Source organism: Heterodontus francisci, chromosome 14, assembly GCF_036365525.1.
Source record: "Heterodontus francisci isolate sHetFra1 chromosome 14, sHetFra1.hap1, whole genome shotgun sequence".
NCBI lineage: Eukaryota > Metazoa > Chordata > Chondrichthyes > Heterodontiformes > Heterodontidae > Heterodontus > Heterodontus francisci.
Genome location: NC_090384.1, coordinates 51,547,083 through 51,619,171, shown reverse-complemented (window position 1 = coordinate 51,619,171; position 72,089 = coordinate 51,547,083). Strand labels below are relative to the sequence as shown.

Sequence of the window (72,089 nt, the reverse complement as noted above, 5' to 3'; positions counted from 1 at the left end):
TAGTGACGAATGCAGAAGCAGATGGTTGCCCTGGCGATTGAGCATGACAGTGGAATTAGCCACAGTTGTCAGAGAAAGCAGGGATCTGGAGCAAAGCAGAAGCATGCGAGAGGGGAGTGTTAGAAGAGAACAATTACCAACAGAACCAGGGGATTCAGGCAGGCTAAAAGAAAAAGGGATAGAAAGAAAGAAGTGAAATGCATAGAAGAGTACAAATGTGTGTATGCTTCTTCAAATTATTTTTTCTTTTTGAGAAATCAAGATTAAAGGCCCATAGGATGACACCTGGAATGAAACAAATACAAAAGGGGAGGTAAATTAAGTGGAAGTGAGTTGGAAAGTGTGTCTGCAGAATTGAGAGAATATCATAGATTGATAGATAGATAGGATGGAGAAAAAACATTCATAATTCATATTCTCTCATACACATGCATTACCCACAAGTAGCTGAGCTTTAAATTCAAATCCAAAGGTTAGGGAGGATTTTCTGCCTGCAGCAAATGGCATGAGGTGCTTATGGATCCCACTTAATCTATAAAGGAAGATACACTTTTATTGAAAATATATCTCGAGTTTCAGTTAATAAAAAAGCTAAATTTATCAAAGAAACATTGGGGTCCATTTTCAGAACAGGCAGACTTTGGGTGGGCGATGGGGCCACCATTTGATCTCATCAGCGAGAGGCCCAAACCACTTAGATGATTAGGCCTTGTTTAGATTTTCTGGGCGGGCTGCCCATGCATTTCAAGTAGTTTAATATCTGTGGTGGATAAGGTTTTAGAAACAATAATTAGGGAAAAAAAAAATCAACAGGCACTTGGAGAGATGAGTTAATTAAGGATAACCAGCATGGTTTGTAAAAGGAAAATTGTGCTTGACTAATCTAATTGATTATTTTAATGAAATAACAAAGAAAGTTGATGAAAGGAAAGCGGTGGAGGTTGTTTATATGGATTTTAAGAAAGGGTTTCACAAAGTACCATATAAAAGGCTCTTTACCAAAATTGAGGCTCATGGAATAGGAGGGTTATTGTCAGCTTGAATACAAAATTGGCTTAAGGACAGGAAACAGCAAGTCATGGTAAATGGTTGTTTTTCAGACCGGAGGATGGTGATATTCCCTAAGGTTCAGTGCTAGGACCACTACTTTTTTCAATATACATAAATGACTTGGATATCTGGATAGAAAAATAAAATTTCAAAATTTGTCAATGATAGCAAAATGGAGGCGTGACTGTCAATGATGATGATACCAATCAACTGCAACAGGACATAGATAGGCTAGCAGAATGGGCAGACAAGTGGCAGATGGAATTTAATACAAGAAGTGTGAGGTGATCCATTTTGGCAGAAAGGATAGGGAGGGGCAATATGGACTAAATGGTACAGTTCAAAAGAGTGTACAGGGACAGAGGGACCTGGGGGTTCATGTCCATAGATCTTTGAAGGTGGCAGGATATATTGAGAGAGTGATTAACAAAGCATGTAGGATGTTGGATTTCATTATTGAGTACAAAAGCAGGGAGGTTACGCTGAACCTTTATAAAGCTCTGGTTAGGCCACAACTACAGTATTGCATCCAGTCTGGTCACCACACTTTAGGAAGGATGTGAGGGTCCTTGAGAGGGTGCAGAGGAGATTTACCAGAATGGTTCCAAGGATTTTAGCTACAAGGTTAAGTTGGAGAAGCTCGGGTTTTTTTTTTTTGTGTAGAGGAAGCTTTACTCTGTACACCTAACCCTTTTTTTTTTTTGAAGGTGGCCTTTATACCCCAGGCCCCTTTTATGTATGTCACATCGAGGGGGCCTTTATTCTTCAGGCACCTTTTACAGAAATGTAAAAAATAAAAATAAAACTCAAATTAAAATGCCATTCTCGGCATCAATTATGCACTACAGTCCCTGCGGTGCCCACCAGTCGCGGAAGGCCTCAAGCATACAGGCGGACACCGCATGCTCCTTTTCCTAGGACACCCGGGCGTGAACGTAACCTTGGAAAAGGGGCTGGCAATCAGGGAGGACAGACCCCCCGTTGGCCCGCAGCCTAGACCTGTGAATTGCCACCTTGGCCAGGCCCAGGAGCAGACTGACTAGGAGATCCTTCTCCTGGCCCACGCCCCTCTGCACCGGGTGCCCAAAGATCAGAAGCGTGGGGCTGCACTGCAGCCAGAACTTGTGGAGTAGCCCCTTCAAATACTCAAAGAGGGGCTGCAACCTTGCACACTCCATATATACATGGAACACGGACTCATCCTGGTAGCAGAAATTACAGGCGGCCTGGGAGTCCGTGAACCTACTTAAAACTCTATTGCATGGGACTGCCCTGTGCAGCACCCTCCACCCCAGGTCCCCGATGTAAAGGGGGAGGACTCCCGCAAAGAGAGACCTCCACTGGGATTTCCCCTCGCCGCCAGATGGCGACAGGAACTGCCAAGGCATGTCCAGCTGGCTGACGAGGGCGAGGAAGTGGAGAGTGTGCAGGAGCAGCCCATACAGGAAACCCCTCCGCGCCGACTGGAATGGCAAGGAGGGCATTTCCGAGAGGCAGCTCAGGTTGTGTAGGACTGACTCCCGAGGAGGGTTTCGGGGCTTGGGTCCAATGAGCACTTCCAGTCGAGCAGGGGCCAACACACCGGGCCCCCTTCACAACCCTCAGTGAGGGGCATCCCGGGGGCTTCGGCTACTCCTCCGCCCGCCGGTCTGTCTCCGAAGCCGGCTGCCCAGACAGCCGAGGTGCTCTCCTCTACCAGCAGGGGAACACCCTAACTGGAGGTGACCATGTTCCAGACTCGGAATAGATCCCGGTAAAAGACAGGCAACTCCCTCAGAGAGGCGCAGCTCACAGTCTCTGCTGGGAGCTGCGTGTCATCTTGAAGGCAGTGACAGTGGCGGAAAAAATACATCGCCAGCGCTCACCATCTGGGAGGACGCTCAACGTGCAGGTATCTCTGCAGGGTCCGAAGGCGAAGAGTCGCAGCCTGGGTGCGGATGAACACGGGTTGTTCTCCTTGAAGCAAAAGAGATTGAGGGGAGATTTTGATAGAGGTATTCAAGATTCTGACAGGTTTGCGTAGGGTAGATCGAGAAAATCTGTTCCCATTAGCTGATGGTACGAGGACCAGGGGACACAGATTCAAGGTTTTGGGCAAGAGATGCAGGGGGGGATGTGAGGAAGAAGATTTTTTGCACAGTGAGTGGTAATGACCTGGAACTCACTGCCTATGAGGGTGGGGGGAGCAGTGAATTATTTCAAAAGGAAATTGGATGGGGACTTGAGGGAAATAAACTTGCAGGGCAACAGAGTTAGAGCCGGGGAATGGGACTGATTAGATTGCTTTAGAGAGGCAACATGGACTGGATGGGGTGATTGGCCTCTTTCTGTGCTATTATGACTATGAGATGGAAGGCGGAAATTCTGACAGGCCTAGCAGCTATTTAAACAGTGAATGCACCTCTTAAAGCAAGGTGTTATTTCGCCATGCTGAATTTGGGTTGAATGTGACTCAATCAAGACCACCAACATCTGGGGACTGAATACTGGAGATCCTTGTGGAGCAGGTGTTGCACAGTCAGGTCCCCTTTCCTTCACATGACTGGAGAGTGCCCAGACAGACTCTGCAGTAGGCCTTCAGGGAGGTGGCAGAAAAACTAAATGTCTGGATCATCACACCTAGGACAAGAGTTCAGTTCTAGAGATTCATCGACCATCGACCTGACCAGACAGAAAAAGAGAGAATGGTGCATTGCTATCTCTCTGTTAGACCTGCTGCAGCACTCACACTTCCTCAGTACTCCACTCCACATGCTTCACATCTGATAACAAGGGGACATTTCAACATCTCTTATGTAAATCACATGCTCACTTGCTGCTGCTATTGTCACTACACAGACAGCATTCTTCTTTTATCTGACAGTGACTACAAAGCATTTCACTCCTGTCCTGACTGCCTTCACATTTCACACTGGAGACACTTTATTGCACATGACCATCTCCTCATCATGCTTACAACTTGCTACTTCTCCCCCTCAGCCCACTATATGAAGCTGCCTCGCATGTTTGCACAACTCTTTACAAGATCCACACGCTAACTCAGTCCCACTCGTTCCGCAGGACATGCTAGCAGACGGAACAGCCACAACAGAAAACTAGAGGAGAGACGGCCTCCAGCCAGCCTCTCATCGAGATGGAGGAACAAGCAACAAATTTAATTGGAGCAGGCAGATCAAGGAGTTCATATTGTGCCTATTCACATTCCTCAAGCAATCACACAGAGGCAGAGTGACAACCTGATTTTGCACAACAGTGTCAATCATCTGCTACTGTCTAGCCTTTCCATGTCTCGCTTGATCCTTGTTCCCTTTTTCTTGTCCCATCTCATGACTTAGACTCTCAAGAAGCATTGGCACTTGCCCCAACTCACCAACCAAAAATTAGCAACCCAAGTGGTATAGATAGGGGGTTCATATTTTATCTTGAACTGGTTAATATATCTGCTAAAATAGCAGAGAGGAACTCCCAGCAAACATGTTGAATGTCTAATTCTTGTATTCCATGGTGTAATTTCTCAACCATAGAAACTGTATATAAGAATGCAAGAATTTTAGAAAATATTGAACAGTTACTATGTCAAAGTGATCCTCTGTTTTTAAATTTAAAAAGTTGCACCTTTTCCCCTTCCTTTCCTGAAGGCATTGAGGCCAATTTTAGTCTTAATGAATGGAACCACTGAAATGCAGGAAGACTAGCACCTGTCTGTCATTAGGTTAGATTTTAACTCTGTGCAAATGAATGGGTTTTGAGTGCGTTAAAAATGAGTGCTAAACCCACCTGATGATCCAGGTTCAACCTCATTAACACATTGTGGGTGAGCAGTGGGAATAAATTATGTCTGATTGGCAGCTCAATCATTAATAGGCAACAAATTGCATATCTCAACTGGCTGTAAGACTTACTTAATGAAGCATTGTAGCAGTGATGAAGAAAGTTAAAGAGCTGTGATCATCACCTAGCAGTCACGTTAACAGCAGCTCCAGTTTTCTGATGGGGCTGTAGATATTTTATTGTGCTGTTGTATCAGATGAGGGAGGTCCTCTTCCATACAGATGGCCTTTGTGTGTTGTGCCAAGTGGGTCAGGATGGCTTGTAGAAAGTGGTGACAGCATTCTTACCTGCACCTAGTTATAGTGCCATATAATGTTTGAAAGGTGCACCAGTTGTGCCAAGGCAGGAGATCCCCCTGAAACATTATATTAACACTGGTATTAAACATCAGTGGCATGACCACTTCCCTCCAACACACATCCTATAATTCCTCAGCACTTTCCCATGATTACCCATTTATGCACCAGCAATGATTTCACTGCATGTCCCTTTCATACTAACAGTTGCTTTCTTCATATCCTTAACTGCAGTTCCTGACAAATCTTTCAATTAATTGTACCTGTATTATGCTTCTTCTTGCAGTCATAGCCCCTATGGGAAGCAAACTGATATACAGATCTTTCATCCAATGTTAACAATTCAACTCCCTATAGTCTTTTTGTAGGAGAGGACTGTATATAAAAGAGTGCATAGGAGACAGCACAACAGATACAAGGCACAAAGACTATGGAGGAAGCAGGAGATGGGAGAAATAGGGGATGTGATATAGCTCAAGGTTTATACCTGACTTTTTACATTGTTCCTTTTCCATTCTGTTCACTTACTCACTGGAATCAAATCACACAATTCTTCATCACTTAACCAAATTGATAAGAAGGTAGTATCCTAATCCTTGTTCTCCTCTAGTTTTGCCACATGAAGCAGAGTCGAGGGCCAGGGAGCTAATGGAAGCAAAACACGTATGAATAGACACCATCGTTCACACTAACATCCACTCCACAGGATTTTGGCAGTGACTTTGAGAAGAATGCAGTGGGTGATACACGGAGTACAAGTGAGAAAGAACAGGAGGTGGTGGCACAAAAAGCACAAGATCCAGCAGTCTGGAGATTGCGTACATTCTCAGCTGATGAGAATATTGATGCAGACCTCAGGGGCTCTGCTTTTAAAAGAAGGGTGCATTCTGAACTTTTATGATTGCTTCAGCCTTTAAAGACTGTGTCTAGAAGCTTTCAGAACATGACAGTTAGTAGGGAGAAGTCCAACATCTGCATATGTGGTGTTCTGTCTAGAAAAGAAATTCCAATGTGGAGCCTTTGGCAATTCCACAGACATTGCCGTAGAATCCCCTTGGCGGAACCATAACACCAGTCTTAGCACATCACACAAATGCCCATACTGCTGTCCTACAGACCTTGGGCTAGACTATTTCCTGCTTGGAGATTGCATTGGGTCAACTATTGCTAAAGGCTTTAATAATCTCAGTGATGTCAGTGGGTTTCCTGTCATGTTGTTCAGAGTCCAGTAGAAGAGGCAGAGTACAATGGGCATGGGTGATGTCCCTATCCACCTAGATGATCACTCCTCTGCACTGTTATGTCATCTCCATCCAAAGACTGCAAATGTGTACCAAAGCATACAACGATTAAAATTGGTGCAGCACACTCACAGAAGTTGAGGAATACCTTTCTGTGGAGACCCTTACACAGACATTCAGGAACCAGCCAGTTGTGGGCCATAATGAAGAAGTAGGTGAGGTATTAAAGTATAGCAGACACACACAAGTGGAGGCACCAAGGTGGTATAAAGTAGATAAACAGACCCTATTTTTGGAAAATACAACTTGGCAGCACTTCAATTGCATTGTGTCCACAACAGTGCCCTTCATCCAAGTAAACCAAATAAAGATGGATTCTGATGGGAAGTTGTTAATCTCACACAGTTTTATGATCCATTACTGAATTCATTTGTGAAATTCAACAGAGACTAAATTTGGTACCTTTGACTCCTCGTTAGGGTTTGGTTCACAAGCTCCAGCTCACCAATACATCACCCAAGTGTTCTTCATTTACAAGCCCAGGAAATGAGGATGAGTAAATTATTTAACTGCAGAGGGCATGATTTCTGAGCACTATTGTATCCACACCCAACATCTACACAGGCACACTCCAAACAGCAATCAGGATCAGCAGACTAGTCAATTTACCCCTCCCTATCCCAGAAGCACTGAGGTGAACCACACAGCCTTCCCAGCTGAGAACAACTAACTCTGCATTGATTGGGGATTGAGTTGGGACCATTCCAGTTTGTATAGCTTAACTGCTCGTCATGTAATCAGCTGAGACATTGGGGAAGTCCTTAGCTTCCCTTTCTAAATAGATATCTAATTGCCCGTAGTCCCAATATATGCTGGATATTTTGATAGTCTTCCATAGTAACTTAATTCATAACTATATTCCCATTGCCTTATTTCCCTTCTTACTTCTAACTTCCTAATTTGTTACTTGTGTCCTCTGGTATTTGAACAGTTTTCCTGGATTAATTTTGTATATTCCCTGCATAATCTTGAAAATTTAAATAGGCCACCTCCAGCATAGCCATTTTCTTGCACAGTAATCAATATAGCATGGAAATTATAGTCAGTAATGTACTCTAGCAAATGCAATAATAATTAGAACTTTATGCACTGTGTCCAAACCAGTGCCTATATTCATTTAACTGTATTGTAATTCATTGTGTATTCTCATTACTCATCTCCTCTTTGCTGACGATGCTGCTTTAACATCTCACACTGAAGAGTGCCTGCAGAGTCTCATCGACAGGTTTGCGGCTGCCTGCAATGAATTTGGCCTAACCATCAGCCTCAAGAAAACGAACATCATGGGGCAGGACGTCAGAAATGCTCCATCCATCAATATTGGCGACCACGCTCTGGAAGTGGTTCAAGAGTTCACCTACCTAGGCTCAACTATCACCAGTAACCTGTCTCTAGATGCAGAAATCAACAAGTGCATGGGTAAGGCTTCCACTGCTATGTCCAGACTGGCCAAGAGAGTGTGGGAAAATGGCGCACTGACACGGAACACAAGAGTCCGAGTGTATCAGGCCTGTGTCCTCAGTACCTTGCTCTACGGCAGCGAGGCCTGGACAACGTATGCCAGCCAAGAGCGACGTCTCAATTCATTCCATCTTCGCTGCCTTCGGAGAATACTTGGCATCAGGTGGCAGGACTATATCTCCAACACAGAAGTCCTTGAAGCGGCCAACACCCCCAGCTTATACACACTACTGAGTCAGCGGCGCTTGAGATGGCTTGGCCATGTGAGCCGCATGGAAGATGGCAGGATCCCCAAAGACACATTGTACAGCGAGCTCGCCACTGGTATCAGACCCACCGGCCGTCCATGTCTCCGCTATAAAGACGTCTGCAAACGCGACATGAAATCGTGTGACATTGATCACAAGTCGTGGGAGTCAGTTGCCAGCATTCGCCAGAGCTGGCGGGCAGCCATAAAGACAGGGCTAAATTGTGGCGAGTCGAAGAGACTTAGTAGTTGGCAGGAAAAAAAACAGAGGCGCAAGGGGAGAGCCAACTGTGCAACAGCCCCGACAAACAAATTTCTCTGCAGCACCTGTGGAAGAGCCTGTCACTCCAGAATTGGCCTTTATAGCCACTCCAGGCGCTGCTTCACAAACCACTGACCACCTCCAGGCGCGTATCCATTGTCTCTCGAGATAAGGAGGCCCAAAAGAAGAAGAATAATTCTCATTACTATTGTATCAATGTAGTACCTCTGTACTGAACAGTGTACATATAAATGTAGGGCTAAATAATGCACTCCATACTGCCCATAATGCTGTTGCACATTGAGCTTGATAAAGTGCCTTTTAAGGTTGAGTTTGGAGTCTGAGCATATGTGCTAGACTCAAAGTCCACAAAAAATTTTAAATTGGAGTTAGGTCCATAATCTGACTGGAGTGCCTGAACAATGCTCACATAAAACTGCAGAGGAAGCCCACTTGCTCCTGTTTGTGCATTCATTAGCATTTACTGTCGGTACCTGATATTTATTTTCTACCGATTTTACTCTTTTGTTGGCGAGTTGAGTAGCTGTTTTATTACTTTGCTGTTTAGCTGTTCTGTCACAAAGTACAATTACAGTCTGTTTCTTAAAGCTGCACTGCTCCTGATGGCTTGGTCTGTTTGCCTGGAAATATTTTTTACTATGCTGTCCATATGGCCATCAACTAAAGCATCCCTCTAGGGGAAAGTGGATCATGTTTGACAGGTGTGCTTGGAACTTAGATATTTATTTAGAATCTGCTGTTGACCAGCACCCTCACATTTAGGATCAGGCAATTGAATTTGATATCTCCATGTGAAGACTTTGGTTCATGAAGGATTCAGTCACAGAACTGTGCACATTTATGCAGCCAAATCGAGAAAGCAATTCTGAAAAAAGTATAGCTGAGCCTGGGGCAGTCAAAAATTGCTTTGCTGTTTTAAACCATTGGATCTTTCTGAGCAACTGTAGGAAATTTCTGCTAAATCTCCTTTGAAGTCTGAATCCCTGGGCTCAAGTTGAAGGACACCTCAAGCTGGCGCTCTGAATGTGCCATCTCCAATTGCACCTGAACTTGCTTCTGCTCAATCACGAAACATACTTCAACAAGTGCTCAGTAACTAATAATCCACCCCCTCCACCGAACAGTCTGCATCTGTTCTACTGCTTGCCAATGTAAGAATGAATGATATAGGATGTTATGAGATACTTGATTGAACTGGGTCATTGAGTTCAAGTACCTTCTTCTATTGGCTACCTTGATCTGCAGACAAATATATTGTAGACATCCAGCAGTAAGATAGCTTTAAACAGTTTTAGACAACAGGATGCATTGTGCTACATTGCTGCTATGCATTTCCGGAGTGAATGAATAAGTAAATAAGGAGATAATGAATGAAAAGTGAAGGATGAAAGTAGCCATGAGCTTGGGAGAGGTTGTTTGCCTCATCCACATCACTTTATTTCTGTGGTGTCCTCATAAATAATCCAGAGTGCAGCTGTGCTGAACCTCCTCCTGTCAGCAAGGACATGTAAGGGACAGCTTTCATCATCACAACACCTGAAGAATGCACGAGCTCCGCTACAGAGAGGAAAAGGTGGAAAGGACGTTTATCAGATCTCTGCTACCATATAGAAATTCTGGAGCTTTTCCAAATGGACAGACCTGTGCCTGTCTCTGCAATAGGAGCAGGCCTAGTATTCATATAGAAATGAAGATTCCATTTCCTCTATGTCCATCCATCAAGTACCTATACATAAAGTTGTTCAACAATGCTTCAGTAGAAAACAAGTTGAATGCCATTAAAGGTATAATGCTGATCAAGCAGGATAAATACATTGACAAAACTAACAAACTCAGTGTAAGCAAACATGATACTAAATGGATTAATGAGCAAATTAAAAGTTAGATCAAGAGGAAAAAAGATCTGTACAACTCCTGCAAAGAAAAAGGAATAGGGCCTTTTTGGGATGAAGATAAGAAAATGCAGAAACATAGAGCCAAAGAGTTATACAGCACAGAAACAGGCTCTTTGGCCCATTGTGTCCATGCTGGCCATCAAGCACCTATCTATTCTAATCCCATTTTCTAGCACTTGGCCCGTAGCCTTGTATGCTATGGCATTTCAATGCTCATCTAAATACTTCTTAAATGTTGTGAGGGTGCATGCCTCTACCACCCCTTCAGGCAGTATGTTCCAGATTCCAACCACCCTTTGGGTTTAAAAGGACTTCCTCAAATCCCCTCTAAACCTCATGCCCCTTATCTTAAATTTATGCCCCCTGGTTATTGACACCTCTGCTCAGCGAAAAAGTTTCTTCCTATCTACCCTACCTATGCCCCTCATAATTTTGTATACCTCAATCAGGTGCCCCCTCAGCCTTCTCTGCTCTAAGGAAAACAACCCTAGCCTATCCAGTCTCTCTTCATAACTGAAATGCTTCAGCCCAGGCAACATCCTGGTGAATCTCCTCTACACCCTCTGCAATGCAATCATATCCTTCCTATAATGTAGTGACCAGAACTGTACACAGTACTGCAGCTGTGGCCTAACTAGCGTTTTATACAGCTCCATCATAACCTCCCTGCTTTTATATTCTATGCTTCGGTTAATAAAGGCAAGTATCCCATATGCTTTCCTAACCACCTTATCTACCTGTGCTGCTGCCTTCAGTGATCTATGGACAAGTACACCAAGGTCCCTCTGACCCTCCCAAGGTCCTACCATACATTGTATATTCCCTTGCCTTGTTAGTCCTCCCAAAATGTGTCACCTCACACTTCTCAGGATTAAATTCCATTTGCCACTGCTCTGCCCATCTTACCAGCCCATCTATATCGTCCTGAAATCTAAGGCTTTCCTCCTCACTATTTACGGAACCACCAATTTTTAAGTCATCTGCGAACTTACTGATCATACCTCCTATATTCACGTCTAAATCATTAATGTACACTACAAACAGCAAGGGTCCCAGCATCGATCCCTGTGGTACACCACTGGTCACAGGCTTCTACTCGCAAAAACAACCCTCGACCATCACCCTCTGCCTCCTGCCACTAAGCCAATTTTGGATCCAATTTGCCAAATTGCTCTGGATCCCATAGGCACTTACCTTCTTAACCAATCTCCCATGCGGAACCTTATCAAAAGCCTTACGGAAGTCCATGTAGAGTACATCAACTACTTGACCCTCATCCACACACCTAGTCATCTCCTTGAAAAATTCAATCAAATTTGTTAGACACGATCTCTCCCTGACAAAGCCATGCAGACTATCCTTGATTAATCCCTGCCTCTCCAAGTGGAGATTAATCCTGTCCCTCAGAATTTTTTCCAATAGTTTCCCTACCACTGAAGTTAGACTCACTGGCCTGTAATTACCTGGTTTATTCCTTCTTGCTTATTCTTCCTTTATTCCTTATACCCTTCTTGAATAATGGTACCACATTCGTTGTTCTCCAGTCCTCTGGCACCTCTCCTGTGGCCAGAGAGGATTTGAAAATTTGTGTCAGAGCCTCTGCAATCTCCTCCCTTGCCTCTCATAGCAGCCTGGGCCTGGGGAGTTATCCACTTTTAAGCCCGCTAAAACCACTAATACCTCCTCCCTTTCAATGATAATTTGTTATTTTTATTTTTTATTTTATTGATACAGCACTGAAACAGGCCCTTCGGCCCACCAAGTCTGTGCCGACCATCAACCACCCATTTATACTAATCCTACACTAATTCCATATTCCTACCACATCCCCACCTGTCCCTATATTTCCCTACCACCTACCTATACTAGGAGCAATTTATAATGGCCAATTTACCTATCAACCTGCAAGTCTTTGGCTGCGGGAGGAAACCGGAGCACCTGGCGAAAACCCACGCAGTCACAGGGAGAACTTGCAAACTCCGCACAGGCAGTACCCAGAATTGAACCCGAGTCGCTGGATCTGTGAGGCTGCGGTGCTAACCACTGCACCACTGTGCTGCCCACTGCGCCACTGTGCTGCGCCACTGTGCTGTTCAAGTATATCACAATCCCCCTCTCTGATCTCTACATATACATCGTCCATCTCCATGGTGAACACAGATGAAAAGTAATCATTTAAAACCTCACCTACGTCCTCCGGCCCCACACAAAGTTTGCCACTTTGGTCCCTAATGGGCCCTACTCTTTCCCTGGTTATCCTCTTGCCCTTAATATACTTATAAAATACCTTGGGATTTTCCTTCATCTTGCTCGCCAGTGTTTTTTTCATGCGCCCTCTTCGCTCTCCTAATTACATGACCAAAGGATGATCAGAAAAGCAAAGATATCTGCTAAATTAAAAGCAGCTGAGCCTAAACATCACAGTGCCACATAAGTAAGACGGCAGCCAGAAAATTGAAAACTATAAAAGATGCAAGTGCGCTTGAAACTGAGGACGAGCACAAAATGGTAAATATTCTGAATAACCACTTCTTTCAAACATTCACAGTCGGAAGACATGAGCACAAGAAATTCTCCAATGATATCCTATGCATAATCAGTGACTTCACTATACATGAGATGGAATTCCTAGCCAGAGTACTTGAGGTCTAAACAAATGAATCCCCAAAGATGGATGGCATTTATGCCAGAATGCCAACAGTGACAAGGGCAGAAATTTTGATGTTGAAATTTCCTATTCTTTAGTGAGTTTCTTATCCATTCCCAGGGTTTATTCTGAATCCCCAGAACTTTGCATTTAATTAATAGCCTCCTGGGTGAAAATTTATCATAAGCCTTTCAGAAGTCGAGATATACCATGTCATAGGGCTTACCACAGTTCACTTGGACTATTACTTTCTCAAAGAAGTCGAGGAAGCAGGCAATAATTTCCTCTTCTCATTCATGTTGACTGCTATTCAAATCCTGTAGCTTCCTCCCTAACAGCATTGTGAGTGTACCCGCATCAGATGTACTGCAGTTGTTCAAAAAGGCAACTCACCACCATCTTCTCAAGGGCAATTAGGAATGGGCAACAAACACTGGCCTTGACAGCGATGCCCACATTTCATGAAATGAATAAAAAAAATTGTACAGGTTTAGCCTTGATAATTAATTCTATGATTTTGCATAGAGTGGAAGTAAAACTAAAAGTTCTGTAGCAGCCCTTGTCGTCTTTGCCACCAATTTTGAAATATGAGCATTACTTCAACTTGTTTAGAATCTACTGGTATGATCCTAAAGCCTACTGACTCCCTCATAATAATGTCTATGTAGAAAAGAGCCAAGAGGTGTCATTAGTGTCATGGGGTTTTGAGGAAAGTTTGGAGAAACTTGGCTTTTCAGCATGGAATGGAGGCACCTGAAATGTAATTTGATAGAAGGATGTGCAATTGCTAAGGGTTTAGAAAAAGTTATTTTAAATTACCCTGCAGGGGTAGAAATAGGGGATATTAGTTGAAATTAATAATAGGTAATTTTAGGACTGATATCAGAGAATTCTTCACACAAGGGTGATCAACACATGGAATAATGAGAATACTGGGGCAAAAACACTGGAATCATTTCAAGAACAATTGGGTATTACCAATCAAAAGGTTAACCTTTCTCCTAACAACAGACAAATCTATAATTCTTTAAAGAAATCTACATAAAAAAAACTGATCTATGTAACAGACATCAAACATCCCTTCACAAAAGGACATTAGGATCTCTCTGGATGAACAAATTGAGATGAGTTGAATGGCCTTCCTTATCCATAGTTATCTGATGCACTCAAAATTAAGGTATGAAAATCAGGTCAATATCTGCCAACATGGAGTTGCTCAACTGACAGACTGAGGTCTCTAAGAGCCCCAGAAACTCAGTCACAGTTCTTCTCAGGTAAGTCAGTGCCTAACAATATGACTGATAGCATCTTCTCCAAGGGCGGCCAATCAGGTTTTTCAGGCTGTTGATCATCCTTTTTATTGATTCATGAGATGTGGGTGTCGCTGGCAAGGCAGGATTTATTGACCATCCCTAATTGTCCTTGAGAAGGTAGTAGTGAGCCACCTTCTTGAACTGCTGAAGTCTGTGTGGTTTAGATACACCCTTAGTGTCATTAGGGAGGGAGTTCCAGGATTTTGACCCAGCGACAGTAAAGGAACAATGATAGATTTCCAAGACAAGATGGTACGTGACGTGGAGGGGAACTTGCAGGTGATGGTGTTCCCATGTGTCTGTGCCCTTGTTCTTCTAGATGGTGGTGGTCATGGGTTTGGAAGGTACTGTTGAAGAAGCTTTAGTCAGTTGCTGCAGCACATCTTGTAAATGGTACACATTGCTGCCACTGTGCACTGGTGACGGAGGGAATGAATGTTTAAGGTTGTGAATAGAGTGCTGACCAAGTGGGATGCTTTGTCCTGGATGGTGTTGAGCTTCTTGAGTGTGGTTAGAGCTGCATTTATCCACGCAACAAGTGGAGAGTATTTCATCACACTCCTAGACTTGTGCCTTATAGATGGTGGAAAGGGTTTAAGGAGTCAGGAGATGAGTTATTCATCACAGAATATCCACCCTGTGACCTACTCTTGTAGCTACCTTGCTTTTGTGGCTGGTCCAGTTTGGTTTCTGGTCAATGATAACCCCCAGAGTGTTGATTCTAGAGGATTCAGTGATGCTAATCCCGTTAAATGTAAAGGGGAGGTAGTTAGATTCTGACTTGTTGGAGATGGTCATTACCTGGCATCATGTGGCACAAATGTTACCTGCCACTTACTTACCAGTCCAAGCCTGAATGCTGATCAAATCTTTGTGCATGTGAACATGGACTGCTTCATTATCTGAGGAGTTGCAACTAGTGCTGATCACTGGGAAATTATCAGTGACACCTTTGATGGAGGGAAAGCCATTGATAAAGTAGCTGAAGATGGTTGGGCCTAGGACACTGCCCTAAGGAACTTCCTGCAGTGATGTTCTGCAGCTGAGATGATTGGCTTCCAACAACCACAACTGTCTTCCTTTGTGCTAGGTATGATTCTAGCCAATGGAAAGTTCTCCCTCTGATTCCCATTGACTTCAATTTTACTATGGCTCCTTGATGCTACACTCGGTCAAATGCTACCTTGATGTCAAGGGTAGTCACTGTCACCTCACCTATGGAATTCAGCTCTTTTGTCTAACGAGGTAATGTGGTCTGGAGCTGAGTGGTCCTGATGGAATGCAAACTGAGCATTGGTGAGCAGGTTATAGAATTATAGAATCATAGAAGGTTTAAGGTACAGAGAGAGGCCACTTGGCCCATCGTGTCTGTGCCAGTCGAAAAATGATTCACCCATTCTAATCCCACCGTCCAGCATTTGGACAATAGCCCTGCAGATTACGGCACTTAAGGTGCATATCCAGACTCCTTTTGAATGAGTTGAGGGTTTCTCCCTCAACTACTCTTTCAGGCAGTGAGTTCTGGACCCCCACCACCCTCTGGGTGAAAAGATTTTTCCTCATCACCCCTCTAATTTTTCTACCAATCACTTTAAATCTATGCCCCCTAGTCACTGATCTCTCTACTAAGGTGAATAGGCCCTTCACCTCCACTCTATCTGTACCTTTCAATCAGATTTCCCCTCGGCCTTCTCTGTTCCAAGGAGAATTAGAATTAGAATATTACAGCGCAGTACAGGCCCTTCGGCCCTCGATGTTGCGCCGATCATCTGACCTACACTATTCCATTTACATCCATATGTCTATCCAATGACCACTTAAATGCCCTTAAAGTTGGCGAGTCTACTACTGTTGCAGGCAGGGCGTTCCACGCCCCTACTACTCTCTGCGTAAAGAAACTACCTCTGACATCTGTCCTATATCTTTCACCCCTCAACTTAAAGCTATGTCCCCTCGTGTTTGCCATCCTCATCCGAGGAAAAAGACTCTCACTATCCACCCTATCTAACCCTCTGATTATCTTGTATGTCTCTATTAAGTCACCTCTCCTCCTCCTTCTCTCTAACGAAAACAACCCCAAGTCCCTCAGCCTTTCCTCGTAAGACCTTCCTTCCATACCAGGCAACATCCTAGTAAATCTCCTCTGCACCCTTTCCAAAGCTTCGACATCCTTCCTATAATGCGGTGACCAGAACTGCACGCAATACTCCAGGTGCGGCCTCACCAGAGTTTTGTACAGCTGCATCATGACCCCGTGGCTCTGAAACTCGATCCCCCTACTAATAAAGGCTAACACACCATATGCCTTCTTAACAGCCCTATTAACCTGGGTAGCAACTTTCAGGGATTTATGTACCTGGATACCAAGATCTCTCTGCTCATCTACACTACCAAGAATCTTCCCATTAGCCCAGTACTCTGCATTGCTGTTACTCCTTCCAAAGTGAATCACCTCACACTTCTCCGCATTAAACTCCATTTGCCATCTCTCAGCCCAGCTCTGCAGCCTATCTATGTCCCTCTGTACCCTACAACACCCTTCGACACTATCCACAACTCCACCGACCTTCGTGTCATCCGCAAATTTACTAACCCACCCTTCTACACCCTCATCCAGGTCGTTTATAAAAATGACAAACAGCAGTGGCCCCAAAACAGAACCTTGCGGTACACCACTAGTAACTAAACTCCAGGATGAACATTTGCCATCAACCACCACCCTCTGTCTTCTTTCAGCTAGCCAATTTCTGATCCAAAGCTCTAAATCACCTTCAACCCCATACTTGCGTATTTTCTGCAATAGCCTACCGTGGGGAACCTTATCAAACGCCTTACTGAAATCCATATACACCACATCCACGGCTTTACCCTCATCCACATGTTTGGTCACCTTCTCGAAAAACTCAATAAGGTTTGTGAGGCACGACCTACCTTTCACAAAACCGTGCTGACTATCGCAAATGAACTTATTCTTTTCAAGATGATTATAAATCCTGTCTCTTATAACCTTTTCCAACATTTTACCCACAACCGAAGTAAGGATCACAGGTCTATAATTACCAGGGCTGTCTCTACTCCCCTTCTTGAACAAGGGGACAACATTTGCTATCCTCCAGTCCTCCGGCACTACTCCTGTCGACAATGACGACTTGAAGATCAAGAACAACCCCAGCCTATCCAATCTTTCCTCATTTTCCAGTCCTGGCAACATCTTCATAAATCTCCTCTGTACCCTCTCTAGTGCAATTACGTCCTTTCTTTAATGAGGTGACCAGAAGTACACACAGTACTCAAGTTGTGGCCTAACCAATGAATTATACAGTTTCAGCATAACCTCCCTGCTCTTATATTCTACACCTCAGCTAATAAAGGAAATGATTCCATATGCCTTCTTAACCAGCTTATAGCCTGTACTGCTACCTAGTAATTTGCCCACTTCTGAGGATAGACTGACTGGCCTGTAATTATTCGGTCTATCCTTTGTTCCCTTTTTAAACAGAGATACAACATTAGCATTCTCCAATCCTCTGGCACCACACCTGTATCCAGTGAGGACTGGAAAATGATGGTCAGGCCTTCTGCTATTTCCTCTCTTGCTTCTTTTATCAGCCTAGGCTACATTTCATCCAGCCATGGTGATTTATCAACTTTCAAGGATACTAATCCCATTAATACTTCCTCTCTCCCTATGTTTATCACAACCAATACTTCACACCCCTCTTAACTGCAATACCTGCATCGTCCCCCTCTTTTGTGAAGACAGACGCAAAGTATTCATTAAGAACAATACCAAGATAACATACATTATTGCTGAGTCCGTGTCACTTGTCAGCATTTGGTGATGTTTGAGAGTGGATTGATGGGGCAGTAATCGGTCAGATTTCTTCAGTGCAGCATTACATAAAGCAAGACATGCTGGTTCATTGTGTAGTGGAATAATGATTTCAAATTAGGCCTTCTATTGGTTATAGTAGATAAAATAAACCATCTATCATGCAAAGATGAGTTTTGCAGCTGCATTCTCAGCACCTGACAACCCTGGATCCTCCTTATATAGAGGCAGTAATTAGAATAACATGAATAAGCATAAAGACCAGATAAAGACATGGGAAGAATATCTTCAGGTGGGAGCATCCTGGGTCACTGGAAAGGTGTCATATACAGAAGAGGCAGTGATTGGGCACGCCAGTGCTCCAACAGTAAGGTGGTTCTAGTTAGTTGGGCAGTGGGAAGCTTCTCACTGCTTTCTGCTGGTAAACTGCATGGTTTCAGCTAGTTAAACATCAGCATTACCTCTGCATATATGTACCTCTATCAACTTGTGCTCAAGATCCCTCGACTTAGGTAAGTAGGGTGCGTACCTATGAACACAGTATATGCACTCAGCATTGGCCAAACAAGAAATTGTACAGGTAGTTCAAAAACTTAAACATGGTGATGAGTTTACATGCTCATCAAAAACCCAGCTGACCAAAAACAAAACTAAATCTCTTTGAAACATTGATGGATCTGCTGTACATTGCCAGCATTTTGTTTTTATTAGGTTAATTGGCTGAGAAAACAAGTTGAGCGGGCAGGATGATGTATGCTTGTATTTGCATGTCAGGTGGTAAGAAGGTGGTTTCAACATAAGCCCTCTACAGGCAATGGTAGATAAAATAAACCATCTGTTTTTCAGACATGAGTTTCTCAGCTCCCTTGTTCCAGTTCTGCACTGTAACAAACAGAGTGGTAGTATTAACCTTAAAGAACAAGGCCAGGTCACACAAAGAACAATTATTTATGAGGTATGGAAATGAATATTTCCAGGTATAAACTCACTGCTTTGCATACGAAGGTGTCTCATACTACTACAGCAAGACAGACAGAGAAAAAACAATCCGAGCCAGCCAAATGGTTATAAATGCTCAGCACAAAGCCTGAGCTGAGGGAGCACTGAAATAAATTATACACACATTTTCTTATTGAGGCTTGTAGGGTATGAACTCAAGGTTATGACTGTCAAACAAAAAATAACTTCACAAACCGAGCAGAGTTGTTAACCCTATATTTGCAGAAATACAGCCTGACAGATGCATGCAATTTCCATTTAAAATATTAAGCAATGACAGCTTTTTAAGTTTCAAATTATCTTAGCATCCCTGCAAATTACTGCATTTTAATAAAATGCCTTTTCAAATAAATTATGGGGGTCTTAATGCACCACTGGGTAAAAGGCTATTCAGAGTAAGTCATACAGATCCTGAACTCTCAGCTTCAACTCCCAGCCTGTGCTGAGTTAGCTGATTTCAGTTGGGGCTATAGCTGGGACATGATGATTAATCTCAGTATCCATGAGCTAAGGTAGGGGCTCTCACCTTAACCACTATCCAATGACTCATATTGGTAAGTATACTTTTGTGGATTTTGGATCAGGTTATTTCTGTGCTTGGCTACGATGCCCTCCCACTGTCAGAAAGTCTGCCAACATTCATTTTAATGCTCAAACATGAGGTATAGTTATTCAGGAGAGTTGCTTAAGAGCTACCAGTGTTTTTGGAATTAGACTTCAGAAGGAGTCAATACCTTGAATGGAAAAGAATGGGAAGGGATGAATAAATATGGCAGACTTCAAAGTTAGTGAAATGGGCAGAGATGATTGACAGGCAATTATTTTTAAAGGCTCATGGAATAAAAGAGACAGTAGCAACATGGATACGAAATTGGCTGAGTGACAGGAAACAAAGGGTAGTGGTTAATGGATGTTTTTCGGACTAGAGGAAGGTCTGTAGTGGAGTGCCCCAGGGATCAGTGTTGGGACCCTTGCTTTTCCTGATATATATATTAATGGCCGAGACCTTGGTGTACAGGGCACAATTTCAAAGTTTGCAGATGATACAAAATTTGGAAGCATTGTGAACTGTGAGGAGGATAGTATAGAACTTCAAAAGGACATAGACAAGTTGGTGAAATGGGCAGACAGGTGGCAGAGGAGGTTCAATGCAGAGAAATGTGAAGTGATTCAATTTGGTAGGAAGAACATGGAGAGACAATATAGAATAAAGGGTTCAATTCTAAAGGGGATGCAGGAGCAGAGGGATCTGGGTGTATCTGTGCATAAGTCAGTGAAGGTGGCAGGACAGGTACAGAGAGCAGTCAATAAAGCATACATGTCCTGGGCTTTATTAAGAGGGGCAGAGAGTACAAGAGCAAGGAAATTATGTTGAACTTGTATAAGACACTAGTTCGGCCTCAGCTGGAGTATTGTTCTGGGTGCCACACTTTCAGAAAGACGTGAAGGTATTGGAGAAAGCACAGAAAAGATTCACGAGAATGGTTCCAGGGATGAGGAATTTCAGTTATGAAGATAGATTGGAGATGTTAGGACTGTTTTCCTTGGAGAAGAGAAGGCTGAAAGGTGATTTGATAGAGGTATTCTAAATCATGAGGGGTCTGGACAGAGTAGATGGAGAGAAACTGTTCCCACTCGTGAAAGGATCAAGAATGAGAGGGCAGAGGATTTAAAGTATTTGGTAAGAGAGGCAAAAGTGACATGAGGAAAAACTTCACACGCAGCGAGTGGTTAAGGTCTGAAATGTGCTGCCTGAGGACATGGTGGAGGCAGGTTCAATTGAAGCATTCAGAAGGGAATTAGACAATTATATGAAAAGGAAGAATGTGCAGGGTTATGGGGAGAAGGCAGGGGAATGGAACTGAGGAAATTGCTCTTTCGAACGCCAGTGCGGACACGATGGGCCGAATGGCCTCCTTCTGCACTAACGAATCTGTGATTCTGTGAATTAATATATCATACCATTCAAAAACCTCTCAAAGTGGTTTGCATACTTTTTTTAATTTGGTCATGGGATGTGAGCGAATTGCTGCAGTGCACCTTGTACAAGGTACACACTGTTGCCATGGTGCGTTGGTGGTGAAGGGAGTGAATGTTTAAGGTAGTAGATGGGGTGCCAATCAAGCGAGCTGCTTTGTCCTGGATGGTGTCAAGCTTCTTGAGTGTTATTGGAGCTCCACTCATCCAGGCAAGTAGAGAGTATTCCATCATACTCGTGAATTGTGCCTTGAGGATAGTGGACAGTCTTTGGGGAGTCACAAGGTAAGTTACTCACCACAGCATTCCCAGCCTGTGACCTGCTCTTATAACCACAATATTTATATGGTTGGTCCAATTAAATTTTTGGTCAATGGTATCCCCAAGGATGTTGATGGTGGGGAATTCAGTGATGGTAATGCCATTGAACGTCAAGGGGAGATGGTTAGATTCTCTCTTGTTGGAGATGGTCATTGCCTGGCGCTTGTGTAGCACAGATGTTGCCTGCCACTTACCAGCCCAAGCCTGAATGGTGTCCTGGTTTTGCTGCATGCAGGCACGGATTGCTTCATCATCTGAGGAGTTGTGAATTTTACTGAACACTGTGCAATCATCAGCTAACATCCCCACTCGGACCTTACGTTGGAGGGAAGGCCATTGATGACACAGCTGAAGCAGTTGAATTAGTTAGAAGTGTATATGCCTTCTAGGAAAATGGGTAAGTTATGTTGTGCACGACAAGATACAACAAACAGAAATGAGTTGAGTCTGAACTAAGTCTGGGAAATTAATAAGGAAAACTAAGGAGATGGCAGATCAATTGAATCGGTATTTTGCTTTGGTCTTCACTATAGAGGATACCAGTAACATCCCAGAAATGGCTGTAAATCAGGAAATGGAAGGGAGGGAGGAACTCGAGAATAATATAATCACCAGGGAAGTGGTATGGAGAAAATTGTTCGAGCTGCGGGCTGACAAGTCCCCAGGTCCTGATGGACTTCATCCTAGGGTCCTAAAAGAAGTGGCTAATGAGATAGTTGATGCGTTGATTTTAGTTTTCCAAAATTCCCTAGATTTGGGGAAGGTTCCATTCGATTGGAAAATAGCTAATGTAACTCTTTACTCAAAAAGGGAGACAGAAAGCAGGAAACTACAGGCCAGTTAGCTTAACATCTGTCATAGGTAAAATGTTAGAAAAATTCAAGGTAATCAGGCAGAATCAACATGGTTTTGTGAAATGGAAATCATGTTTAACCAATTTATTGGAGTTCTTTGAAGAAGTAACATGTGCTGTGGATAAAGGGGAACTGGTGGATGCGTTGTACTTGGATTTCCAGAAGGCATTTGATAAGGTGTCACATCAAAGGTTATTGCGGAAAATGAAAGCTCATGGTGTACAGGGGGTAACATATTGGCATAGATAGAAGATTGGCTAGTTAACAGGAAACAGAGAGTAGGCATAAATGGGTCATTTTCTGGTTGGCAAGATGTAATGAGTGGTGTGCCACAGGGATTAGTGCTGGAGCCTCAACTTTTTACAATTTCTATAAATGATTTCGATGAAGGGACTGAAGGTATAGTCGCTAAATTTGCTGATGTCACAAAGATAGGTAAGAAAGTAAGTTGTGAAGAGGATTTAAGGAGGCTACAAAGGGATATAGATAGGTTAAGTGAGTGGGCAAAGATCTGGCAAATGGAGTATGTGAAATTGTCCATTTTGGCAGAAAGAATAAAAAGAAACAAATTATCTAAATGGTGAGAGATTGTGGAGCTCTGAGATGCAGAGAGATCTGGGTCTCCTAGTGCATGAATCGCAAAAGGTTAGTATGCAGGTTCAACAAGTAATTAGGAAAGCCATTAGAATGTTACCGTTTATTGCAAGGGGAATTGAATACAAATGTAGGGCGGTTATGTTTCAATTATACAGGGCATTGGTGAGACCACATCTGGAGTACTGTGTACAGTATTGGTCTCCTTATTTAATCAAGGATGTACATGCATTGGAATCAGTTCAGAGAAGGTTTACTAGACTAATACCTGGAATGGGCGGGTTGTCTTATGAGGAAAGATTGGACTGGGCTTGAGTTGGAGTTTAGAAAAGTAAGAGGCAACTTGATTGAAACATATAAGATCCTGATGGGTCTTGACAGGGTGGATGTGGAAAGGATGTTTCCCCTTTTGGGAGAATCTAGAACTAGGGGTCACTGTTTAAAAATAAGGCGTCGCCCATTTAAGACAGAGATGAACAGAAATATTTTCTCTCAGAGGGTCGTGAGTCTTTGGAACTCTCTTCTGCAAAAGGCAGTGGAAACAGAGTCTTTAAATATTTTTAAGGTAGACGTAGATAGATTCTTGATAAGCAAGTGGGTAAAGGCAGGAATATGGAGTTGAGGTTACAATCAGATCAGCCATGATCTTGTTGAATGGCGGAGCAGGCTCGAGGGGCCGAGTGGCCTACTCCTATAGAAACATAGAAAATAGGAACAGGAGTGAGGTTTTAAATGATTACTTTTCATCTGTGTTCACTATGGAGAAGGATGATGTAGGTGTAGAGATCAGGGAGGGGGATTGTGATATACTTGAACATATTAGCATTGAAAGGGAGGAAGTATTAGTTGTTTTAGTGGGCTAAAAAACTGATAAATCCCCAGGCCCAGATGAGGTGTATCCCAGGCTGTTATGTGAGGCAAGGGAGGAAATAGCAGGGACTCTGACACAAATTTTCAAATCATCTCTGGCCACAGGAGAAGTGCCAGAGGACTGGAGGACAGTGAATGTGGTACCATTATTCAAGAAGGGTAGCAGGGATAAACCAGGTAATTACAGGCCGGTGGTCTAACATCAGTGGTTGGAAAAATATTGGAAAAAATTCTGAGGGACAAGATTAATCTCCACTTGGAGAGGCAGGGATTAATCAGGGATAGTCAGCATGGCTTTGTCAGGGGGAGATCATGTCTAACTAACTTGATTGAATTTTTCAAGGCGGTGACTAGATGTGTAGTATACATGGACTTCAGTAAGGCTTTTGATAAGGTCCCGCATGGGAGATTGGTTAAGAAGGTAAGAGCCCATGGAATCCAAGGCAATTTGGCAAATTGGATCCAAAATTGGCTTAGTGGCAGGAGGGAGAGGGTGATGGTCGAGGGTTGTTTTTGCGAGTAGAAGCCTGTGACCAGTGGTGTACCACAGGGATCGGTGCTGGGACCCTTGCTGTTTGTAGTGTACATTAATGATTTAGACATGAATATAGGAGGTATGATCAGTAAGTTCACAGATGACATGAAAATTAGTGGTGTCGTAAATAGTGAAGAGGAAAGCCTTATATTACAGGACGATATAGATGGGCTGGTAAAATTGGCAGAGCAGTGGCAAATGGAATTTAATCCTGAGAAGTGTGAGGTGATGCATTTTGGAAGGACTAATAAGGCAAGGGAATATACAATGGATGGTAGGACCCTAGGAAGTACAGAGGGTCAGAGGGACCTTGGTGTACTTGTCCATGGATCACTGAAGACAGCAGCACAAGTAGATAAGGTGGTTAGGAAGGCATATGGGATATTTGCCTTTATTAGCTGAGGCATAGAATATAAGAGCAGGGAGGTTATGATGGAGCTGTAGAAAACGTTAGTTAGGCCACGGCTGGAGTACTGTGTACAGTTCTGGGCACCACGCTATAGGAAGGATGTGATTTCACAGGAGAGGGGGCAGAGGAGATTCACCAGGATGTTGCCTGGGCTGGAGCATTTCAGCTATGAAGAGAGACTGAAAAGGCTAGGGTTGTTTTCCTTAGAGTAGAGAAGGCTGAGGGGAGACCTGATTGAGGTATACAAAATTATGAGGGGCATTGATAGGTTAGATAGGAAGAAACTTTTTCCCTTAGCAGAGAGATCAATAACCAGGGGGCATAGATTTAAGGTAAGGGGCATGAGGTTTAGAGGGGATTTGAGGGAAAAAAATTTCACTCAGAGAGTGGTTGGAATCTGGAACACACTGCCTGAAGAGGTGGTAGAGGCATGAACCCTCACAACATTTAAGAAGTATTTAGATGAGTACTTGAAATGCCATAGCATACAATGCTATGGGCCAAGTGCTGAAAAATGGGATTAGAATAGTTAGATGTTTGATGGCCAGCACAGACACGATGGGCCAAAGGGCCTGTTTCTATGCTGTATATCTCTACGACTCTATTCAGCCTGTGGGGCCTGCTCTGCCATTCAAAATAGATCATGGCTGATCATCTAATTCAGCACCCTGTTCCTGCTTTCTCCCCATATCCCTTGATCCCTTTGACATTAAGAAATCTATCTATCTCCTTCTTGAATATATTTAATAACGCCTTCTGCAGTAGAGAATTCCAGGGGTTCACCACCCTCTGAGTGATGAAATTTCTCCTCATCTCGGTTCTAAATGGCATACCCTGTATCCTGAGCCTGTGACCACTTGTTCTGGACTTCCCAACCATCGGGAACATCCTCCCTGCATCTAACCTGTCTAGTCCTGTTAGAATTTTATAGGTTTCTATGAGATCCCCTCGCATTCTTCTAAACTCTGGTGAATATAGGCCCAGTTCACCCAATCTCTCCTCATACGTCAATCCTGCCATCCCAGGAATCAGCCTACTAATCTTCTTTGCACTCCCTCTGTGGCAAGAACATACTTCTTCGGATAAGGAGACCAAAACTGCACACAATACTCCAAATGAGGTCTCACCAAGACCCTATATAACTGCAGTAAGAAATCCGTGCTCCTGTACTCAAATCCTCTTGCAATGAAGGCCAACATACCATTCGCCTTCCGAACTGCTTGCTGCACCTGAACGCTTGCTTTCAGCGACTGGTTACTACAAAATTCTAACAGGACTGGACAGACTAGATGCAGGAAGGATGTTCCCGATGTCGGGGGAGTCCAGGACCAGGGGTCACAGTCTAAGGATAAGGGGTAAGCCATTTAGGACTGAGATGAGGAGGGATTTCTTCACCCAGAGAGTGGTGAACTTGTGGAATTCTCTACCACAGAAAGCAGTTGATGCCAGATCATTAAATATATTCAAGAAAGAGTTAGATATAGTTCTTAGGGCTAAAGGGATCAAGGAAAAAGGGGAGAAAGCGGGAACAGGGTACTGAGTTTGGATGATCAGCCATGATCGTATTGAATGGCGGTGCAGGCTCGAAGGGCCGAATGGCCTACTCCTGCTCCTATTTTTCTATGTTTCTATGGTGTACAAGGACACCCAGGTCTTGTTGCACCTCCCCCTTTCCCAATCTATCTATCATTATCCAGATAATAATCTGCCTTTCTGTTTTTACAACCCAAGTGGATAACCTCACATTTATCCACATTATACTGCATCTGCCATGCATTTGCCCACGCACCCAACTTGTCCAAATCACATTGGAGCTTCTTTGCATCCTGCTCACAGCTCACATTCCTCCCCAGCTTTGTGTCATCTGCAAACTTGGAAATGTTACATTTAGTTCCCTCACCCAAGTCATTAATATATATTGTGAATAGCTGGGACCCAAGCACTGATCCCTGCCTTACCCCACTAGTCACTGCCTGCCACCCGGAAAAAGACCCGTCTATTCCTACTCTCTGTTTCCTGTCTGTCAATCAATTCTCAATCCATGCCAGTATATTACCCCCAATCCCATGTGCTTTAATTTTGCACACAATCTCTTATGTGGGACCTTATCAAAAGCTTTCTGAAAATCCAAATACACCACATCCACTGGTTCTCCCTTATCTATTCTATTAGTTACATCCTCAAAAAAACTCCAGTAGATTTGTTAAGCAAGATTTCCCTTTCGTAAACCCATGCTGACTTTTTCCAATCCCATTTATGCTTTCCAGGTGTTCTGCTATCACATCCTTTATAAAAGAGACTCTAGCATTTTCCCCACTACTGATGTAAGGCCAAATGGTCTGTAATTCCCTGTTTTTTCTCCCTCCTTTTTTAAATAGTGAGGTTACATTTGCCACCCTCCAATCTGTAAGAACTGCTTCAGAGTCTACAGAATTTTGGAAGATGACCACCAATGCATCCACTATTTCCAGGGCCACTTCCTTTAGTACTCTGGGATGTAGATTATCAGGCCCTGGGAATTTCTCAGCCTTTAACCCCATTAATTTCCCTAGCACTATTTTTTTTACTAATACTGATTTCCTTCACTTCCTCCCTCTCATTAGACCCTTGGTTCCTGAACATTCCTGGGGGGTTATTTGTGTCCTCCTTTGTGAACACAGAACCAAAGTATATGTTTAATATCCTTCTCCTAATTCGTATGTTTGCATGTTTTGGTGGTGTTGGTTGAGGGAGGAATGTTGGCCGGGGTGCTGGTGAGTTGCCTGCTCTTTAATTATACCATGGGATTTATAATATCCACTTGAACCGAGACAGACCATGGATTCCAGCAATGCAGCATCTCCCCAGTACTGTAATAAAGTGCCAGCCTCGTATTCTGCAAGAATTTTAATCATAAAGATTTAACCCAATCAATCTGAATTTCCTGCAAATCTGGCGTTATTTGAAGCGTCTTGTCCACTGTATGTACTCAAATATTTCCAATGATATATCAACAATATAGTATAATTCAAATGGTTTACAGGCAGCTCTAACAAAAACACACCCCTTTATTGAATTTAGCCATCAGCAACACGTTGGCTGGATCTCTTGTCGGAAGGTAAAGCTCAATCCCAGCAAAAACGATTTAAAAGAAATTAATGGTTTAAGATAATTGGAAGGGAGCCAGGTTGCCAAGGCGCCCCGGGTTTGGCGGATCGCATCCTAGCAACAGAACATCTCCAGCTTTCACCGCGCTGTCAATTACAAGTGAAAGAGATCGGCGGGATCCAGCATCCATTCACCTAGGGGACTGTGCACACCAGGGGCGGGCAGGAGGACAAGTGCCAGGCAGAAGCCGGGCCAGGGCCAGGGCCAGGACCATTGCAAAGGTAGGGAGAGGGGGAAAGCGACCTGATGCACCATTTCCATGCTCGAGTGCCTCATTTTTTGGATGCTATCTCTTTAGATGTCTCCATGGTGATGGCGAGGACGCGCAGAGAGAAAGAAGGAGGCGGGGACGAGCTTGTTTCTTCCCCTCACTTACTGTAATGTGTGTTGTGCAAGGATTCAGCAAAGTGACGTCTGCGGATCAGACGGGGTCTGGCTGGACAAAGGAAGTCTGATCTTTGTTAACATGTCACCTCCTTTCGCCCCTGGATGTTGGTCCTGGTTTGGACAGTCTCCATCACATAATAGACAAGGTAGGAAACTCGGAGCAGGGAAGGGAAGCGAGGGGACAATGCTTATTTTACCATCTGAACGCATACAGCTTCTTCAAATTCCTGGAAACTGCTATCGCCAACTTTTGCGTGTCAGTTTGCTTCTCACCTTAAGACCATTACTGCCAATTTTACTACTGTTATTTTGGTAATCTGAGACTGTTCTCCCTCCTTATGTACTGATCCCCGGTAATGTTCTGTTCCCGTTCATGTCTATTACATTGAACATCAAGTGGCGATTTCACGTCTCACCGCACAAGACAATTGACAGAACGCTGGAATAAGTATTGTCAAATGTAAGGACGGGATAACTGCAGGATTACGAAGGCTTCTTGGTTAGCCCCAGGACATTAATCACCATTGATGTGATTTGATGAACTATCTGCCACAGCTGCCTGAAAAATGGTTCACGTATTAACTCCTTTGTAGCCACAAATGTCGTCCCCTAACCCCATCCTTGGGTTCGAATTACACCCATCCCCTGGGCGCCACTGACATGTTTCTGTCTGCACTGCTAGTTCTGTTTCTTTCTGTCAGTAACCTTTTGATATTTTGTTTTAATTTGTGTTACGCCCACGTGATGTATAAGCACGGGCAGAGGGACCTGTTGGGTCGATTGGCCTGTTCCTGTGCTGTAAATACTATGCAATATATAATGCAATGCCTCTTGCCTGACTTCCTGGTTCTGTGAATGAAAAACGCAGGGACAGGGTTCTAATTCAACAGTTTTTTTTTTACAATTCTCAGACATTTATTACTAACAAAAAAGACTGAAGCAGCGTTCAGTGCAGTAACTTTGCAATAGCAGAACTGTCATCTAGTGCTGAAAAGCTTTCTCTTTAATCACCCGGCTGGCAAAACATGAACCTTTCTGTTTCCAATCCGCCCCATTTACGTTAATGTTATAAAAGTGCAGCCGGTGGCCCGCACACACACCTCTGGGCGCACTGAGGCAATGGAAGTGCATCAACTTACTTCGTTCAGTGAGTCCTGAGAACTACGGCCGGTTTCACTGGCTGTGTTTTTGCTTGGCGTCTGATGGAGGACAAGGCCATGTGGAAACAAACATGCAGATTGTGCTAGGACGCTATGATGCTGCATTGGCTAAAATCAAAATTGCAAAGTGTCCGAAAATGTCACACCCCGTCTTGGATCCACACCTCACACAATGATGAAAGGTCACTGACCTGAAAAGTTAACTCTGCTTCTCTCACCACAGATGCTGCCAGACCTGCTGAGTATTTTCCAGCATTTTTTGTTTTTATTTCAGATTTCCAGCATCCACAGTATTCTGCTTTTACTCACACATTTCTTTGTCTCCTGACGAAATCTTCTCAAGCATAGCGCAGTCAACCTATGGGGGAACATGTAGGAATGCAGGTTATAAACAAAATAATCATATAGACCCAAACCTATTGAAACATATGTGTTTATTTTTAAGAGCGATATACGTCACAATGGGTCATATTTTTAGACCAAACCAAAGGAATCTTACACCGGATAGGTGACGCTTGACAAGTTCGCCAGTAGATGTTTCATGTGAGAGTAAGATTCTGAGCCAAATAAATCTTTTTCTTCCTTAAGCAAAGGAAGTTATGTGATGGATTGGGATTAACAGCAGCATAGACATAGCTGAGTTCACAGAACTGGGAAGTGTACCTTATTACTCTCTCTGCCTTTCCATCATTAGAAAGAAATAATGGCCGGAATTTTACCCTTGGCGGATGGGAGCCATCCACCAACTGAACAGTAGGTGGTGAACCCGCCTCTGCCTGGCCTGGGGATCCAGTCCGCATTTTGCGGTCCCCAAGTCTTTAATTGGTCTGAGGAGGCACTTTCACCTCATTGAGGCAGGATGTCCTGCCTAATGGAGCTGCCAGCCAATCAGAGGGCCAGCAGCTCTCTGTCCCAGCAGTACCACCAGGAGTAGTGGCCACTGCTAGGATTGCAACCCAGCCATCGCAAAGAAGATGTTGGGGAGCCTGGAACAAAGGTAACTTTTTGGTGCCTTGCCAGAGGTGATCAGTCGGACCCCGGCGAGGCAAGGGTGGTCGATTGGGGGACCGGGGGCTGGCGTTTTGGGTGCTGGAGGTGGTTGGGGCAGTGGGGGCGGCCCTCCGTCGGGCACAGGGTGCTCTCCCCCCCCGCCCCACCCCCACGCTGTCAGAGAGCAGCCTGCTTTTGTCAGGCAGCTTCTCTCGGGCCTGGGCCGCCCGACGGACTTCGGGTAAAATCCCTGTGGCGGTGGGCGGAGGCACTTCAGTGGCTGTTAAGTGGTCATAAGGGCCTTGATTAGCCTGGGGTGGGTGGGCCATTTTATGCCACCGCCGCCCTGTGTAAAGTGGCAGCAGAGGAGGAAGCTGGTTGGAAAGGGCCCCCCGAGCCTCCTGCTCCATTTTATGCCCCCCACCCCTCGCCACCTTCCTGCTCTTTGGGGGGGGCATAAAATTCCAGTCAACTTGTTTTTGCATTGTCCCCATCCACCACCACCCTCCTCTACCTTGCTGAACTTGTTCTCACATTGAACAACTTCTCCTTCAACTCCACTCACTTACTCCAAGTAAAAGGTGTTGCTATGGGTACCCGCATGGGTCCCAGTTATGCCTGTCTTTTTGTGGGATATGTCAAACATTCCTTGTTCCAGTCCTGCTCAGGCCCCCTCCCCCAACTTTTTTTCCAGTACATTGATGACTGTATCGGTGCCGTTTCCTGCTCCTGCCCGGAACTAGAAAACTTTATTAACTTTCTAATTTCCACCCTTCCCTCACCTTCACATGGTCCATCTCCGACACTTCCCTTCCCTTCCTCAACTTCTCTGTCTCCATCTCTGAGGTTAGGCTGTCTATGAATATTCATTATAAGCCCACCAACACCCACAGCTACCTCGACTACACTTCTTCACACCCTGCCTCCTGTAAGGACTCCATTCCATTCTCCCAGTTTCTCCATCTCCGACGCATCTGCTGTAATGATGCTACCTTCCATGACAGTGCTTCCGATATGTCTTCCTTTATCCTCAACTGAGGATTCCCCACCCGTGGTTGACAGGGCCCTTAACTGTGTCTGGCCCATTTCCCGCACCTCTACCCTCACTCCTTCCCCTCCCTCCCAGAACCGCGACAGGGGTCCTCTTGTCCTCACTTTCCACCCCACCAGCCTCCAGATCCAAAGGATCATCCTCCGCACTTCCGCCACATCCAGCGTGATGCCACTACCAAATGCATCTTCCCCTCCCCTCCCCTCCCCTGTCAGCATTCTGAAGGGATCGTTCCCTCCACGACACCCTCATCCACTCCTCCATTACCCCCACCATCTCGTCACCTTCCCACGGTACCTTCCCCTGCAATCGCAAGAAGTGTAATACCTGCCCATTTACCTCCTCTCTCCTCACTATCCCAGGCCCCAAACACTCCTTTCAGGTGAAACAGCGATTTACTTGTACTTCTTTCAATGTAGTATACTGTATTCGCTGCTCACAATGTCGTCTCCTCTACATTGGGGAGACCAAACGCAGATTGGGTGACCGCTTTACGGACACCTCCGTTCAGTCCATAAGCATGACCCCGAGCTACAGAATGCTGGCCATTTCAATACACCCCCTGCTCTCATGCTCACATCTCTGTCCTGGAATTGCTGCAGTGTTCCAGCGAACATCAACGCAAGCTTGAGGAACAGCACCTCATTTACCGATTAGGCACACTACAGCCTGCCGGACTGAACATTGAGTTCAATAATTTCAGAGCATGATGGGTCCCCCCTTTTTATGCTTAGTTATTTTTTCTTTTTTTCTTTTTCCTTTTTTATTTGGTTATTTTATTTTAGGTTTTTCAGTTTTTTTAGCTTGTTTCCACTGTGCTTACCCACTGTTCTGTTTTTTTTAAAATTATGTTTGTGCTTAGAGTGCTCTGTGCTTTACAGTCATTCACACCCTCTCTTTACTAACTCTTTGTCTTTCACCACACCATTAACATACTGTTCGCCTTTGTTCCATGACCTTCTGGTCAGTTATTCTCTGTGACCCTGTCCTATCAACACCTCCTTTGTTATCTCTTTCCCCACCTCCGCTTTACTTGTTTAAAACCTTTTACATTTCTAATATTTGTCAGTTCTGAAGAAGGGTCTCTGACCTGAAACGTTAAGTCTGCTTCTCTCTGCACAGATGCTGCCAGACCTGCTGAGTATTTCCAGCATTTCTTGTTATTATTTCAGATTTCCAGCATCTGCAGTATTTTGCTTTTGTTTTTGCATAGCACCTTTCATGACCTCAGGACATGTCAAAGAGCATTGCAACCAATGAAGTACTTTTGAAGTGTAATTGTTGTAAGAAACGCTGCAGCCAGCAAGGTCCACAAATACCAATGAGATCATTATCATCAATGTCAGTTCAGGGATAAATATTGGCCAAGGCACTGGGGAGAACTCTCCTGCTCTTCTTTATATATTGCTATGGGATCTTTTACATCTACCTGAGAGGGCAGACAGCCAACATCATCTGAAAGGCAGCACCTCCGACAGTGCAGCTATTCTGAAGAACGGTTCTGAAGAAGGGTCACTGACCTGAAACGTTAACTCTGCTTCTCTCTGCACAGATGCTGCCAGACCTGCTGAGTATTTTCAGCATTTCTTGTTTTTATCTCCACTCTCGTTGCTTCTTCTATGAGTGCGTCAGGCTATTTCACCTTGGGAACCTGGGTTCAAGTCCACTACAGACACCTAAAGTGAATATTTACTTTGACAGTCCAGTAAATTAGGGGAAGAAAGTTTTTGACTTCCTAACCAAATACAGAAATGCTCTCTCCATGATTATTGCTGGTGCAAGAAAGTTGCAAAGACATATCTGCTAGTACATTTAGGATTATAAAACAATTGACTCTAATGCAAGTCCGGATGCAAAGGCACAATGTAGTGCTGAGCTGATATGTGAAATGCATAATAGAAAGTCAATGGATAGCTATGGATCCCAGAAAGAGGAGTGCAGTGCTTTTCTCTGTCACATGGTCAATAATTCCCACTTGCTTTACATCAGCTTCTGATGGGACATTAAACTTCAGATCCCATGGTATTATTTGAAGGAGAGAGAATCGTTTTCCTAGCCTACATTCTTCCCTCAGCTAATATTACAAAAAAAAACAGGATAACCATTCATCCCATTGTTATTTGTGGGCTCTTGTTATCTAGAAAATGGCTGCTGCATTTGCCTGCATGAGAACAATTACAGCATTTTAAAGTAATTGTTTCTGAAATGTATTGAGGCATTTCTGAGATTTGAATCAATGCTATAAGGATGCAAGCCTGTTTCTTTTTTATGTTACAGAACTTTATGAAAAGCATACGATCGAATATCTTTTAACAATTTTATTTTTAATTTTTAAATTGATTTTTGCTTTTTAAAAAGTTGCAATTTGCACTATTCATGTATTCCAATTCAACACATCTGCGCAGATTACCACTAGTATATACAGTTGTACACGGTAGAGTTCATTTAGGACACATGTTTGCATGCTGTATGCTTCACATAGTACACAAATTTGCAGGCTGTGTGGATTCCATTTAGCATACAAATTTATATGATGTATAGGGTTCCATTAAAACACAGATTAGTATGCTGAATAAAGCTCATTTGATACACACATTAGTATGCTGCACTGCAATTTTTAGCACACACATTTGCATGCAGTATACTTAAAATACCTATTTATATACTGTAGAGTTCCATTAGCAGACATATCTTTCTACACTGTGTAAAATTCCTTTAGAACACATGCGATTATGCCGTGTAGCAGGAGATTTTCATGCTGCACCCAAAATGGGTACGAAGTGGGAGAGGCGCTGACAGTGCCTGTGCTACAGTCAGGAGACGTGAAGCATTTTCAGAGTCTAGTCTTTTTTAATTCAGTTGTCAAGCTATCGGCTCAAAATGGGTAGCTCACCAGTTTCGAAAGGGAAAGAGTTATACAGCTTTTAGACAACAAGCGAGAGTGAGAGCCAATCCGGAAGGGCCAGAGAGAATGGGCTGGCAGCGGGCCAGATGATTTTTGTGGGGAATAATCCTACCTTTTCCTGAGAAGACTGCAGTGATCCCTTTAAGGCCTGCAAGAAAAATTTAAAAGGATACATTAGAGCTGGTTCCCTGATTGCTTTGGAGGCGGTTCAGAGGAAGTTTACTCGATTGATACCTGGAATGAGTAGGTTGTCTTATGAGGAAAGGTTGGACAGACTGGGCTTGTTTTCATTGGAGTTTAGAAGAGTGAGGGGAGACTTGATTGAAGTTTATAAGATCCTGAACGGTCTTGACAAGGTGGATGTGGAAAGGATGTTTCCTCTTGTGGGTAATTCCAGAACTAGGGGGCACTATTTTAAAATTAGGGGTCGCCCTTTCAGGGCAGAGATGAGGAGAAATTTTTTCTCTCAGAGGGTTGTGCGACTTTGGAACTCTGTGCTTCAGAAGGTGGTGGAGGTGGGCTCATTGAATCATTTTAAGGCGGAGGTAGATAGATTCTTGTTAGGCAATGGAATCAAAGGTTATCAGGGGTAGATGGAAGTGTGGAATTCGAAACGCAAACAGTTCAGCCACGAGCTTATTGAATGGCAGAGCAGGCTCGAGTGGCTGAATGGTCTACTTCTGCTCCTAATTCGTATATTCCTATGTATTAGGCATTCATTGTGAAGAACAACACTCACAGGGAGCACATTTTAGGAAATCCTTGGTCTGTAGCCCCTGAAGTTCCACCTATTCAGAAAATGGATGGAAATTCAATGCCTGTGGCCCCATGATTTTCAACCAGAGTTTCATGTTATTGGTGATGTGAGTGCAGGGACAAATGTTGGTTAAGACACCAGGAGAGAACTCCCTGCCCTTCTTTCGCATAAGGTCATAGGATTTCTTACGTCCGGTTAAGATAACAGATGAGTCCTCAGTTTAACACCTCATCTGAGGCAGTACCTCAGACAATTCCCTCTGAATGACACTGAAATGTAGTTTAGATTGTGTGCTCACGTCCCAAAGCGGGGCTTGAGTACATGACCTTTTGACTCAGAGGTGAGGTTGCTTCCAGCTGAGACGAGGCTGACTCTTGATATCAAACCGAGGCCTTGCCTGCCTGCTGCGATGGTTTATTTTGATATTAAGGATCCCTGTGTACTACTTGAAGAAAAGCAAGGAGTTCACCTGATGTCCTGATCGACAATATTACCAAAAACATACGGACTGTTTTTTTAAAATTCATTCATGGGCCTGGGTGTTGCTGGCAAGGCCAACATTTAATGTCCATCCCTAATTGCTCTTGAGAAGGTGGTGGTGAGCTGTCTTCTTGAACCACTACTGTCTGTGTAATGTAGATACACCCACAATGCTGTTAGGAAGGGAGTTCCCGGATCTTGACCCAGCAACAGTGTAGGAACGACACTTTATTTCAAAGTCATGATAATGTGTGACATTGGGGGGAGCTTGCAGGGTTCCCATGTGCTTGTAGCCCTTATCTTTCTATGTGGTTGAGATCACGGGTTTGGTAGATGCTGTTGAAGGAGCCTTGCTGAGTTGCTACACTGCACTGGTACACACTGCAGACAAGGTGAATTAGTGGTGGAGAGAGTGAATGTTTAAGGTGGTGGATGGGGTGTCAATCAAGTGGGCTGCTTTGTCTTGGATGATGTTGAGCTTCGTGAGCATTGTTGCAACTGTACTCATCCAGGCAAGTGGAGAGTATTCCATCACACTTCTGACTTGTGCCTTGCAGTGGTGGGAAGGGTTTGGAGAGTCAGGAGATGAGTTAAATGTCACAGAAATCCCAGCCTCTGACCTGATCTTGTAGTCACAGTATTTATGTGGCTGGTCCAGTTATGTTTCTGCTCAATGGTGATGCCCAGGATTTTGATAGTCAGTGATTTAGTGATGGTAACGCCATTGAATGTCAAAGATGGTGGCACAAAATGGAACTTTATGCTTATTAGCCCAAGCCTGAATGTTGTCCAGATCTTGCTGCATGCAGGCATGGACTGCTTCATTATCTGAGCAGTTGCAAATGGACCTGAACACTATGCAATCTTCAAGGTACATCCCCACTTCTGATCTTTTGATGGGGGTGGGTGGGGGGGGATGGTCATTGATGAAACATCAAAAGATGGTTGGGCCTAGTACACTGTCCTGAAGAATTCCTGCAGAGATGTCCTGGGGCTGAGATGATTGCCCTCCAACAACCACAACCATCTTCCTATGTGTTACATATGACTCCAGCCAATGGAAAGTATTCCCCCTGACTTCAATTTTACTAGGGCTCCTTGATGCCACACTCGATCAAATGCTGCCTTGATGTCAAGGGCAGCACTCTCACCTCACATTTTGAATTCAGCACTTTTTTCATGTTTGGTGGAGGGTGGTCCTTGTGGAACCCCAACTGAGCATTGGTGAGCAAGTTACTTGAAAGTAAATGGCATTTGATAGCATCGTCAATGGCAACTTCCATCACTTTGCTGATGATTGCAAGTAGACTGATGGGATGGTAATTGCCGGATTGGATTTGTCTTGCTTTTGGTGGATAGGACACACCTGGGCAATTTTCCACATTGTTGGATAGATGCCAAGGTTGTAGCCATACAGGAACAGCTTGGCTAGAGCTGCAGCTGGTTCTGTTGCATAAGTCTTCAGCCTTACAGCCGGATATTGTCAGGGCCCAAAGCCTTTGCTGTATCCAATGCCGTGGAGTGAATCAAATTGGCTAAAGACTGACATCTGTGATGCCAGGAGGAAGCCGAGATGGATCATCCAATTAGGACTTCTGGCTGAAGATGGTTTAAAATGCTTCAGCCTTATCTTTTACACTCATGTGCTGGACTCCACCATCATTAAGAATGACCATGTTCGAGCAGCCTTCTCCTCCTCCCAATATTCATCTCACTGCTGCTTTTAGTATCTTACTGTATGCAAAATACAAAGTCACTACACTTAAGACAGTTCACTCTATATGAGGCACTCTTGAGATATTTTTGGATATAAGATAGGATTTACAGATATAAAAAGAAAGTAATCACTTGCATTTAAATAGTGCCTTTCATAATCTCAGGATGTCCCAGAGCCCATAGAAAAGTCCCATTATACGATAATGATCAGATCATCTATTTTAGTGATGCTTGTTGAGGAATAAATATTTGCCAAGGAGAGCTCCTCTGCTTTTCTTCAAGTAGTGCCATGGGATCTTGTATGCCCACCTGAGACAGTAGATGGGGCCTCAGTTGAAATCTTATCAGAACGATGGCACCTACAATGGTGTAACACTCCCTCAGTACGACTAGATGATGTTAGCCTAGATGATGTGCTCAAGTCACTGAAATGTGACTTGAACTCACAACCTTTTGACTCAGCGCAGAGAGTGCTACCCGTCAGTCATTGCTGACACCATATGCATTATCACGAAGACCCACACCTGCCAGGAATGAGACATATTGATTTCATCATATGATTTTAAACTGTTGCTGGAGTGAAGAAATGACTTGTTTTACAAGAGATCACCAGACACTTGGCTGGAGGACATTTGCAGGCGAAGAGACAGTGCTTGGAGAGACAAAAGAGTTGCTCACTGATTCAATTAACAGAGATTGGGCTGGGGAATGGTGATCCACATCTTGTCAGGGTGGGAGAAAGCACTACACAAACTCCCCGCCCCCACTGAGAGCTTTGGAATCCACAAACGCAGGGGTGGTTAAGCCAGCTGGTCACATGACTAACTGGCCGGTCCAAGCCTTTTGAACTAGACACAGGACAGCTTGGGGTCAGACTGAAGATTGTAACTGAACCTGGAATAAGACAGCCTCTCTTCTGGCTGGCTCTCTCTCACTTTCTCACAGGCCTCCGAACCCGCTGAAGACACGTAAACCTCAAGAGAGAAAAGACTCCTACATTGAAACTAGTTGAAGCCTGCACTGGGCCCCAACGAACAGCAAGACTTACTGGCAACCAAAGAATCCATATTGAACTTAAAGGAATGTAAGTAACTACCAGATATTGCCTCAAACTCTTCCCCTTTATTCTTTCTACTTTTTCTGTCTCTATCTGCGTGTGTTTATTGTGAATGCATGCTAGCATGTTCTCGTCGCATATTCGTAATCGTTAACTGAATTAGAGTTTAAGATTAATAAACATCCACTTTTCTTGTTTAAATCTAAGAAAACCTGTCTGATTTCTTTGTCTTACAATTGGAAAGTGGTGAACAAGGATTCACTGAGGGGGGAGCTAAAACACGGTGTTTTTAAAAATTAAACCCTGTTCCGGTTAAACCAGGCAAAGGCAGAGAGGGAACCCCTAGACGCCTTCTCACGTGATCATAACAGCATATTCTATTTAAATTGATAAGATGCTCATAAGAAACCCTGGTTGGGGAATCCTGGACCTGTAGCTCCTGATTTTTGGTTTTGCTGCGATGGTGATTGGTTTAGTTTAGGGATTGACCTCCTGACAGGCCTCAGCTACGGTAAAATTCTGGTACATCCCTTCCACCTGTTGACATGTTGTTAATTGCTAATCAAAGTCCCAGAGGTTTTCCTTTATTATTGGGCTGAATTTCATAGCTATAACATTACAGTAGGGGAAGCACTTGGAATATGAACAACACCATTCTTCCCATAGAGTTACAATAAAAAAATTAAAAGTTCTGTACTTAATTGGATATAGTAGCCTGGAGATAACCATTATCATTTGAATGTTCAATGCGCTCACATCAGATTCCTTTCTGCACTGTTTTAATAGAGATGTTGGCTTATCTTTTGCAACAGTGTGGCGAAGCACTCCGAGAGTGGCATGCAGCAAGAGTAAATTTTTTGTTATAGAATCATTGAATCATAGAATGGTTACAGAACAGAAGGAGGCCATTCCGTCCATTGTCTCTGTGCCTTGTAGGAGCTACTCAGCTTGTCTCACTGCCCCACCCTTTCCCCCAGCCCTGCAATTTTTTCTCTTCAGATAATTATCCAATTCTCTTTTGAAAGCCATGATTGAATCTACCTCCACCACACTCTCAGGCAATGCACTCCAGATCCCAACTACTTACTGCGTAAAAAAAGTTTGTCTTCATGTCGCCTCTGGTCCTTTTGCCAATCACCTTAATCGGTGTCCTCTGGTTCTTGACCCTTCTGCCAATGGGAACAGTTTCTCCCTATCTACTTTGTCCAGACCCCTATTGATTTTGAATGCCTCTATCAAATCTCCTCTCAACCTTTTCTTCTCTAAGGAGAATTATTATTATTGGAATTATTGGAGATGAAATAAAATAAAGTCCCATGGGATCCAGGGAAATGCAGCAAGGTGAATACAAAATCAGCTCAGTGGCAGGAAACAAAGGGTAATTGTTGATGGGTGTTTTAGCAACTGGAGGGCTGTTTCCAGTGGCGTTCCACAGGGTTCAGTACTGGGTCCCCTGCTTTTTGTGGTGTATATTAATGATTTGGATGTAAATGTACGGGGCATGATCAAGAAGTTTGCGGATGACACAAAGATTGGTCGTGTGGTAGATAGTGAGGTATGCTGCAGGAAGATATTGATGATCTGGTCAGATGGGCAGAAAAGCGGGAAATGGAATTTAACTTGGAGAAGTGTGCGGTGATGCATTTGGGGAGGTCAAACAAGGAAAAGGAATACACGATTAATGGGAAAATACTGAGAAGTGTAGAGGAAGTAAAGGACCTTGGAGTGAATGTCCACAGACCCCTGAAGGTAGCAGGGCAGGTTGATAAGGTGGTTAAGAAGGCATATGGAATCCTTTCCTTTATTAGCCGAGGTATAGAATATAAGAGCAGGGAGGTTATGCTGGAACTGTATAACGCATTGGTTAGGCCACAATTTGAGTACTGTGTGCAGTTCTGGTCACCTCATTTCAGAAAGGATGTAATTGCACTAGAGAGGGTACAGAAGAGATTAATGAGGATGTTGCCAGGACAGGAAAAATGCAGCTATGAGGAAAGATTGGATAGGCTGGGGTTGTTCTCCTTGGAACAATGAAGGCTGAGGGGAGATCTGATTGAAATGTACAAAATTTTGAGGGGTCTGGATAGAGTGGAGGTGAAGGGTCTTAGCAGAGAGGTCAGTGACGAGGGAGGCATAAATTTAAAGCGATTGGTAGTAAAATTAGATGGGAGATGAGGAAAAACTTTTGCACCCAGAGGGTGGTGATGGTTCGGAACTCACTGCCTGAAAGGGTAGTTGATGCAGAGACCCTCAACTCATTCAAAAGGAGTCTGGATATGCACCTCAAGTGCCGTAAGCTGCAGGGCAATGGACCAAATGCTGGAAGGTGGGATTAGAATAGGTGGATCGTTTCTCGGCCGGCACAGACACGATGGGCCAAGTGGCCTCTTTCTGTGCCTTAAACTTTCTATGATTCTATGAAGGGGCAAATCGTGTAGTGGAAGATTTCATAATGGTAGAAAAGGCAAAATAAATTAAGAAGTAACTGTTAAATGATGTGACATATGGGTATTGTAAGCCTTTAGATTCTACAAGGAATAAAAGGTTGAAGGATGCAAGGCGCTTCACATTTGCAGGTCCAGGGAAGGAATGAATTACAATAGGAAATGATAAAGTGGGCTTGGATTTAAACACAAGGAGAAGGAAACGCATGTAGCTGGCATACTTGAAGTGTAGGAGGAACAAAAACATTATGTGATGCCGTCTACAGTATGTTTTAGTCCCACCTTCAGAAAAACATCTCACATGGCATTGAAGTGACATTTTCATTTCTTACATGAGCCAGCTTTGTGGCCTCTCTGAATTACAAAATATTTTGCACTATGGACTCACATCCACTGGGAACTAGATTGAGATGTGCTTCAAATTCATATCACATAGGGCCTCCAAAGGCAGCAAAGAGAAGTATATTTTATCATGTCAATGTGTGCTGGGTTCAAACCTGGAGTTCCAGGAGTGAAAGGAAAATACATGGATCTGCACAGCACCCTAGCCGCAATCCCAGTTCTTTTCACTAAATCTTTCATTGATTTTTTTTTGTACTTTCTAATCCAATGCCACTAATTAAATCCAGTTCCAAACAGGCCTGGGCCTAGAGGACATAGCTGTCTGTAATTAGACACTCTTTGGCACGTTCCCTTAGGAAGGACAAAAAGATTGTAATGTAATAAACAGAAAAATATCACATTCATGGAACAGAGGATATTCAAATGAGGCAAAATATTGTACGAAGAGGGCGCTTCAGCTTGTGTCTAACTATATAGCCTAACTTGATAAGAACACGAGAGGCAAGATTAAATACTCCCTGATTTTTGGGCAGTGTTTCACTGCGTGGGGTGGAAAATGGAGACAAAGTCCTTATTGCTTGATACCCACCCATTTCCGTGGCTATGGGATTTTTCAGTGTCATTTTCGCCAGATGCTGGAAGAGCTCTCCCAAATATAGACAGAGTCATTTAAATGAGGTGATGATAATGTTGTGATGGTGTATATTGCATTTTCTGTCATTATTGTCTCAATAATGCTGTACATTATTGTTTTCTGTACACAATGCACATCCAGCATTGCTAGGTGATGCAGAATGTGTAAAAAATGAAATGGCCACAACAGTTATTGAAATTATTGCAGGGTAATCAATTGCATTTCACATTGCTTTATTATAGAATCTCCATTGGAGGCAGCAACATGCTTTTTGTTTGGGTGGCCTTTTAAAGTTTTTGAAATTCTTAGCCTTGTGTTCAAATTACTCCACAGCCTCACCCGTCCTTACCTCAGTAGCCTCCTCCAGTCTGAAGCCCTCCCAGAACTCTGCTTCCTCCAACTCTGTGTTTTTGTGCATCCCTATTTCCTTTGAGTCATCAATGGTGGCTATGCCTTAAGCCATCTAGTCCCCAAACACTTGAATTCCTTCTCTAATCCTCTCCTCCTTTAAGACAGGCCTTAAAATCTACCTCTCCAACGAAGCTTTTGGTCACATCCTAATGTCTCTTTTGGTTTGGTGTCAATTATTGCCTGATTAAGCTCTTGTGAAGCACCTTGGGATGTTTTACCACATAAAAGGGGCTATATGAATGCAAGTTGTTGTTTAAGCTTCTGCCAGAGTCAGACTCTGGTCATCTCCTACTGCCTTTCTCCTCTCCTTCCAGTGGCAGCCACCTAAATGCAGATTTCAATACTGCCAGGAACTTGTTGAAAATACTTAAATGCGCCTAGCTCTTGAAAGTTCACATTAGACGGCACCAATACTTCTAATGGATGTAAAGGCATCTCATCATACCTACATTGGCAGTCACATCAGGGGCAAAAATATCACCTTGAATGTTCAAAATTAGTAAGTGTTCCATTTTGGTGCACCGATATCCTGCACTTTGATAAGCATAAAGTAGAGCTAGTAAAGTCCGTCACTTTATGACTGAAGCAGCTCATGCCTAGATGCAGCATGACCTGGACAACATCCAGGCTTGGACTGATAAGTGGCAAGCAATATTTGCGCCACACAAGTGCCAGGCATCGACAATCTTGAACAAGAATCTAGCCATCTCCCCTTGATGTTCAATGGCATTACCATCGCTGAATCCCCCACTATCAACATACTGGAGGTTACCATTGAACAGAAATAAACTGGACCAGCCACATAAATATTGTGGCTACAGAGCAGGTCAGAAACTGGGAATTCTGCGGCGAGTAACTCACCTCGTGACTGCCCAATGCTTGTCCACCATCTTCAAGGCACAAGTTAGGAGTGATGGAATACTCTCCACTTGCCTGGATGGGTGCAGCTCCAACAACACTCAAGAAGCTCAACACCATCCAGGACAAAGCAGCCCTCTTGATTGGCACCCCATTTATCACCTTCAGCATTCACTCCCTTCACCACTGATGCACAGTGACAGCATCTACAAGATGCACTGCAGCAACTCTCCAAGGCCTCTTCAACAGCACCTTCCAAACCCACAACCTCTATCACCTGCAAGTTCCCCTTCCAAGGCACACACCATCCTGATTTGGAACTATATTGCCATTCCTTCACTGTCGCTGGGTCAAGATCCTGGAACTCACTTCCTAACAGCATTGTGGGTGTACCTACACCCCAAGAGCTGCAGCAGTTCAAGAAGGCACCACCACCTTCTCAAGGGCAATTGGGGATGGGCAATAAATGCTGGTCTAGCCAGCGATGCCTACATCCCATGAAGGAATAAAAAAAAAGTCTGTTAACAGGCATGTTAGATGCTGATTCCTTTCATGCAATTTTTTCTTTTCTTCTCCCACCAGGTTAAAGGACTTATATAAATGTAAGTTATTGGTTGCTGTTGTGTTAACAACTGCCTCCATATCTACAATTTGGTCATAGGTCCCACCTCCAGCGACAGCAGCTTTTAGGGGGGCTTCATCGTAAAATGATTCATTGTGAATGGTTCTGAGAGGAAATTATTGGCGTGAAACTTTGTTATCTCTTCTGCTCCGAAAGAGAAACACATGTGAACAATAACAGGACCCAATTGTATTGTATAAAATAACAAAGTTAGTATCATAGCATTTACCAGTTTCAATAGATTTAATACAACTACTTGACCTACATTTGTGCAATTTATTCATTTTCTGTCCTTTATTTATTAGCTTTTTTTTATTCTCCTGAGGTCTCTCCAGTCATGCAAAATTCTGCAGGGGACTGTTGATCTACCACAGAGGATCTATCTGTAGTATTCAAACATAAGGACACAAGTCAAGGATGTGAAAAAAATATTTGGCTCTCCAGAAACTTGCCCCACTAATACTCCCTTTATCTTAGCCTATTGCATTCTGAACATCACGAATGTTTTCTTTTCTGATTTTACCCATCAAATTATACCATTAGTGCAAACAACTGTTACGTTGGAATAAAATTGTCCAGTGTGACTGGGTCTCATTGGGATAGGTCCTGGTCTCCGGACCATGCTAGCTCCTAATGACACAACTAATATGAGGAGCTAAAGCATTTGGGAAAATCATGGCATGAGCTTACATCCATGGCCCAGTGCATTTGTGCATCAAGCTATCATCGTGGTATTTATTTAACGGCGTAATGTTGACCATGCAGGATAAATAACCACAGACTAAACATTCATGACCCTAACTGGATTAAGCAATGAATAAAAAAAAGAGAAATAACATTGAAATTTGAAAGAGACACATATTCTTTGGATTAAAACAGTTGTCATAGGGTGCAGAGATAGACCTGACAAAAGCATAAATTTTCTTTATTCTTTCATGGGATGTGAGCATCGCTGGCAAGGCTAGCATTTCTTGCCCCTCCCTAATTGCCCCTGAGAAGGTGGTGGTGAGCCATCTGTTTGAACCACTGCAGTCCGTGTGGTGCAGATACACCCACCGTGCTGTTAGGAAGGGAGTTCCAGGTTTTTACCCAGCGACAGTGAAGGAATGGAGATATAGTTCCAAGTCAGGGTGGTGTGTTACTTTGAGGGGGACTGGTGGTGTTCCCATGCATCTGCTGCCCTTGTCCTTCTAGGTGATAGAGGTCGTAGGTTTGGAAGGTGCTGTCGAAGGAGGTTTGGTGAGTTGCTGCAGTACATCTTGTAGATGGTACACATTGCTGCCAGTGGGCGTCATTGGTGGAGGGAGTGAGTGTTTATGATGGTGGATGGTGTGCTAATCAAGTGGGCTGCTTTATTTTGGATGGTATTGATCCTCCTGAGTAAACTCATCCAGGCAAGTGGAGAGTATTCCAATCACACACCTGACTTGTGCCTTGTAGATGGTGGACAGGCTTTGGCAAGTCACAAGGTGAGTTACTCGTCACAGAATTCCCAGCTCTGACCTGCTCTTGTAACCACAGTATTTATATGGCTGGTCCAGTTAACTTTCAGGTCAGTGGTATTCCCCGGGATGTTGATGGTGGGGATTCAGCAATGGTAATGCCATTGAACGTTAAAAGGAGATGGTTAGATTCTCTCTTGATTGAGATGGTCATTGCCTGGCAATTGTGTGGTGAGAATGTTACTTGCCACTTATTAGCCCAAACCTCAGTGTTGTCCAGGTGTGCTGATGTGGCCAGGAACTGTTTCAGTAGATGAGCAGTCGCAAATGGTACTGAACATTGTGCAATTATCAGTGAAAATCCCCACTTCTGATGTGGGGGAAGGTCATTGATGAAAAAGTTGATGATTGTTGGGCCTCGGACACGACCCTAAAGAACTTCTGCAGAGATATCCTGGGGCTGAGATGATTGGCCTCCAACAACCACAACCATCTTCTTTGGTGCTAGGTATGACTCCAACCAATGGAGAGTTTTACCTCTGATTCCCATTGACTTCAATTTGGCTAGGGCTCCTTGATGCCACACTTGGTCAAATATTGTCTTGGTGTCAAGGGCTGTCACCTCACCTCTGGAATTCACCTCTTTTGTCCATGTTTGGACCTAGGATGTAATGAAGTCAGGATCCAAATGCCCCTGGCGGAACCCAAACTGAGCATCGGTGACCAGGTTATTGCTGAGTAAATGCCACTTGATAGCACTGTCTATGATACCTTCAATCATTTTGCTTGAGCGTAGATTGATGGAACAGTAATTGACCGGATTGGATTTGTTTTGCTTTTTGTAGACAGGACATATCTTGGCAGTTTTCCATATTGTCGGGTAGATGCCAGTGTTGTGGCTGTACTGGAACAGCTTGGCTAGGGGCATGGCTAGTTTTGAAGCTCAAGTCTTCAGTACTACAGCCAGGATGTTGTCAAGGCCCATTGCCTTTGCTGTATCTAGTGCCTTCAGCCATTTCTTGATATCACGTGGAGTATATAGAATTAACTGAAGACTGGCATCTGAAAAGCTGGGGAGCTCAGGAGGAGGCCAAGATGGATCATCCACTCGGCACGTCTGGCTGAAGATGGTTGCAAATGCTCCAGACTTGTCTTTTGCACACCTGTGCTGGGCTCCTCCATCATTGAGAATGGGGATGTTTGTGGAACCTCCTCCTCTGGTTCAGTGTTTAATTTTCCACCACCATTAATGACCGTATGTGGCAGGACTGCAGAGCTTTAATCTGATCCATTGGTTGTGGGATCACTTTGCTTTGTTTATAGCATGTTATGGCCAGGTGGGTGAAGACATGGCTTGTTCCCACTGTTCAGCTCCCAACTGACCACAGCAAGTGTTTTTACTAGTGTTTTAACCCCTTGTGTTTTATTTGCCAAATAAACAGACAGATGACTGGTTTTCTAGTAGGTAAAAAAAAATTATTTTGAACAAATCCCAAAATGATCGCAACACCACTCACGCCTGCATTCACTCTCACACAAAATCTCAAGAGAAGATAAATAGAAAACTACAGGGTAAGAGGTGTTCAGAGTTCAGTTTGTAAAAATCTGTTTTAGGACTAAGCTGTGGGATCCCCTAGGAAGGGAAATTTTTAAAGTTGCAGGCCTGTTTGCTGGTTGTCTAGTATTCGTTGGACTGTTGCAGTCTCCTGGTGGTTCACTTTGGGTTGAAGATGGTGCTGATGTCTTAGGTCAATTCTCACCAGCAGAAAAGTCATTATTGCCAAGGCAATCTCTTGCCTCTGCTGTAGCTGGTGTTACGGCCACATGGTGAGGAGTGTGGGTGGTCCCTACTGTTCTACTGCCAACTGACCATAGCAAGTGTTTTTGTTACTTGGGGAGGTTTTAATCTCTTTGTGTTTTATTTGTCAAATAAACAGACAGCAACAGGTTTTCTTGTAGGTTTAAAACAGAAGATTAACTGTTTATTGAGCAATATTCACTCTCAAAATGGTCACAACCACACCCACACATGCATTCACTCACATGCACACACAAGAAGAGATAGCGAGAGAGGAAAAGGTGTAAGTGGTTTGAAGTGAGGTAGGTTTTCGGGTTTCACGATAACCTGTTGAATCTTTTTGAGGTCAATTTCTCCTTTAAAGTTGCAGGCCTGGGTTTTGTAGATTTCTCTTATAGCTGGATCTTCAATCTAAGGATGGTAGATTGCTTCCAGTTCTCTGCCGCACAAGTTGAAGCATTGAACTAACAGCAAGGCACCTTCTTTGGCTTGCTGGATTTTCTCCCAGCTCTCAACTGGACAGGCTTTTGTGATGTTTTTCCTGGGTCTCTCTCTTTCGCTCTCTCTCCAGAGAGTTACTTTTAAGGTCAAAATGGACTTGTGTCTTGCCTCTGTTGGGAAACATAGATCGTCCTCCCTGTGGTGACCGACAATGGCCCAGGATGTGGTTACTTCACACCTTCTTTGTTTTAGAAGAACCCATTCAATTCAAAAATGTCTCTTGATGAGTTCACCATGGGTGTAATTGATACCTCTTAGCTTTGAATGTATCCTTTTGTTCTTACTAGACAGTAAGACAGTTTGAATATACAGGTTTGACCTTCAGCAGCCATCTTTTCCAGCATACTGCCCACTTTTTTAAAGAAAAGTTCATTTTTATAACTATTCAGTTTGAGTTCTTGTATTTTCAATCACTGCACTTCATTTGAGCATAACACTAGCTTACAACTTGTCTCATCAGGGTTCAACTGTATTGGCAGAAAATGATCTTTCTCTCTCAGCCTTGCTGTAAGTCAAGATGGCTTTTTGTTGCACTGTGTGGCTGAGGAGGGACAAGACTGATGTTGTTCTCTCTAGTCCTGTCCTGAAAAGGCTTGCCCTTTGTTCCTCAAAACAATACCTTTTAAGGTGAATTTTACAAGGGTTGGCTTTGCCCATGTGACTTCAGGTTTCAGTCCTAAATGGGCTGGATAATAGCCTTGATGATGGCCCCATTCTGAGGAGATGAGGGTGGTTCACACTGCAGTGTAATGGAGGTTATTTGGAGATGAGAAATATGAGAAAGGTCATGTCTCATTGTTTTTGACTATAGCTCACACCGAGGTGTGATTTTCTGTTACATTTCCATGCAGACAGGACTAAATTGGTTTTCAGTCTTAATAGATACTGATGTGGATTTGAGTGCAAGAAATGAGGAGGGTCATGTGTCTTATCCTCCATTTTGTTGACAGCACATGTACCAGTCTCTTTAAAATTGTTCCAATTTTTTATAACTCTTCAGTTTGGTTCTGTAGTTTCGTCGCTACATTTCTCTTGATAGTGACACCTGCTTGTTGCGCTGTATTGTAGCTTCACCAGGTTTGCACCTCATTTATAGGTATGCCCAGTGCTTCTCCTGGAATTCTCTTCTGCACGCCTCATTGAACCAGTGTTGATCCCCTGGCTTGGTGGTAATGGTAGAGTGAGTCAACTACCCCAATATCAACTGGGATACAAACAGTGTGAACGGTACAGAAGGGACAAAATTCTTGAACTACGTTCAAGAGAACTTTTTTAGCCTGCATGTAACAAGCCCAATGAGAGGGGGGCGCAGTTCTAGATTTAGTCTTCGGTAATAAAGCTGGGCAAGTGGAGGAAGTAACAGTGGGTGACCATTTTGGAGATATTGACTATAATACAGTAAGTTTTAGCATAATAATGGATAAGGACAAAGCTAAAACAAGAGTAAAAGTTCTAAACTGGGGGAACGCAAATTTTAAGAAATTGAGAGGTGATCCGGCGAAAGTGGACTGGATAGAGCTACTTGAAGTAAAAATTTGGGGCAAACCAGTGGGAGGCATTCAAAAGCGAGATACTACAAGCACTGTGTAGGCATGTCCCCACAAAGATAATGGGTGGTACTACCAAATCTAGAGTCCCCTGGCTATCTAGAAGCTTACAAGGTAAGTTAAAGCAGAAAAAGAAAGTTTACGATGATCATAAAAATCTTAAAACTCTAGAAAGCCTAGAGGAGTATAGAAAGTGCAGGGGTGAAGTAAAAAAGGAAAGTAGAAAAGCAAAGAGAGGAGATGAAAAATTATTGGCAGGCAAAATCAAAGAAAACCCGAAGATGTTTTATCAGTACATTAAGAGCAAGAGGAGAAATAAGGAAAGGGTAGGGCCTATCAGAGATGTACAAGGGAACTTATGCGTGGATGCAGAAGATGTGGGCAGGGTTCTTAATGAGTTTTTTGTCTCTGTCTTCACAAAGGAGAGGGTTGATGTAGACATTGTAGTTAAAGAGGAAGAGTCTGAAATATTAGATATGATAAGCATAATGAGAGAGGAAGTACTAGAGGGTCTGACATCCTTGAAGGTGGTCAAATCACCAGGTCCGGATGGATTGCATCCCAGGGAGTTAAAGGAAGCCAGGGAGGAAATAGCGGAAGCGCTTAAAATCCTCACTAGATACAGGAGAGGTACCAGACGATTGGAGGACTGCGAATATTGTACCACTGTTTAATAGGATGTGAGGGATAGGCCGAATAATTATAGGCCGGTCAGTCTGAACTCAATGGTGGGTAAATTGTTAGAATGTATTCTGAGGGACAGGCTAAACTGCCACTTAGAAAGGCACAAATTAATCAGGGATAGTCAGCATGGAATTGTTAAGGGAAGGTCATGTCTTACTAACTTAATTGGGTTTTTTGAGGAAGTAACAAGAAAGATTGATGAGGGTAGTGCAGTGGATGTGGTCTACACGGACTTTTGTAAGGAGTTTAACAAGGTCCCATGTGGCAGACTGGTCAGTAAAATGAAAGGCCATGGGATACAGGGGAATGTGGCAGGTTGGATCCAAAATTGGCTCAGGGACAGGAAACAAAGGGTAGTAGTCAATGGATGTTTTTGTGAATGGACAGCTGTTTCCAGTGGCTCAGTGTTGGGTCACTTGCTGTTTGTGATATATATTAATGATTTGGACTTAAATGTGGGAGGCATGACTGGGAAATTTGCTGATGACACAATAATTGGCTGTGTAGTTGACAGTGAAGAGGATAGCCGTAGACTCCAGCAAGATATCAATGGTTTCGTTGAGTGGGTGGAAAAGTGGCAAATGGAATTCATTCCAGAAAAGTGTGAGCTAATGCATTTGGGGAGAGCAAACAAAGTGAGGGAATACACAATAAACGGGAGCATATTGAGAGGGGTATAAGAAGTGAGAGACCTTGAACTGCATGTCCACCAGTCCCTGAAGGTGGCAGGACAAGTAGATAGAGTGGTGAAGAAGGCATATGGAATGCTTTCCTTTATTGGCCGAGGTATATAATTCAAAAGCAGGGATGTAATGCTGGGACTCTATAAAATGCTGGTTAGGCCACAGTTGGAGTATTGCGTACAGTTTTGGGCACCACATTACAGAACGGACATAATTGCTCTGGAGAGAGTACAGAGGAGATTTTCAAGAATGTTGGCACAGCTCGAAGGTTGCTGCTATGAGGAAAGATTGGATAGGCTAGGGTTGTTTTTCTTAGAACAGAGGAGGCTGAGGGGTGACTCAATAGAGGTGTACAAAATTATGAGGGGCCTAGATAGAGGAGACAGGAAGGACCTGTTTCCCCTAGCAGAGAGGTCAATTACCAGGGGGCACAGATTTAAGGTGATTGGTGGAAGGGTTAGAGGGAACATGAGGAAAAACTTTTTCACCAGAGGGTGGTGGGTGTCTGGAATTCACTGCCAGGAATGGCGGTGGAGACAGAAACTGTCAATTCTTTTAAAAGGTACCTGGATATGCACCTGAAGTGCTGTAACCGGCAAGGCGATGGACCAGGTGCTGGAAGGTGGGATTAGATTGGGCGGCTAGTTTTTTTTCAGCCGGCATGGACACGATGGGCTGAACGGCCTCCTTCTGTGCCATAATCTTTCCATGGTTCCAAGGTTCTATGGAGGAATATGCCAGGCCATGAGGTTACAGGTTGTGATTGAATACAATTTTGCTGCTGCTGATGGTCCACAGCGACTCATGGGTGCCCATTTTTATGTAGCTAGATTGTTCTGAATCTATCCCATTTAGCATGGTGGTAGTGCCACACAACACGATGGCGGGCTGCTCAGTGTGAAGATGGGACTTTGTCTCCACAAGGACTGTGCTGTGGTCACTCCTACCAACCCTGTCATGGAAAGATGCATCTGCAACAGATAGATTGGTGAGGGCGAGGTCAAGTAGGTTTTTCCCTCTTGTTGGTTCTCTCACCACCTGCCACAGACCAAGTATAGCCGCTATGTCCTTCAGGACTTGGCCAGCTTGGTGCTACCAAGCCACTCTTGATGATGGTCATTGAAGTCACCCACCCAGAGTACCTTCTGGGTCCTTGCTACCCACTGTGGTTCTTCCAAGTAGTGTTCATCATGGAGGAGAACTGATTCATCAGCTGAGGGAGAATGGTAGGTAGTAATCCGCAGGAGGTTTCCTTGTCCATGTTTGACCTGATGCCATGAGACTTCATGGGGTTCGGAGTCAATGTTGAGGACTCCCAAAGCCACCCCATCCCAATTGTATACCACTCTGCTCCTCCATGTTGAACACCACTTAGAAGAAGCACTGAGCGTAAGTAGCACCACAACAGACGAAACTGGCCAAGTCCCAAAGGATATAGCTGCCAGCTTGGGCCTGCAGCAGGTGGTGAGAGAAACAACAAGAGGTAAAAATCTGCTTGTTCTCACCCTCACCTGTCGCAGGTACATCTGTCCATGACAATAGTGGTAGGAGTGACCACCGCATAGTCCTTTTGAAGATGAAAATCCGACATCACAGTGAGGACACCCTCCATTGATCGAGGCACGGTAAACGACCAAAGCACACCCAGCCCAGGCAACCCTGTAAAGTCCTCCTCACTAACATCTGAGGACTTGTGACAAAATTGGGAAAACTTTCCCTTGACTAGTAAAGCAACAGCCTGAAATAGACTCACCAAACCACATATTAAAGCCAATGTCCTAGCTTCCTCCATCACCATCTCTTGTCATTTAATCTCTCCTGCCTTCCACCCTATCACAAATCTTTCCTTTTGTTCTTTCCTCCCCTGCCCCCTTACACTGTCCCTGTACTTGCTTAAAACATGTTACAACTCTAACTTTATCCAATCCTGATGAAAGTCATCGACTTGAAGCCTTAACTCTGTTTCCCTCTTCACAGATGCTGCCAGACCTGCTGAGTATTTCCAGTATTCTCTGTACTGGTTTCAGATTTTGCATTTTTTTCCCCCATGGATAGATGTCACTTAACTCAGAGCGTTCAGAGAGCCTAGGGAGAATGGCTAAGAATTTCCACTTTGGACATGATCAATGCAAATTTTACATAAAATTGCATTTGCTTTCAAAATTTTTTTTTTTCTCCAAGTTGCCACATAAACTAATTTTCATATCTGCAAATGTAAAATCTGCCGTGCATCAGCACAATCTGGCAGCGTTTTAGAAAGTAATTTTTTTTATAATTTGCATTAGACAATTCCTTGATATATTTAAGTTTGGCAACTTGGTGCAGCTTTATTAATACAGCTGAAAATAAGTTTATGACAAAAAGTAAGCATTTTTAATCAAACTGTCTAGTCCACCACCTGTGAGTAACTTCTTAAGTAACTGAAAATGACTTTAAAAAACTATACAGAATCATTTATAGGTACAATTTAAAAAGCTTTTAAAATGTGCATATTAGTGTACTTTCACTTAAGCAAATCTAAAACCTTTAAGAGCCTCCTCTAATGCTCGCAAATGAATGCAGATAGTGAAAACTCACAATGGCGATTAATTTGATTTGGGGCATGGCAATTTTTTTATGGTAGGGCTAACTTCTAGTCCAATGTTTTTGAAACTAGCACTAAAGATCACAGGACCTCGATTTGCACTTTAAAATTCCACAATCTTTTGCATTTGTTTGGCCTTTTCGGGCAAATTGTACTGAAAAAGCTGGTGCTAACAGAAACGCCTGTCCAAGATTTGTATGACATTGACAATAATTATGAGGAAGTCACTGGACACTGGATCGACATATCAGTAGGTTGTTAACAGACAAACATGGTGCCCATTTTCAAAAAGGCAAATTAGTCAGACAGAGACAATTACACCTTCATTCATTTTTCTTCAATCCAGTATAAAATAATGGAATTAATTATCAGGAGTAAATTTGAGAATTACAACAATAATCTAGTGAACAACAGTCCACTTGGATTCAGATGGGGAAGATCCCATGGAATGCATTTTATAACTAGACTTTTAAAGGACATTTAACAAAGTTCCAACCAAAATGTTATGAACTAAAATCCAAACTGTTTGGATTCAGGATAAATCTGAACAATGGATTATAAAGTAGGTAAAGGTTGGATATCATTAGATGCTTATTGGAGGAGTTATGTCGAGATGGGGTGGTTATGAATGCAATATTCCAGTTATCAGCATTGTTACCATGGGCTGGATTTCACATCGCTTCAGCGGCGGCCGGAAACAATGGAGGCCCACACCTGCGGGCTGCACTTCGCACAGCCGCCGCGATATTAGACGCAGCGGCTCTTTTAAATGGCCTGGGATGACCCCCCACCACCACCGCCGATGATGTGGAGGGGGCAGGCGGTCTGTCCCCAGCAATTGTGTCAGCTGTCTTTGCGCAGGCACTGATGCCATTTTTCAATGGCTTCGAGCCCTACATTTCAATTTACAATTTAAAGAATTATTGCTTTTAAAAAATTAAATAAATGTATCCTGACCCTCTCTCACCCACTCCCCCCCACCAATAACCACAAAATTAATTACCTGCCCTCTCTCCCCCCTCAAAACACTTACCTTGTGCCCCCAACCTTGCTCCCCACCCAAAGTTCATAAACTTTAATCTTTACCCCTTCCCACCATCCCCTAAACCAATGATATTAGTTTTACTGTGCTCCCCTCCCCGCACTGAAAAGCTAACCGGCTCCCCACCCCCCCCCCTCCCCACCAGTGTCACGCATCGTATCCCCAGACGGGCCAGGCCTTCCCTGTGTTGAGGTCCATGGCGGGCCTCAGCCAGGGGCATTTTCTGGTGCCACCTGCCACGACCCCCAACATCGGAAGGGCTGTAAAATCCAGCCCCACTACTGTTTCTAATTTATGTCAAGAATCAGAAACTCAGTGCAAATTGGTCAAGTTTGCTGATGTTACTAAATTAGTGGGAGGCTATGGAATTGGAGGAGGCAGATCAAAAATGACAAAATCAGGTGTGCAAAATATGTAAGTGGGCAGAATAATGATAGATGAGACTTAATAGGGATTGGCTCTACACGTAGGAAGGAATAATGGCAAACACATGCATTTCATGAGGAGCAATGAAATGGCTAAGGATAAATTTGAAAAAGATCTAAAAGTGTTAATAGACTCGTGATGAATATGTCAAAAACAGAATCCTGTACGACATAGCCAGAACAGTGAGCACAAGTCTGGAAAAGTCATGATTAAATTGTATAGTGCTGTGCATCTTGATTAATATATTCAATTCTTGTCATTGAGATAAAAAGGGATCATTCAAACCTGGAGACAATGCTAAGAAGAACCTATCACGACTGTTGAGGTCTGAGTTCTCATGAAAGAGTGGAGAAACTTCGTTTTATCAGCCTTGTAAGAGATATCGGAGAAGTGATCTTCTAGGGGTATGCAAGATCCTGTATAATAAACTTAACTCTGAAAGATTACTTTACATGAAATTGTTGGAGTAGGAAAAGGGGACACAAGTTCAAACTTTTAAAATGCAAATTCAGGACTGATGCTAGGAAGTTCTTGTTCACACAAAGAATAATCAGTACAGGGAATCGATTCTCAGATGCAGTGGTGCAAGCAATAATTTAGAATCATTTAGGAAATAATTGGATGCCATAGTGGGGGACTTTAGGGTCTTTCTGGATGAATGAACTAAGATGGGTTAAATGGCCTTTCTCAAATGTAAAGATCTTCTGATTTTGTGATTGTGCAGTTCATATTATCTAAACATCTGCATCGCATGGTTGCCATCTATGATTTTTTTTTTGCCCAAATGGGCATTTTGATAATCTATGTCATAAATTTTCCATTCTGATTTTTTTTTATCCTGTGTAGGGAGGGCTGACCTCCAAGAATGAAAATGGGGAGTGCGTTTCAGAAGGTTGCCTCTGTCTTATCTTGCAGCTCTGATGATGAACTGAGCTGCATTTCGACTGACATGGACGAAGTGATGGCTGACAGGATGTTGGATGCCTGCCACAAGAAGATAAAGAGACTCCCAGTTCCAATCTGCTCATTCACATATGTAGAGAAGCTGTACATCAGCAACAACAAGCTGAGGGAACTCCCTAATGAGTTTGAGCAGCTGGTCAACTTAAAGATCTTAGCACTGGACTTTAACAAATTTGAAGATGTGCCTAAAGTTGTATGCAACATGCAGAACCTAACCCGGCTCTACCTTGGTAGCAATAGATTAATGACAATTCCTCCAGAGTTTAGGAATCTAGAAAACCTCAGGTGTCTATGGATAGAGAGCAACTATTTCAGAAAATTTCCCAAACAGTTAATTAATATGCCTAGTCTGAGGTCACTACAGATGGGGGACAACAAGCTAAAGTCTTTACCAGAGGACCTGGTTAGGTTCATAAACCTGCGTGGATTTTGGTTATATGGCAATAGATTCGAGGACTTCCCAAAGGTGTTACTAAAAATGGAATTTCTAGAAATCCTTGATGTGGACAAAAATAAAATTACTGAGTTCCCTAATATGGAGCATCTCTCAAGGCTCAAGCTGTTTTCCTATGACCATAATCCAGCCAAGCGTCCACCAAGTGTGGCAGATGGAGTGACATTGGTGGGTGAAGGGGCAGCAGAACTACTGGCTGTCAAAGCTCAAGAAAATGAAGGGAATGAGGAAAATCAGGAGCCTTTACATAGCATCCTCAAAAATGGCTCCACGGCACTGGAAACAGAGGGAAACTTCTCAGCATTAGACTGTTCTCAAGAGGAGACATGAGGCCAGCTGCAGATACCAGCCAAGGAATATCACATATCAGGCACCGAGTGACAGCTCCTTTGAAGTCGTTGTGAGATGGTGGTTAACTCAGTCTGGACCAGTGGGGAATGGAGCAGGCAGCTGCAGATATAAATGGCCCAAGGGATCGGAACTAGCCGCAAAACAGTTGAACACAAAAAAGTTGGTTTTTATTGTATAACCCAATCTAAGTTGGATTGCAGGATTAGGTCTTTTAAAAAAGTAAGGGCCCTTCTAATGATAGATCATACTGTGACAGATTTAACAGCTGATTGTGTTAACAATGTGGATGTGCCACACCCAATTTAGGACCATATGTGTCTGTATCACCAGATTAACTCAAGAATGTCTATGACCCTGCATCGCAGCAATAAGATAGCATTTGGAAAATACTTCATGAGAGACAGTAGTCAAATGATATCAATAACAGTGTTATAATTAATACAGTAATGAAGAAGGAGGGTTGGTTTTCATTTTGCAGTAAGATTTTGAGTGAGAGTTACATATTTATTAATAAGTTGTTCTTACTAATAAATTTGTAATGAATAAATAAAGCATTGCTAGAATGTAGTTACTCTTATGCAATTGATCATGTTCAGCACCATTACTAAGCTCCATTCATCACTTTGAAAATAAGCTGCTTCATCGTTTGTTTACATGTTAAAAGAATTCCAAGGAGTTAAAAATAACAATTCATTCTGTCCATAGCAGAGGTTAAAAAAGAGAAAGAAAAAAAACATATACACACAGTATTTGCATGCTAGACTGCTTTGAGTTTCCATTTCCTTAAATGGCAAGGGAGATTTCTTTAGCTGAAAGGGACTGTGCCAGGAATGCAGCTTAGATCTGCTCCCAGATCCACTCCATTACTTCTGTTTAGGAAGAAAGGATTCATGGTGTTACACAATTATAAAGCAGGAAATATGGGGCAAAAGTGTTACAATAACTGGGAAAAGTGTCATACAATTCTCATTGGGGAAAATCCTATGTAAAAGGTCATCTGCAGAAGCACTATAATTGATAGACAATGTAATTAAACTTGCTGGATTTTACCGAAGACAGTTAAATTTCTATTTCCTACCCTTTCTGTTTTGTCCCCTTGTCAGGCCACTGATTCTTTCCACGTAACCCAAGTGGCCATTGTGTGAGCCCAGAAAATGAATGCCAGTATGCAGAGCATCAAATACAAACCCAATACTGTCCTTACTTCACATTAACAAACATGTACTTTCCAGTATGGGGAAATGTATGAAGAACAGACACAGGCTTTGACCATGGGAGCTGGGCCGGAGCTGCCAGATTTCTGGAGCTGGAGGGCAGCGGGGACCCCGCTGGAGGCTGTGAAGGAGAGGCTGCGGTCCTCTGATCAGTATGATTATGTTGCATCCCACATGGTGCCTTTTACCCATCAAGGAAGCTGACAATTTAATTCCGACTGATACGGGACCCCTTGGCCCGCAATGAGGCCTGGAGGTTCAGTGGAGGCTTTGCTAAACCAATTACCTTTAGCGATATCTTCTTTTGAGGCTTCAGGTGGGGGTTTGCAGCATTTTTTTTTGTGGCTTTGGGTGTCGAATATGCACTGCTATCTCCCAAGAAGAATAGAGGACATCACTAGAGAATGAAGACTGAAGAGCATTGCAATTATGCGGAAATTTCAGCATCTCCCCATCTTTCCACGGTCGGTGGGCTGTAACTAGTGTATGAGACGAGAAGCAAATTTCTGTATAGAATAAAACAATCTTGAATCTGATAAAAAAAAATAGGCTGATGTTTCCCTTTAATCAGGGGTACTATGGCCAACTCTATTGCTCCAGGTCTTCACTGGCTGAGATTGAACCTGGGGCCTCTGATCAGTATGATTATGTTGCATCCCAAATGGTGCCTTTACCCATCAAGGAAGCTGACAATTTAATTCCTACTGCTACACCACAAAATATTAACTTAAGAATAATCACTCGGAATTTCCTGGATCGCACTTACACAAAAATTAAGCTAAGATTTGTGTCCGTTTCTATGCTGACCTTGTTAATGGAAATTTATGATGAAATTTCTCCTGGAACTTGTTTGCCTACCGTGGCACATAAAAACTGGCATAAAACAAGTGCAGATACAATGCCACCAATAGGAGTAACATTGAATGTGCTGTTATATTGTGCTATGGTGCCTCACTCTCAGAACCACTTGTCTTTGCTGCTCCTCTTGCTCTGCCATTATTATGGAGAACAGGGGTATTCCTATTGGAAAAGCCATTCCAGCTGCTTAGTTCTTCTGAATGCGTGGGAAAGCGGGCACACTGGAGTTGACATCACTTTGGTTAAGTATAGTGCAAGTCTGAGGAAGAAACTAATTCAAAAATAATCACAAACTTCAATCTAACTCCAGAAATCTGATAAGCTGATATGAGGTAAATTTTAGGCTTAAACATGTGGCGAAAATCTATGCCAGCGTATTATTTACATAAATCTAGGAAACTCGCATGAGCTGATCTATCGCATGGTGGTGGAGCATTGCAAATGAGTGATAGTTTCAGGAGGCATATCTCAGAAGCAATGCAAATGAGCGAGGAAATTCCCATATAGAGATATTTCAAAGTAAAATCAGCTAAATTGATTGCATGAAAATTTTCTCAGAAAAATACGACCCAATGCCACTCTTGCGTACAGTTACATCAAAATGTTCCAGGAAATTCAGGATGAATAATTTCCTGTCAAATGGATTTTAACAAAACAGCAAAGGGAAGAGGTTTGGAGGATGCGACAATATAGGAGGCTGCACAAAATGTAATTAGGAGCTACAGGATGGTCCTAGATTTTGTAGGAAAGCTATTTTGCTGATGCACTGAGCCTGTGCAGTTCCATTATCATGTAAACATTAAACATGGTGTAAAATGGGAAAAAATAAAAATACTGTTGGAAGGAAAAAAGCAAAAATACAAATGAAAGTGCAGAATTAAGAATTGAAATTCTGACAATTTCTTTGTCAGCTACATTATTTTAAACAGGTTAATCCTTCCATTAGAACAGTGGGTAGAGGAATTTCATATGAATATGTTTGTATGCTGTGTGCTAATATTGCTCCCCCATAGAGATGATATAACAGAACCTACAGATCAATGTTTGTATTGTGTCCCACTTCCCATTACATCTATTGTTCATCTCCACCTATTGTCACTCCTTGTTGAATGAGAGTTGAGGTTGTGCTTTTCACCAATCATAGGCTACAGTCAATTTTACTGAAGGCTCGGGTATTTATGCCACAATATTGCAATGTGATGGTGTAACTGGAATAATATATTTTTATCTGAATGATGATGGTACTCGGGGATAACATGCATATTGGCGGGGTACAGCATAATATATTTACGATATATTATTTTGGGACAAAAAGTATGTTAATGATGTAATAGAGTTACCCTGTTCAGAGCTAATCAGGTTTCCATGTAGAGCACTGCCCAAGATAACTGCACTGTTCACCTGAGAATGTTCATGGAAACACTCACAAGCAGAGTCTTCAGGAGTTTGGTAATATGCCACAGGCTTTGTTTGTTCTGCTCATTTTCTCCCCTCCTCTTTTATATATGCTGATCTGCTCTGAGGCAAGTTTCCATGGATTTTGTCAGCCTCCTGATATCGTATGTATATGTCTAGCACATGAATATAGACTATTTCATGATGGGAAGCATAAGAACTGAGCCTAATCCTGTCCTCACATGAGTCCAAACATGCACATTTTCCAGCAGAGGTTTGCTGAGCTGGACATAGAATAACCATTTCTTCATCGTTGCTGCTTCTGGAATTTCCTTCCTAACACCACCATCATCAGACCACCACCTTCAAAAAGTAACTGCAGATGGGCAATGAATGTGGCCTTGCCAGAATTACCCACATCCCAAAAACAAATTTTAAAAAAGCTAGTCATCAGACATGGGATCCTAGTTAATTTTTGCCCTCCCAGAGGCAGGGATGTATCAATCAACTACAGCACTTCTGCTTCATGCTGGTAGAGAGCAACTAAGGCACAGACTGGCACTTGGATCCTGAGATTGTACTGTTTGTATGTCCTGCTGCTACAATCAGTCACTGCCTTTATCCACTGTGCCATAAGACAGGTTTAAGAATGGCAGCATCGTATCGATGTGATTTCAGCATTGTCAAGCTTCCAGTGTAAATGTTGTGAATTGGGATATCTAACTCGGTTCATTGGAATCTCTATCGGCAATTCGTGATAAAATGATCAGATGTCTATGAATACTTACAAGAAAATATTGAAACTTTAAGTGATCCATAGAATTCCCAGAGCAGCATATTTTCAGACAATGAGCGGGGAAAAAAAACGATTAGGCCAAATATTGGGCAGGGGAATGATCAGCGCAGTGTGAAACACACTTCTGACTGGCTGCACACTACAATCATGATAATGGAACTGCACAGGTTCAGTGCATCAGCAAGATAGCTCAGCAGGGGCCCCAGCATTATACATCACTAACACAATGCACAGCCAGCCTGCACTTCCTAAAGGCAGCCAGCCCCTCTTAAAGGGGTGGTGCATTCAGGCGACAGCAGCTACTGCAACAATGTCTGAAAGACCTTGGTGGAAAGTAGAGGACTGGTAATAGAGTAACAGGCCAGAGAGAGGGCAGTCAGATTTCCGGATGCAGTGCTGGAGGCCTTAGTAATGGAGGTTGAAAGAAGAGATGTCATGTTTCCACAGGGGCTGGGAGGCCCTCAAGACACACACTGCAAAGGGAATATGAGCAGGTGGCCAGGGAGGTCAATTCCTAGAGTTTGTCCCCAAGGACTTGGCTGCAGTGCCAGAAAGGTTCAGTGACCTCACATAGGTGGTCAAGGTCAGTGAATGCATCTTTTTTTCATTCTTTCATGGGATGTAAGTGTCACTGGCAAGGCCAGCATTTATTGTCCAAGCCTAATTTTTTTTAAATTTTAATTCGTTCGTGGGATATGGGCGCCGCTGACTAGGCCAGCATTTATTTCCCATCCTCAATTGCCCTTGGTGGTGAGCTGTCTTCTTGAACCGCTGCAGCCCTTGGGGTGTAGGTACACCCACAGTGCTGTTAGGAAGGCAGTTCCAGGTTTTCGAGCCAGCGCCAGTGAAGGAATGGCGATATAGTTTCAAGTCAGGATGGTGTGTAACTTGGAGGGGAATTTGCAGGTGGTGCTGTTTCTATGTGTCTGCTGCTCTTGTCCTTCTCGGTGGTAGAGGTCATGGGTTTGGAAGGTGTTGTCAAAGGAGATTTGGTGACTTGCTGCAATGCCTCTTGTAGATGGTACACACTGTACGCTGGTGGGTGAGAAAGTGAATTTTAAGATGTTGGACGGGTTGCCAATCAAGCAGGCCGCTTTGTCCTGGATGGTGTCAAGGAGGCAAGTGTACTCCTGACTTGGGCCTTGTAGATGGTGGACAGGCTTTGCGGAGTCAGGACATGAGTTACTCGCCACAGAATTTCCAGCCTCCGACCAGCTCTTGTAGACATGGTATTTATGCTAGCCTAGTTTAGTTTCTGGTCAATGATAACCCCAGGATGTTGGTGGTGAGAAATTCAGCAATGGTAATGCCATTGAACATCAAGGGGAGATGGTTAGATTCTCTCTTGTTGGAGATGGCCATTGCCTGACACTTGTGTAGCAAAAATTGTTACTTGCCACTTATCAGCCCAAACCTGAATGTATCCAGGTGTTGCTGCATCTTCAAATGACATCTCCTACCCACTGTACTACCAGCCTCGTTTGTTGCTCAATGCCTCATCACTCATCGATTAGCACTCAGGACTCATGCCTAACATTCAGATGCTCCACTGCACCCTCAGACACTTGCCAATGCTACCAGTCTTACAAACATCTCTTGCATTTTCCTCATACTTCCAGCTATTCAACTAGAGCAGGTATATCACCCAAACACATTTTCTGCCATTCTTCACTCTTTCTTGCAGGACAAGGTCACACATAACTGCAGAGAACCTGGGTGGATTCAGGGGTGGGGGGGTGGGGGTGGTGGTACCTTTGGGAAGACAGGCGATCCTGCATCGTCTGAGCCCATTATAGGGGAGTGTGCTCCACATCATAGGGCCGGCTGTGACTGAACATCCAAGCTGATGGTATGTTCCTGACTTTGCACCTTCTCAAATCCCACTTCACCCTTGTCCTGCTATCTGGCATGAAGTGCAAGCTGCAGATGGAGACACCATGGGCCGCTTGCTTTTCGCCCTGCCCGCTTTTCCTTCACTGTGTATTTTTGCTTTCAGGTGCCCAAGATTTGCTGCCTGGTTAGCCTCACTATGAAGGACATAGCAACAGCAGACATCTGATGAAGAAGCACTGGGTCATTGGATCTGACAATCACAACCACCAGCTCAGATACTGGCACTGTGCATACTTTAGACAATAGTATGGATTTAGCATCAGCATGTGGTAAGTCACTGGGCCTGAATGGGCTGTAGGAAGGTCAGAGAGAAATGATATGATATGTGCCAGCTCACCAGGGTGGATGGGGGTGGGGTGGGGATGGGTGTGGGAAACAAGGTCGCAGATGGGTTTGGCTAAATAGGACTCAGGTGACGACTTTGATGGGGTGACATACAGGAGAAAGTTGATGGGCATGCAGACACAGATGTTTGGTACATCGGCATGCCTGCCACAGAACCTCATCACTGTCAAGGAGCATGAAGATGCTCGGCTCCAACGTAGCACAGTGCATCACTCAGAGCTTGGAGCTCATCCTTTTCATCGTGAAAGTGGTGGCCAACTCTCTGACAGCACTTGTGAACTGACCCGTAATGCAGTGACTGGTAGCCGATGCCTCAGCTTCCACAGCAGCACAGGCAGAAGCCTTGCAACATCTCAGTGCTGTAGTGGATGCTCTGACAAAGGTTGTGAGATCCATGCTTTTTTTAAATTCGTTTGTGGGATGTGAGCATTGCTGGCAAGGCCAGCATTTATTGCCCATACCTAATTGCCCTTGAGAAGATGGTGGTGAGCCACTGTCTTGAACTGCTGCAGCGTGTGTGGTGCAGGTACACTCATATTTTCTTTTCTGTAGTGGTTTGATACCATTGAGAGGCTGGCTGGGCCATTTCAGAGGGCAGTTCAGAGTCAACCACATTGTTGTGGATCTGGAGTCATCCGTAGGCCAGGCTGGGTAAGGATGGCAAATTTTCTCTCCTGAAGGACATTAGTAAACCAGATGAGTTTTTATGACAATCTGGTAGTCTCATGATCATTATTAATGAGATTAGCGTTTTATTCCCAATTTATTAATTGAATTTAAATTCCCCCACTGCCATGGTGGGATTTGAACTCATGTCTCTGAAGCATTAGTCCGGTCCTCTAGATTAAAAGTCCGGTTACATTACCACAATGCCACCACCCCCATGCAAGCCTAGCTCGGTGTCATGCAGGCTCATACTGCTGCCATCATGGCTGCAGATACCAGTGTTCAATGGGGCTTGCAGGGTCTCACAGCACACCAGCAATCTGTGCTGCAACAGATTACTAGGATAGCTGAGGCCTCACCCTGGGGAGTGACCATGGCCCCATGGAGCATGAACCTGCATGTCCTCTCTCAGGATAACAGCATTTGTGCTTCCACCACTGCCACTCCACCAGTACCCTTGTTGTTGCCTGTCAGCCAGCCAGTCCAGACTGCTGACGTCCATGCCAAGATGGTGCAGTCCAAAGCCAGGCCCTCAAGGCTGAGAACTGCTCAAGGTCATCCTGTAATGGCCTCCTTCTGTGCTGTAAATGACTCTATGACTCAAGTAAGGCCATCTGCAGTCTCCCCCACTGAAAATTAGCAGTCTTCCCCAGTCATGATGCAGCCAATGTGGTAGCACTGTGCAGGAGCACTAGGACAGGAAAGGCACCTGCAAGACAGGCACCCTCATGTGAGGAAGGTTGTGAAGGATGTAACAGATTAATACAAACTTAGAGACATGCTCCAGCAAGTACTAGTGGGCTCCTCCAAAACAGTTCATGTGGCAAAACCATTGTTTCAGGATGCCAATGGTTTGTTCCACAACATTCCTGGTCCATGCACGGTCAGATGGCGGAGCGGAGTCATGAACTAGGTATAGAGTGTGTAGCCCTCATCACCCAGCAAACACCCTCTGATTTGTTGTGGTGGTTCGAAGATGGTGGAAACAGCTGACTGATACAGGATGAATGCATCATGACTGCTGCCAGGATAGTGGGCATTCCATGTAAGGATCTACCGGGCATGGGTGTACATTAACTACATATTCATAGCAATTGTGGTTGCGGTACATCTCCCCAAAGAATTGTGGGACCTACAGAGCCACATGCATTTAGTCGATGGCTCAATGGGAAGGCCCTGCACTCACTGTACCTACTTCTCTTCAGTAAGAGAGAAGACAATGAAGTTTTCTCTCCTTCTGTAGAGGGCCTCTGTCACCTGCCTGATGCAGTGATGCATGGTGAACTGAGAAATGTTGGAAATGTTCCACCTGGAAGGATACGGGTGAAGTGGCAATGGTGGGAGCACAAATGCTGACATCCTGAAAGAGGACATGCAGGTTCACCTGGAAGAATCCTGAGGAGTAAAAGTTGAGGGTCATGGTTATCTTCATGGCCACTGGCAATGGTGTCTTCGCCCTACTATGCGGCTGCAGGTTCAGTTGCAGGAGATGGCACAGTTCAGTCACCACCTCCTTGGTGAAACAGGTGTTCAGACACTGTTCCTGGCTGAGTTGGAGGTAGTTGAAGTGTGCTTTGAAGACCCTTGTGGGTGTATCCTGCTCCTCCTCCCTCTGAACATAGCTTCCCCTCTCTGTTTCCTGTGATGCAGATCCAAGTCATGCTGCAGCCCATGAGAAACTGCAACTATAATACCATCACTAAAAGCAGGCTACCTCCTGAGAGGCCTTCCAACTCCTCTGGCCTTCTTGTCAGAGTCCAGCACCACTCCCTTGTGAATCCAAAAACTTCTGTCAAATCCTCCAATAACATTCAACACAGGACTTCTACTAACTCTGCAGCAGCAAAGGAAAGTCAAAAGCACCTCACCTAAAGGTTCAATGTGATCCCTTCATATAGCGCTAGTTGAAGGGGGCATGCTCAGCTGGGAGTGATTAAAAAGGAGGCCTTAACGGAACCTGCAAGGTCCAGCATGACAGATCAGGTGTCAAATCACCGTTAGACGCTGTTTAACATCACAATCCGCCAACTCTGCATGTTTCTGGTGCATGCATGGCGTGCCCACGCTAATGCCCTTAAAGGCAGGGCACTGCATGAGCTGTGCCTGAAGTGGCCGGAATGGTGCAACATGTTCAGAGTTTTGGTTTTCTGTAATGCCAGCATCAGTGACACTACAGAGTTGAATTTCGCAGCTTGAAACTTCACAGTTGATATAGAATTTGTTTTACTAGAGACATAAAAAGCTCCAGCAAGATTACATATTAGACTGTGCTATTTTCTTTATGCCGGACTTCCATGAAACCAAACTCAAGAGCGCCAGGTGATTGTGCAGATAGGGCAATTGTTCTACCAAGAACATGACTTATGTAGGATTTAAAGCACTGTGGGTAATGGTACCATCTGGCACAACAGTCAGAACAATGAGGAGCAGTAGAATAGATGAATGAAAAATACAGTTTGGAGATTGTACTGATTCTTGTCCTGCGTCAGTAAGGAACAGATCCTTGTGCTGTGTTTGGGACTGTCCCTGAACAACAAAACTCTGATAATGTGGTGACTCTCAGTCAGAATCAGCGTCTAATAATCACATTTTGCACACAATGGGCTGAATTTTATCAGTCCTCTAGGGATGGGCAGGCAGGTAGTGGGGCCCATAAAATAGCGAGGGGAGGGGGGGCGCAGGGTGGACTGCCAATTAATGGCCACTTAAAGGCCTCTTTCCACCCCTGCTTTCATTTAACCAGCGGCGGGGGGCTCTTCACCAGGTGGTGAGGCCACCCAGTTACACCAAGCAGCCTCCCTGCGGGCTGGGGGAGGGTGGAGGGGCCTCCTGCCTGGGAAATCTGTGGCCCACGGAGGGCACCTGTTTGCAAAGACCACCCCAGTGCCAACTCCCCCATCCCACCACCCTCAACAACCACCCCCATCCCTTGTGGGGACCTGCCTAACTGGCTCCGGTTAGCCTGCCCCATTTACCTGCAGTCTGGGGCTCCAGGCCTGGTCCCAGGCCTCCTACAGTATCAGCAGTGGCCACCATGCCCAGTGGTGCTACCAGTACTGCTGAGCTGCCAGCCCTCTGATTAGCTAGCAGCTCTTGAGACAAGATCTTGCACCTGAAAGTAAATTACCTGCCCGCTATTAAAGTTGGCTGGGGATCTGATAAATGGCCAAGGTGGGGTCCCTCCCACCCGTTGCTGGAACTCCTGTTAATGAAATAAAATCCAGCTCCATGGCATTGTGGTAAGGTTCTTCGTGCACATTATCCTCTCAGTGTTGTTTTGTTTCTGAAATTGTTGAAGTTTTATTTCTGTGTTAAAATCCCATAAATATCCAAAACAAAAAAAGCCTTATATGGTGAAATATGTGGACTGTTTTCATTGCTCAAATACACCCTAGCAACAAGAATGGCTGCCTAACGAAGTTAATGATGGTATTACATTAAAAGAAACGTTTATAATGTTGCGAGGAAAAGTACGAAGCCTGAGGATTAGGAGAGTTTTAGAAACCAGCAAAGGTCAACCAAAAAATTGACAAAAAGAGAGAAAATAGAATGAGAGTAAACGAGCAAGAAATATAAAAACTGATTGTAAGAGTTTTGACAAGTATTTAAAAAGGGTGAGATTAGGAAAAGTAAACTTTGCTCTCTTAGAGGCTAAGACAGGAGAAATTATAATGAGGGATAAGGAAATGGCAGAGACATTAAGCAAATATTTTGTCTCTGTCTTCACTGGAGAAGACACAAAAAGCATTCCAAAAATAGTGGCTAATGAGTGAGGAACTTAAAGTAATCAATATTAGTACAGTAAAAGTACTAGAGAAACAAAGGGGACAAATCTCAGCAGGTCTGGCAGCATCTGTGGAGAGAAACAGGAGTTAACATTTCAGGTCAATGACCTTTCATCAGAACTGGGAAAAGTTAGAATGTAGTAGGTTTTAAACAAGTGAAAGGGGAGAGGGTGGGGAAAAAAAACAAAAGTGAAGGTCTGTGATAGAATGGAAGGCAGGAGAGATTAAATGACAAAAGAGTTGGTGGTGGAAGGCCAAAGGAAGTGGTAATAAGACAAGTCAAGAAACAAAAGATGTGTCTAGCGGAGGCGTGAATGCAGAATGATGGACAACTGCCGTCCAAAAGCAAAAAAGAAAGAAAAACAAGTTAAAACAGAGGGCCGGCAGCTTTGCAGCCTTGGCAGCACTACTAATTGAGGTGGCCGCTGCCATGGATGCAAGAGGAAAGAGAGAATGCCTCCATATTGAGGCGCCCTCACAGGTAGATGGAAAAATTTTGTTATATGTCGGAGCCAGGCAGGCAGGCCCCGGCGATCGGTGGGGTGAACCCTCCAGCAGTGGCATCGGGGCAGCCATTGTTGCGGGTGGGCCCCACCATGAACCATGGAGCCTTCAGAAAGAAAGGCTCCCTCCCCACCGAGAACCCACTGGGAGGCTGTCTTGATGTAGCTGGCAGACCCACATGCGATGGGGGGCCATTCTGAAGCTCATAAAATACCAGTGTAAAATGGCTGTTAATAGGCCAATTAATTTCCTTAATTGGCTGCCCACCTCTGGTCTGAGGGCAGTCAAGCTGCTGCGATTCCTGCCTTTGATAATATCCTATGACAGCGGGAACACGTCGGACTTCCCTCCCAACGCCTTCCGCCACAATTATACCACCCCTCCCACCTCCCAGCCCATCTCTAAAGGGCTGGTAAAATTCAACACATTAATTCTGTTTTTTTCTCCACACATGTTGCCTGAATTGCTGAGTATTTCCAGCATTTTCTGTTTTGACTTCAGATTTCTAGCATCCACAGTATTGTGCTTTTGTAGAGGGACAAATCTCCCCAATTTGATGGCCTACATCCCAGTTTCAAATGAGGTAGCTGCACAAATAGTGGATGCATTGATTGTCATTTTCCAAAATTCCCTAGGTTCTAGAACTGTCCCAGCAGATTGGAAGTCATCAAATATAACATTGCTATTCAAGAAAAGAGGGAGAGAGAAAACAGAGAAGTACAGGCCAGTTAGCCTGGCATCAGTCGTCAGGAAAATGCTGGAGTCCACTTTGTGATTTTCTTTGTGTAAGTACAAGCAATGAATGTCAGTCAGCTGTTCAAATAGTCGGGGCATCAAAGCTGAACCTGATCGTGCCATCATCTGACATCTACTCACGTGCACTTTTCAGCAAGAATTGTTGAATAGCGATCAGTAGTGGAAGCCCTGCCTGAATTTTCTAAGCTCGCCTGGGGTACTGAGATCAGCTGCAGTGCTGCTGTCGCAACTGGGGATAAAAGCAGCTGATCCAGTCTACACTTGGGATTGAAGCTGAGATGTTTCTGCTCAATTCCACTCTGGGCAGTAGATTTGCCAAGCCAAAGGGGGCAGCTCCAGGGTGAAAATTAAAACAGAAATCAATAATTATACTTCACAGTTTTAAATAACCTGTTGGTTGACAGTGACACACATTGAATTCCAGAAATAACTTAGAGACAGTATTAATATTCAGCCCCATACATTAAACAGTCCCAATGTTAAGCCAACGAATTCTGGGTGCCAGCTGACTCATGCGAAAGCCCTCCAGGAATTGAGTTGCACCTGTGCGTCGCGAGGCCTGGATCTCATCCCCTGATGAAGGAACACTGGAGTAGGCTTCCTGCGCAGCCATACCTTTTTATAGGTCTGTTCCAGAAGGGCTTGTGTATCCCTCTGCTTACTCCTCAGTGCCTTTTGATGCAAGCTGTTTAAAAAAGCAACAGTACAGCTGACAGGAAGCATAGGATTATAGTTATCTGACCTCATCTCTCCTATATTATCTTTTCATTTCACATGATTTCAATTGCTTTATATATTTATGTTTGGTGATATGGTCACTTCAGTGTTTACTGTGGTTTCTCATAGCTTCACAGATTCTGAATTGAGTACATTTTTAAATTGAGGGTACAGCAGCAGTCTCCAACTCTGCTCAACCAATGTTCAAAGGCGGCACGCAGATCTTGGTGAAACTGCAGGGCTCAGCCTTTTTATAGACTGACAAAATACACATCAAGTACTACATAGGGTCCTGGCACCAACATAATTATATAAATTTGTTGCATAACTTTGCTCAGCCTCCGAGACTGATTCAAAGAGTCTCCTTATCTTCTGCAATTTTCTCCTCGCCTGTCCCTGAGGGGTTTGACATTTGTTGCAGTACAGTTCCATGGGCACTGGTAGCCCTCCATAACTGCGCCTCAGTGATTGTTCTTCACTTGTAAACATGGCATTAAACAGTGGAGGCCATCCAAACTGACTCTATTCCTGTGTTAAAACCCAAATTTATTGTTACCTAATCACTCTTTCCTGATTTACCTTGTCTTCTTTTCTACTTTCGACAGCTTTGGTGATGTCCTCCATAATGAGCCTTGATCTTAACCCTTATTCACCGTAGGTGCAATTAAACTCTGCTGTATGCCCATTATAAAAGAGAGGTATTCTATTCTTACATAATATGGAGATAATTTTAATGTTGCTGATGTGTAAAACGGGCAATATTGAATCAGCAGACAGTTATATGCACCACCTGATTGGGCAGAGGGTATAATGGGTAGCCAATCTGATAATGCTCATTTTACGTCATTGCCAGAAGTTAAAATGGCTCCTCTGGGTGTCAGGTATATACCTATTGAGACATCAAGGCGTGAATAAACCTGTTAAGAGCACACCTTATCGTGCTAATACTGTAGGTATTCAAATCTGGTATATAGCATAATTACTGTAAAATAAGTTGTCACAGAGACAGACATATTGCACAGCACAGACCTAATGTATATGAGTCACACAGTATTGGACATGAGTAAATTGCTTTCTCTTTACTTAGTGTATTCGTATTTCTGTACCGAACTATAATTGATCGCACACCTGGCTTTTAGCCACAAAGTTTAGTTTTGGAGTGGCCAGCTGCTAAATTTTAAATCAGCAACATTTGTTTTCAATCCCTGCATTCAAAAAATATCCTTGCATATGTTTGAGGAGGAATATTGGGTTCCGAACTGAACCAAAAGAGTCAGCAAGAACTGTATCCCTCCTGTAGGCACATTGATCATTACATCTGGACCATTTGTTTCTCCACTGATGTTCCCTCTGTGCTTTTGAGCCTGTCCACCATCTGCAAGGCACAAGTCAGGAGTGTGATGGAATACTCTACACTTGCCTGGATGGGTGCAGCTCCAACAACACTCAAGAAGCTCGACACCATCCAGGACAAAGCAGCCCACTTGATAGGCACCCCATCCACCACCTTAAACAGTCACTCCCTCCACCATTGATGCACAGTGGCAGCAGTTTGTATCATTTACAAGATGCACTGCCGAAACTTGCCAAGCCTCCTTCAACAGCACCTTGCAAACCCATGACCTCTACCACCTAGAAGGACAAGGGCAGCAGATGCATGGGAACACTACCACCTGCAAATTCCCTTCCAAGTCACACACCATCCTGACTTGGAATTATATCGCCATTCCTTCACTGTCGCTGGGTCAAAATGCTGGAACTCCATTCCTAACAGCACTGTGGGTGTACCTACACCAGCTGGACTGCAGTGGTTCAAGAAGGTGGTTCATCACCACCTTCTCAAGGGCAATTAGAAATGGGCAACAAATGCTGGCCTTGCCAGCTATGTCCACATCCCGTGAACAATTAAAAAATGATTATGTCATGTAGCAGAGAGCGAGAAAGAACACAAAAGATGAAACAAGGCATTGTTAAGCACAATTCAGTGATGTAGCCACTTGCTCTCAACCGGTTGTCCATGAGGTTTCAAGGTCTTCGCCAAACATAAGATCCTAACTGACATTATCCCAGCACTTCATCTTATCACTGACTGGCAAAGATGTTGTTTGCAGTGGACAGTGCAGCTGTGAGAAAACAGCTCTGTACAACCAATAAGGATTGAGGGTGAGGAGTATAGAGCCTCTTCAAAGCTGGGTGTATCTCAACATGTTACCGTGTACCCCACGCACCATGGTGTGCAGCCTGAGCCTGGGTTTTCTCAGTGCAGCTGCAAAATGTCTGTAGACTTGCGCGAGTGGTCTAGACCTCTCACCCTGACCAAGGTGGGTGAGAAGCTGATGCCACTCCTCTGCTTCAAATATGGCAATGCAGACATGGACATGATAGTAAATTACTGACCCCACCCAGGTACTGACTCTGAGAGCCAAATACACAGGAACTGTTAATGAGCTGCAGCGTGCAACAAGAAGCAGACAAAAAGGGATGAATTAACCTGCATTTGAAGTGCCCAATGGCACATGTGGGAATCAATCCAGCTGCTGTAAATTAATAATATTGATGGGGGGGAGGGAGCATTGTCAGGCTGACCTAAACATCGAGCTACATGTTCGGTGCCATTGTATCACTTTCGGTTTCTGTTACTATTAAAACTGGATTTCAATTTAATGACTACTGGAAAGCAAACAATAAATACTGAACATTTCCTTCAAGTGACTGCAGTAGAAGCTGTGTTTATTTTGCTGTTGTAAAGCTTGCTGCCATCTTCTTACATCGCACCTGGGCTTCCTACATGACCCATGCAACTACTGGTCATAAATTTTCCAGTGATTAAAAATGAACAAACCCTTTTCGAGAATTTTGATGCTTTTTCCTAACCTTTATAAAATGATGTTGAGTATTTATTAATATTTTTATAGAGATCTCCGCTTATGTCGCACTCAACAAACTTTAAGTAACATGCAGCTCTTTGTGGGATATGTTATTTATAATTTTATGATTGAAAGCTGGGGC

General features: G+C 43.8%; 1 protein-coding gene across 2 annotated transcripts; it reads left to right on the top strand.

Moving 5' to 3' along the window:
* Positions 1 to 28,303: 28,303 nt before the first annotated feature.
* LOC137377299 (leucine-rich repeat-containing protein 10B) lies at positions 28,304 to 57,398 on the top strand. Of its 2 annotated transcripts, XM_068046859.1 has the most exons (3): positions 28,304 to 28,395; positions 38,254 to 38,392; positions 55,230 to 57,398. In XM_068046859.1, the coding sequence occupies exon 3, from the start codon at positions 55,249 to 55,251 to the stop codon at positions 56,128 to 56,130; it is 882 nt and encodes a 293-aa protein (XP_067902960.1). In that variant the 5' UTR covers positions 28,304 to 28,395; positions 38,254 to 38,392; positions 55,230 to 55,248; the 3' UTR covers positions 56,131 to 57,398. The 2 variants fall into 2 exon arrangements, with proteins under 2 accessions (XP_067902960.1, XP_067902959.1); XM_068046858.1 differs by lacking the exon at positions 38,254 to 38,392.
* Positions 57,399 to 72,089: the final 14,691 nt, after the last annotated feature.

What these genes read in the sequence shown, in the direction of transcription:
- LOC137377299 (XM_068046858.1), top strand. Translation starts at nt 55,249, where the DNA reads ATGAAAATGGGGAGTGCGTTTCAGAAGGTTGCCTCTGTCTTATCTTGC.